General features: G+C 38.6%; 2 protein-coding genes across 3 annotated transcripts; both read right to left on the bottom strand.

The window, feature by feature from the left end:
- Window positions 1-50578: 50578 nt before the first annotated feature.
- Window positions 50579-59172, bottom strand: FAM174A (family with sequence similarity 174 member A). 2 transcript variants are annotated; one of them, XR_014616906.1, is made up of 4 exons: window positions 58800-59172; window positions 53972-54106; window positions 53755-53867; window positions 50579-51052 (listed from the first exon to the last, which is right to left on the bottom strand). XR_014616906.1 is itself a non-coding variant. In XM_084224943.1 (3 exons), the coding sequence occupies exons 1-3, from the start codon at window positions 59111-59113 to the stop codon at window positions 51031-51033; spliced, it is 471 nt and encodes a 156-aa protein (XP_084081069.1). In that variant the 5' UTR covers window positions 59114-59172; the 3' UTR covers window positions 50579-51030. The 2 variants fall into 2 exon arrangements, 1 of the variants encoding a protein (XP_084081069.1); XM_084224943.1 differs by lacking the exon at window positions 53755-53867.
- A 5908-nt stretch (window positions 59173-65080) lies between these two features.
- On the bottom strand, window positions 65081-68650 carry LOC311165029 (uncharacterized protein; the record flags this gene model as incomplete). Its single annotated transcript, XM_084224735.1, is given in 4 exon segments — window positions 65081-66142; window positions 68132-68332; window positions 68544-68614; window positions 68617-68650. Coding segments are annotated over 4 exon segments (507 nt in total). The 3' UTR covers window positions 65081-65941.
- Between the last annotated feature and the right edge of the window lie 3439 nt (window positions 68651-72089).

Raw genomic sequence — 72089 nt, 5'->3', positions numbered from 1 at the left:
TTTGAATTGTAGATTTGGTCTTATAAAAGCTGGACCCCCTTTTCTGAGGTAAACTTGGAGGCCTTTTCTGCTAAAGGCTTTCCAAGTCCTTGCTAGGAAAAGGGGCTCCTCAGCTCTGGCAGACCCTGGGGCATGGTAGGCATTTAGGCAGTTGTAAGGATTTTTGTTCAGTGGGGTTTATTGTTTTGTTGGATGTGTTGTTTTACTGTCTTAATGGGATAGGTGAGTGTTATGCTGAACACCCTTCTGAAGTTAATGGATTGAATTATGTTGATGTTATAGTTATTAAAGCTGAGAACAGAGGTGGGTACTGATAACCTGAGCACATCTAAATGGTACTATACTGTGAAATGACAAATATGCATTATGATTGACTACAGCTCACCAGGTCAAGGCCTGCATGAGCATTGAAACCTTTTAAATTACTCAGTTAAAAAAAAACTATTGTACTCCAGCCTGACAACCAGCATTCATCCTGGGTGTAAGTTTAAGGCTCCTTAAAGGATTGTCCAAAGATACCATAAAGCACTTAATTTTTATCAGTGAAGCCAGCTAACAAAATTTTACCTAGATATCACATGTATTAATCTCACCATCCCAAACTATTTATGAAGATTGTAGGCTGCTATCACCAACTCACCTGGGCCAGACTATGCAGCTGAACCTGTATGAAACAGCTACCCTGACACTTACCTGTGAGGAGAAATGTCCCCTTACCTGCAACCTTCAATTGGCCTTGAGAGACAGATATTTTAGAAACATGACTGATGTGAAAGATGTGTGTCTCTTCACTGTCAAGACAACAAGTGCTACCTCTTACAGTTTTGAATGTTGCCTTTGATAGTTTTTTGAGTTAACTTGTTTGTAACTTCCCTGAGTTTAAGCAATTCAGATATAGATTTAAATAGCCTGCAGCATGCCACCCTGCAAAACTGTGCTCATTTTGATAGCACCTGGACATGCTTGTAAAATCTCTTGAAGGTATGTGGCATAGACCAACAGCTGGTAAGGCTAGACTTGTCAAGTTAGGTGAAGAGCCTCATCCGACCTAGGATTATTATTTGTGTCATCATAATCATTCCATACATTGTGCCACATGTGCCTGCGAAGCACCCTGCAGAAGATGACAAACACTGGCTTTGTATTTAGAAACAAAAAGAGGGAAATGTGGTGGCTAACACATAGCTGGCCTCAGTCATAGATAATCCTATTTAGAACAGTCATAGATAATCCTAATTATCAACCCTAACTTGACCAGTCTAGGCTGTTAGGGGACCAGTCCAGGCCATTAGGGACCCAGTTTAGGCTTTTGGGGATGCAGACAGCTATTGGCCAGTAAGCTGGGTGGCAACCAAATTCAGCCAATCAGGACCAACCGGACAGGCTTTCAAAAACTTTTTCAAAACCACACTCAAAAATTTGCTGTTGCTGCATCAGCCTCGAATGTTGTGTGGTGTTGTGTGTCTATCTCGAGTGTGACAATCACAGCAATCTCTTTTCTTAACAATGCTTCAGAGATGCAATTCATTAGGAAAAAATGGATGGCAATTAATATGTTAGATGGTTGGATTCTCTCTTGACTCAAGAATTATTGTTCTGATCATTCCTGCAGTTAAAGAAAAGATTATCTAATTTTTTTCCTTTTTTTCTATAGAATCAGGTATGGAAATTATTTTAGCTTGCAGAGGAACAGGAGAAAGAGATAAATTCTCAGAAAAAGGCATGTGGAACAGTAGGAGATGCATGTAGAAATGCACAGTTTATTTAAGATATTTTAAACAATCTGCATTCAATCTAATTGTTGATTACAAAGTTACAGGATGAACCATTTGATATTTATTTGACATGTTTTCTACAACACTTAAACACAAGCAAGAGGTCTTCCCATTTCTCTCCTCCTGAATTAAAACACTGTGAGATGACTAGTTTGGGGATTCACCCTCAAATTTCCCTCCAGAGTGAAGCACCTAACTCATGTCTTTATAATTTACACCAATGGCTCACTTATCTTTTACAAAAACAGTGAAGACATAAGAGGACATCCTCTCTTTTTGCATAGTAGCTCAGTGCTTACTGGTGAATACATGATGAGTACTACTCATATGAGCTGGATACATTCATCTAAAAAAATGCTGAAACCCAGGTTCCACTGAAAATCATGATTTTCTTTTTCTTGTGGAAAATGTAGGTTTGGGGATGCTGAGAGTGCAACCATGCAAATAGTTTTCAGATTTCAGGTTTCTGTTTTTTATTAGATATAACTGGCTTGCCATTTTCTTAATCTTTCACATACACACACGCATATGCATACTCACACACACACACTGAAACACCAGCTATTGTTGGCAGCTTTCCCAAGTGCATTGACATGTTCACTCACAGTACTTAATAGACAAATCTGGCAACTTCTTATTTTATTAACAATTTTGTTGTTCAATAGGAAAGAGTCAATCTGGATTTGATTCATTATTCAGTCCTTAATCTCTCTACAAATAAATAAATGCCTGGCACTAAACCCAAGATTTTAGAAATGCATTTTGTATTTTTCTTTCCAGAGCTTTCCAATATATTGCCATTTTGCCTTCTTTCCCTTCCAGTAGCAAAGAAGTGTCAAGGGAGACTAACAGATTATTTCAATTTATCTGGTCCCATGATCAAGTGTTTGTTAAATACTCTCTTTGATCCCAGGCCTGTGTGGGATTTCTAACTGTTCTCACTTTCAAAGGTGAGTAAGGTCAAAGTTTGCTTACTTTCCAAGATTAATTATGCGTTAATACTCACAGTAAAAGAAGTTATCAGGTCCAAAAACTCTTCCTCGATTAAAATGGCACAGCAAGTGCTTTCTCATGTACTAACAAGGAGGTGTAAAGTGATTTAAATAACATGAAATCTGATGCAAAATGAAAGTATCTAGCAAGGTGGAATGGGGAAAAAAATCAGACTGCAGTTTTTACAATATATGGAAATATTTCACAGCATTTTTTTCAGGCGAGCTCTGTACCAAATGCTTTTCTTGCCTTTTTGAGAACTGATTTATGGAAAAAAAATATGAGCTAAAGCATTGAAATCATTTGAACAGCAAAGACCATTTTTTTCAGGTGAGATTTGGAAAGAATGGGAGAGAAATTCAGACACATATGCTAATAAAGTGATAGGGATTAAATGGTTTTAAACGAGGTCAGCTGGTCATAAAGTTCTAGCAATTCCTGGCCTTTTCCATAGTGCACATCAGGCTGGGAAAGTTGTTGCACAAATGGAAACCTGGTAGCTGAAAGAAAAATACTCATCATTGAACAATATTGCATAAGAGGATAATTCAGGCCACTAATTCTAGTCACACCAAGGGAAAAGTCTGGCACTGCCACCAAGACTGAGAGCTATCTGCCAGGATGCTGATGCTAAAAAAATTCATACGAAATATTGTTATTCAAAACTGGTATCTGACATTCAGGTCTGTATCCCAGACAAGAAAAAAGAAAGCCTACACAGTAAAGAAGTGTCACAGTTGAGACGGACGTGACTTGACACTCCAAAGTTCATATGGCAATAGCAAATTTTATTGAGTACAGCTGCTTTTTATAGGATTTTCAAAAAACCACGTGGTTGATCTCAGTTGGCTAAAATTTGGTTACCACCCAGCTCACTGGCCAACAGCTGCCTGTGTTCAGGCTCATCAGGGATCAGCTGGTGTCTGTTGTTGGAATTTGCATCTCTCAGCTCCGCAGTGCCTTCTTCAAAGAGATGGTTACTTCTTTTCCTTAACAGTGTAGGCCGGTCGAGTTATGGTCAGGCTTACTTACGAATATGAAGCTTCCAGGCCAGCTGTTAGCCATCACAAAGAAATGTCTTCACTACTGAAAACTATCTACCTTTTATAATTCCAGCTGCTAGAATAAATGTGAGGAAACACATAAAATTCTCCTATAAAATTCTGAGGCTTGTTAAATTCATTCATAAAGACTTTTACGTAATACTATGATTCCTTTTCTCTGAATTCTCTCTATTCCATTGTAAGAAAAAGAAAATAAAAAGCTCTTGCAAGTTCAAAGCAGAAAACATTATTTCTATCTATATGTCTAGTTATCATGGAATTAGAATTTGTCTTCATAGTTTTACAAGCGTGTGTGCAGAGTACACAGAACTTCTATAATATAAGCACTTGGTTTTGTTTTTCCCCATCTTAATGTTAAGGGAAGGAAGCTGAAATATTCCTAGTGATATCAATCATAAAAGCATAGAATACTAGGTTGGAAGGGGACCTCAAGGATCATCTGATTCAGCACTCCTCTTAAAATTCTATCTTACAATTTTTCAGTGTTGGGGCAATCGGTCTCTTCTCAGGGGAGATACAATATCTGACTGTTCTCATTGTGAAAAATGTTCCTCTTATGTCTAACTGAACTTTCCCTAACAGTAACTTGCACTTATTATCCCTTGTCTTTGCCATGTGACTCCTCAAAAACATGGAGTTTTCCTTTGTTTTTGCAGTCATCTTTTAAACAGTGAAACATGGCCCCCTAAGCCTGTTTTACTCAAAGGTAAGCAAACCTTTTCCAACCCGTCCACATCTTTTTGTATAGTGGACATAAGAATTGAGCACAATATTCCACCTGTGGCTTCACTAGCGCTGGGTAAATTAGAAAGGTAACTTTTTTGTCTCTGCTGTCATGCCCTTGTTGATGCAGCCCAGGATCACATAGGTTTCCTTTCCTGCATCACTTATATGAGCTGCTTTCCCACCAGGTCCTTTCCACAGCCAGTTAGATCCCAGCCTGTTCTGCACTCCTTATGAAACTCCTTAAAAATATAACACAGGTTATATTTTTCCAGATGCAATACTTCAGACTTATCTGGTTAGCCCACTCTTTCAGCCTATCCAGCTCTTTTTGCAGGGTGGCTCTCCCTGACAATGTGCTCACTTCACCACTCAGTTTCACATCATTGGCAAACTTTATAAGGTTACACTTGATCCCAACTTCCAGGTCACTTAGGGAAATACTAAACAAAAAGAGATGAAAATATTAAAAACTATGATATATATTAAGGTATTATGAAGATACATTATGAAGATACATAAAATATACAAAAAGGGATGATGCTAGCACAGTTCTTACATCTTGGTAATAGTGAAAGAATGAAATATTGCTGCTGTGAAAAAATGAAGTATTGTAAAACCTGATTTTAGTGACACCTATTCAGGAAAAAACAAACGAAAACTTACATATATGTGAGAATGCAGCCAGCTGGGATGAACAGTGGTTTAGCCTCAGTAGCAAATACAGGAGGCACCAACCTAAGACCATGGGAAGCAGGGTAGTGAAAGGGAAATATCTAGTCAGGTCATGGTGAGAAGGGTGTGCTCACGGGAATTACTATGTCGGTGGGATGTTAATGGAACTATTCTATATTAATTCATGTTTCTGGTTCTTGTTCTCAGTGGGTTTGGAACCTGTCACATATAAGATCATGTTCCGAGTTTGTGTTTGTGATTGGACCCTTACCCTCAGGATACCCCTATGTCTTGTTCGCCACGCCCCCGGGTATTTGAATCTTGTAAGAGCCGAAATGAGGGATGTGGGACTCCAGGCACCTCTCCAAAACGCAGTTTATTACATCCAAGATGTTACAGCAGTCCAGGGTCGTGGGTGACACAGCCTGTGCCTACAGCTGTCAGCTCCAGCTGCAGGCAGGCCTGGAGACCCTTTGGTTTTGGTCACAATGCATTATGTACTTTCCTTTGCTGAGCATCTTAATGCAGAAGAACCAATCTATACCTTAACTATTATCTATAGCCTATCATAACTACTGTAATTACCATATTCATGTTACTGTTCTCCAATCACTAAAAGTTAGTAAATTATAGTTTAAGCTAGAAGTTGTAATTCTGAGACCTTTTTCTACTTGCAAACTTTGCTGATTTGATTGCCTGTGCTATCTTCTTGCTTGGTAAAAACATCTTATTTGAGGTGGGTTTATCCTTTGCTCTAAGTCATAAAAACCCTTCTAACTAACATACCCTTTGCCTTCTTGGTTACCCAGTAAGACTGGCTCAGCAATTCTTTTCTTCTATATCAAAACTTGCTTCCAACTCTATTCCTTCATCAGACTCCACATCCAAAAATCTTTCTGCTAAGCATACATATCTGTGAGACTTTCTTGTAAACTTTCATCCTTCCCAACAGAATCTTACTCCTCAGACAGCGTGGTGTCTGGATTTGTCATTCTGTTATTAAAGATGTTTATTTTTAGGCAGGTTCACACATCCATTCCTCTATTTTATGCCATGCTCCCCCCAGCCAAGCTAGACTGCAATTCATGTATCCGAGCATCCTTCAGTTCTGACCCAGACTTTCTGATTTCAGTGTGAATATTTATTCTAGGCTTAGCTTCAAGTAAGTAAACTGAAGTTCTCAGGTTCTGCTTAGTCCTGAACATTTGGCTGGAAAGAAATGAGGTGAGCAAAATACTTGACACAACTCAGAGCTAAAAGCACAGAAGGAGAGGTCGGGCTCCTGGCTCCTATGGGTCAGAGGTCCTTGAAATAAACACAAGAGGGTCAATTCTAGATGAGACAATGCATCACTTTTTGGGAGATCACTGCACTGTCAGTAAGTCAGCACAGACAGTGCAATACTAGCAGGATCCCAGACTGTGCAGCAGGTAGAAAATGCACTTGGCTTCTGCATGTGTTTCAAGTTGTAGATTAAGCAGTGTTTGTCTGGAGAGTATTCACAAATACCTTATTATTACATTTTAAAATCATGATAATTAATCTTATCAAATATTTACAGAGTAAATTTATACCCTTGATTTAGATACCTTTGATGAATTTGGTTGTCCAATCCTTTGATGCCCTTCTTGTCTGTTGTTTTGTAAACCAGTCATTAGCCAGTGAATTACTGAGCTGTTAAAGTCAGTGTCAAGGTAAGTATGATACAGAAGCAAAGTTACTTCATAACACTTCAGCAGTATAAATGCAGTCAGGTGAAAAGAAAAGAAAAAAGGAAGTCTTTAGGACATTGTACACTGCATTAAAATCAAAATTACCCATTTACTGTGCAAAAGAAGTGGAAAAGCAAAATACTACTTGAATGTTTGAGTCTCTGTCTCTATAAAAGCTGGGAACTATAGCACCCACTCATTCCTACTTCCAGCCCATACTGACTGTACATAATTCACCTTTCAGCTATTCCCAGGAAAGACAAACTTTTCAGAAAAAAAGAGATTTTACTAGTTTGAAATATAATGACCAGTTAAGAGCTTGACACTGTGCAAAATATGGGGCCTGTACCAAGTCACACAAAAGGTCTTTGAAATGCAAAATGCACCTGGTGTAAGTGCTTTTGACTTTAATCAACATGTTGATAAAGAAGGTGCATGTGGTTCCAAGGTGACTGATTTTATAAACACAGAGAAAGTATTTTAAATGTTGAATTAATCCCTGTTATGCTGAACAGTGGAAACATATTACTTGAATTGTTCCACAAGAAAGAGGTCAACCATCCAGCCCTGGTGAGCTTGGGAGAATCAGAGTGAAACATTTCAGTGAAATATGTGCAAAAGTTGCCTTCTTCAAATCCCGCTGCCACCATTTTTGACTGCTTTTAAACACATGAGCAGTGCTAAGGAAATAGATGGTCGATAAAACTAAAGAACTTCTGCCAGGTAATCACATCAGTGGGATCACTTACATACTTACTAGCAAAGCCTTCGCGGGAATTGTTGCAGTTCATATTTTATTTTGTTTAGTTATTGTTAAATGCTGTGTTCTATTGTTCCCCTATGTTGTCCCCAAAGCTGGTTTATCCCTAAGTTTTACCCTCCCTCAAAACTGACCCTCAAGCCATTCCCCTCCCTCTGTTCCAGCTCCTTCCCTGCCTGTCAAGGCAACCCTGCCCCTTTATCCTGAGCCTTCCTTGCCACTCTCTCCCTGATCCCTGACTGAAACACTCACTTGGAAATTCTCTAATCCACACCACCCCACTGGCCCATGTGATGTGCCCTCTCCTCCCCCTGCCCTGATTAGTCACACCTTGCTGATGTACATCTTGCTCCACCCTCAAAGCTTCCCTATTGTTCGGTTTTTTGTATCCACCCCCTGGTTTGTGACAGTATTTAATCTTGTGCACGGAGGTGTTTGGGGCTCTTCTGTCCTGTCCTCTGTAACTGGAATAAACCTATCCCTGTGGAACCTCAGAACAGAGAGCCTCCTCCTTTCTCCTTCGTCCAGTCCCCCACATGACTGATTCTGCACTGTAGAACAACTGGCTTTCCAGATTCAGCTGCGGGCAGGACCAAGTCCCCAGCTGTTCCCCACTCCTGGCACAGGGCCAGAGTGCCAACACTGTTTTAATTTTAATTTCTTTGACCTTTAAACAGCTGCTGACTCTTGCTGAATAGTTGGAGGATGCTTTGTTGTATCTTCCAGTCACCATGAAAAAACTACACCTTTCTCTGCCCTAAAAGTACAGTGTCCCTCTAAATCATAAATGGCTTTTTTAGTTAGACAGGATGCTGTTAAGTAGTTCCTCAGTTGTCTGCTAAAAATATTTAAAATAGCTTTACTGAGGAGGTGAACTGAGGAAAGACCACCCGGCCAGGGCTCCGGTGGGCTGTATCAGGAATGTTTTCACTGAGTTGTCTTTGAATCAATCTGTCTTCAACTTCTTTCTTAGCAATCCCCAATATTATAGCTGTGCGAAGTGCTCATCAGACAAGCATCTCATGTAATCATCTTTACGTCATAAATCATAATACCAGCATTATTGTTTTTTCATAAAGCAATGCATACAGTTATTTTATTTTCTAAATAAAGTTGGTTAAACACACTTGCCTTATAATGAATTAGTTATTAAAAATTGCTTTTGCTAGGTCTTTTTGCCATTTCCCTAGTTAAATTGTATATTGGGCAACTGTAAAAAAAACCCAACAAAAACTGATTCCTAAAATAAAATAAAATGGATCAATAAGGTGCATGAATAGACTTTACAACTGTGATGACTGTGGTACAATATGTGTTGAAAGAGTCAAAACAACCTAAATTTTGTTGCCTGACAATTGTGGCCTTTGGGATTGTACAGAATAGCCTGCATAGCAAAACAGACATTGCATTTTCAGCAGCACAAATAAGAAGATACAATGCAAATGGAAAAACTAAACAAAGTCTCTCAATTACCTTTCTAAATCTGTATAAGCCCATGCAAAGCCTCAGCATGAGCTTATGTACTGTATATGTCCTGTGCTGATCTTCTGCAAACAGATGATTTTTATTCAATTAAACCTTGTCCTACTGCCCACTGAAGTATTTTTCAATAAATAAATAACTCGCCAGTATTTATTTTGCCCTTATGACAAGAGTGAACTTTAAACCTAATTCTTTACATCAGAACACAGATTTCTGTTCGTTGTTCCTAACAGTGACCATTAAAACTACACAGCAGTTATCCAAAAACTCTGAATGTATTATTTCACAAATTACAAGGAAAACATTTTGAAACATAACTTTAAAAAAACAAATCAGGTATAAGATTTACTTAAAGAAATTAATTGTCTTGATTTCAATACCCATGCAGATGGAGAAAAAAATTGTCCTAGAAACTGAAATAGCTAGTCCGAGATTCATGTTCTTGGGAAATAAGAGGTTTAGAAAAAGAGACAAAATGAAACCTTATGGATATTTAATTTCTACTTCTCGTCTTTCCTCAGTTCACCTCCTCAGGAAAGCTATTTTAAATCTTTTTAGCAGACAACTGAGGAACTACTTAACAGCATCCTGTCTAACTAAAAAAGCCATTTATGAGTTAGAGGGACACTGTACTTTTAGTGCACAGAAAGGTGTAGTTTTTTGGTGGTGACTGGAAGATAGAATAAAGCATCCTCCAAATATTCAGCAAGAGTCAGCAGCTGTTTAAAGGTCAAAGAAATTAAAACTTCTTCTCGGAAGTCTGTTACCAACAGAAAACCATTTACTTGTTTGATCGCATGACTAGGACACAAACGCTGAAACATACCAAACTTGTTTGTGTTAGAGGATGTTATATGCTTCTGTGAAACCACCCATGGCATCAAACTACAAGGTCATGTGAAAGATTCCACCTCCTGGCCTTTTGAAATTAATTATTTCATTTCATAGGAAAAGGTGATTTGTGACACTTTGTTAAATGAAGTCTTATAAACTACATACTTAGCTAGTATAATTCAGCATTATTGAGAAGTTCTAAAAGAACAGTTACCCAGGACCACGCAAAACTGTGAAAAAACAATTTCACTTTAAATGCACTGTCTTCCAGATGCTGTTGTAAATGCGAATACTCACACAGTTTAATTAAACATGTTTTTATTACTCAATAAGTGAAGAGACACAATCAAAGTTAAAATCTGATACTTAAAATATAGCTTGTATACGTACAAATAATTAAAAAGGATTATGACACCAGCCTAAAGCACAGAACTGGTGTAATGAATGAGACTAGTATCAGAAAAAAGTGTTCAATTTGACCTTATTGTTAAAATCAATTATGGATAGGTACCTATTAACTTATCGCTCTTCTGCATTAGCTAGAAATATATTCAGATCATAGCACCTAAGTTATTAAAATATCATATAAATTCTCAGCAGTTATTCAGCTAACAAAAAAGACTATAGAAGTGCTTGAATGATTTGCATTTTATTATAGCTTTTCTTTTACGTGCTGTTAAACTTCCAAAACTGCAGATTAAGCTAAGATGCATGAAGAGGTGGACAGTGCTCAACGAAATAGGATTCCCTGGAAAAGCTGCATTACTGGACTTGGTCAGCTGTCTGGAAAGTTCTTGGGGACATCAAAACATGGAAATACTTGGTCTTTGGATAAGTGGAAGCATTGTTAACTTAGCGACTCATGGCAGGGGACTTAGGTTAAAATTGAAAAGGAAAACAAAAGAAGTGTTTCATGGACTTTTTCTGTATTTAGTTAGCAGAGTGAGCCTATATTTAGTCCATTTCAGATACTTTCCAGGTTTGAAAGTCTTTGCTGTCAGGAGAGATTGCACCTGGACCCAGATACAGGCCTTATCTGTGCATATGAAGACACAGTAATAGAATCACAGAGCACTTTGGGCTGGAGGACACTTGACAGCTCATCTTGGTCACTGATCTGCCATGGGCCAGGACATATTTCACTAGATCAGGTTGCTTCATCCACACCTGACCTTGAACACCTCCCGTGTTGTGGCATCAACAACTTCCTGGGGAAACTTGTTCCAGTACCCCACCAGCCTCCGTGTAAAAAAATTCTTCCTTAAATCAAATCTAAATGTAACCTGTTTTAAATTTAAAATCATTGTACTCTCACTACAAGAGTCTTAGTAAGGGCCTTAGTAAAAAGTACGGTAACATCTTTCTTATAAGCCCACTTTAAATATTGGAAGAGTGCAGTAAAATCTGCCCCAAGTCTCCTCTAAGCTGAACAATCCTAGCTGTCTCTGTCTCTCTTCATGGGAGAGCTGTTTCTTCCCTCTGACCATTTTTGTGGTTCCCCTCTGAACCCACTCAGTAACAAGTCTATATCCTTCCCATACTGGGACCATAGGGCTAGAGGCAGCACTGCAGGCAGGGTCCCACCAAAGTGGGGCATAGGGGCAGAATCCTCTCCCCTCTCCTGCTGGGCACGGGGCTCTGGATGCAGCCCAACACACCCCTGGCTTTCTGGGCTGGGGTGCCCACGGCTGGCTCATGTCCAGCTCTCACCCACAGCGATCCCAATTCCCTCTGGGCAGGGCTGCTCTTGGTCTCTTCATCCCCAGCCCGTGCTGGCACCAGGGATTGCCTCAACACAGGTGCAGAACCCAGCATCTCACCTTGTTAAAACTTGTGGGATTCCCATGGGCCACTCTGTACAACACCACTTCTCAAGCTGTCCAGGTCCCTCTCGATGGCATCCCATCCTTCAGGAGTGTCAGCATCACGACTCAGCTTGGTGTCATCTACAAACTTGCTGAGGATGCACTCGATCCCTTTGTCTATGCTACTAATGAAGATATTAAACAGCATGGTTCCAAATACTGAGTCTTGAGGGACACCATTCATTACTGCTTTCCATTTTGAAGTGAACCATTGACAGTAACGCTTTGGACATGGCTGTCTAGCCTGTGTCTCACCTAGCTCTCTGCTGGAGATTAGGATTTTTTCCTTTTTTTCCTTCTCTCATGGGATTTTTCCCATTTTTTGCTAAGAGACAGTAACTACCAAAACTTATGAGAACAAAAGATGTAGCTGGGAGAAGGAAGAGGGGGAAGGGTGCAGCTGGCTTCTCTCTCTTACCTGAGGAGTTTTTTCTCAAGAAGAGCAAAGATACCACAAGATTTTTGCCGGGGAGCTGTGGCAGCTACAGCTGGTCTGTAAACTGCACAGATAAATTAACCTTAACACACACCAACTCAACTAGCGTAGCTCATTTGAGAAGATGAGTAAACAAGGCCCTGGGTATGATAATGATAGGTCAGATTCAAATTCAAACAAAACAAACAAACAAAACCAAACACCAAACAAAACCAAAACTTTTCCGTACCCAGACTGAGGGATATTGGTACTCTTTATGAGCTCTGCATAAAAACAAAGATTGGCTTAACTACAAAGTATGCACATCAATTATACTTAATTGATTTACATTGTTCATGTTTCTCTTAAATTAGGCATTTAACAGAGCTTTTAAAACCCTGTTGCACTGTATTAACTGAAGCTGTCCAACTGACCCTCCTGGTGCAGGAAAGAGGTCTCCTGGATAATATATTCTGCTTCAGAAAAGAGTCAGCATCTCAGTCATAGTCATAGTCAGTCAGTCATAGTGTAGGTAGTTTATTATTATTTTCCACTTAAGGACATGATCTGCTTTAAGGTTGTGCTCACATTAGCAAGCTGGAGGACTTTTGTACAAGAAAAAATTAATGCTGAGACACCACTGCCATCCTACATGCCTTTTAGGGGATTAACCCCAGGTTCCACTGTGGTTCTTATGACTGAATGACCACCAGTAGCTGGAGCCCAACAGGTCAATTTCCAGAATACATGTGTCCTGTGGGATCATACATGTGGGCAGAAGTTTTCATCTTGCCATTCACAGTGTGAACTACAGCATGATAAAAGAAGACACTTAAGAGTTTTGTTTCAGAAGTCTGCTCCTCCCTAGATCAAAATTGCACAGAAAAGTGGAAGTTTCTAAAGAAAGCCATTAATGGTTCATTGTCATCCTGTGATCCCATACAGGCATCTGACTTTCTCAAACGTAGCTTCAATGTCTAAACCTTCTCTTTTTCTTTATTTACATGATATATGCTCCCTCACCTAGTCCAAGTTAAAAATCACTAAAGTTGTAACAAACAAAAAAGTCTTTGCACCTCAAAGATCATTTTGGCCCTGTCATAAAATCATCAAAGAAATACTACTAGGTTTAAGCTTTAATTTCAAAACCTTTATATATGTAACATAATTCCAATACATCAAAATGGTTTGTATAGAAAATATTTTTTAGTAACTATTTCATACTGATGCCTTGAGAGGCTGACCTAGAATAGAGACTAGACAGAGCTAAAGGAATAATGTAGGTATTTATTAAAAGGCCTTACAAGGATAGATCTTGGGCAGCAAAAGAGCCTGGCCTGGGCTTTGCCCAAGATGGGCCCAGGATGGTCACAAGATGAATGACCATTCACAAGGTTTCACAATTTAATAAGTTTTGGTCAATTTACATATTGGGGTTAATTGTCCAATTACAGCTTCAGGTTATGAAGTCCCATCCTCCTGGTTTGATTTCTTCAATTTGCTGTTTATGCTTTTGGGCTTGAGGCTTTAATGGTTGTCCTTGGTTCTCAAGCTGGAAAAAGATTGTTTTGTCTAACTAACCTATGAAGAGAACTTACCAACACTTAATATGAAGTTTAGAGTTATGCACTAAAGCAGTACAGACTCTGAAAAATATGAAAGCTAAAACTCAAGGCATCAATACCAGTAAATGGATTTTTTTGTTGTTTTTCGTTTTGTTACAGGAGGTTGTTGACACTGTTGAGTCAGAAAGAAAGACTCCAGTCTTCAGGGGAATGAGAAGGCTGAAGAAGAATTCTTTATTAGCAAGAAGCAGTGAGTTTTATAGTCTTACTCACTAAGTGGGACCAGACTGATCTCAAAGTAGAAACATCTCACATTATTGGTGGCTATGAATAGCACACTGTGAAGAACCATAACTATAAACAATGGTTACAATAATTGTTTGAATTCTTTCATCTGAGATTCCCAGGCTCAGCCTGGGAAAAATTGTCTCTATTCTCTGTTCAGCTCAACTGAGAATACCCACAGGCTGTATGTCAAATTGTAAGCACTGAGTACATAAAATGCTGCAGAAAACCAGCTGGCAGTATTTCTTTGCTCTCACTTCTGTCATAAGTGGCTGTCTCAATTTCTGATCAAATCCCTGATTTCTCCCTCAGCCAGTTTCTAGCTGCAACTGCTATGTATAAGTGATAAGCATTTAATATTCTTCTGCAGAACAAGGTTCAAAACATAACTAGGTTGGAAAGAAACTGGCCTTATCCTGACAATTTTTTGTTACTAAAACAACCCAAATTCTGACCCTTTGGCATTATTCCAGAAGGGTGTCTCAAAGAACCACCTTACTGCCGTGAGTTTGATCGGGGTTCAGGAATAGCTGGATCTGACTCAGGCTTGGGGAAGGAAATGCACATAGTGTGTAACTGCAGGACCAGCAATACATCAAGTTCCACTGCAATGGCTCAGTTGTTTGCTAGTATTGTCTCTGCTGGTGTTAGTCGTAGAGCTAATAAAAAAATGAACTGCTGTGATTTACAGCTGCTTCTGCATTACAGGGTATAGATCTTATTTTCAGTTTGGGCACAGGAGTATTCTCTTTGAGCAAGTTTCACTGCCAATACGTGTTAAATTAAAGATTTCAAACATTCCCCTAACACAGACCAGTGACTTCAGCACTGTGGTAGTTTCGTGTGGGAGGCATTTATGGAAGGGATGTAAAAACTTGTGTGTAATTGACAGTCTGTGGAACCACTGGAACCATGCCTCTGAGAAACACGCGTTAAAGGTGAAAAATCCTGGGAAAGCTCTCTTTTCCTTCCGGCCTGGAACAGGTAACAAGGCTGGCCCGGGCTGGGCTGGGCTGGGCAGAATCTGCCTCTCTGGGGAGCCCACCCAGCCCTGGCCCAGCTGTGCCCCAGCAGCTGGCAGGGAGTGGGGAGGCTGCCCTGGCCACAGCAGGGTCAGGCTGGAACTCTTCAGACCTGGCCGCCAGGTGCCTGCCCCAGCACGGCTGCGCATGAGATCATGCAGCTGAGACCAGAGGAGCCCCGCAGCTAGAATGAAATACAGAGAAAACCAAAGACTAACCATGCTGCTGATTCTGACTCAGCCACAGCCACTGTTCCTGCCCAAACACCGAGTGATCATCTGCAGGCCCTGGGCGAGACATTAACTCTTTCAATGCTTCAATCCTCCCTCGAGCAAGGAAAATTACTAAGATGTAAGGATGTAGAGGAGCAACATGAAGACACCGAGGTCAGTGAAGAAGGCCCAGATGGGAGGGATGAGGAGCTGCCTTGATCTTGGGGCTGAAATCCTCTTGTAGAGCTGTGGAGAAAAGACTGTTTCCTTGTAATACATGAAAGCCATGGGGAGAGGAAGGGTTCAATTTGATATCGAGCAAAGGCCTCCATGCCAAAGTAAGCAAATGTTTAAATAGTTGTGATCCTATGAGAAGTTTGAACAGAGAAGGAGAAAAGAGTAGTTCTGTGCCCTAGGAGAAGAGAAAGATCTCTCTTCTCAGACATGAAGATGATTTTAGAGATAGATAATAAGAACTTTTGCCTTTGAACACTTCATCTTTAAAACAGTACCACATAAGTGAACATTGTGCATAAACACTGCTGTGGGAAAAGCTTGCAGAAAACGAGAGGGACTCCACAATTGCAAATTTCCCTGCGCAGCTGCTATTTGTGAGAAAATTAAGAGTCCTAAAAGAACTAGTTTTTTCTTGTGGAGTCTCCGTAACATTAACAGTAAGACTTCTCTCCTTAAATTAACTGAAGAAAGACTATTCTAGAGGTGATAAACTGACTAAAATTTGCAGTTATGTTTCTTTACGTTGTCAGTACGAATGAAAATATTGTGAGGAGAAAACAAATATACTGATTGTTTTATTTTGATTTTTATTACTTTCTTCAGTTACCGCTAATAAACTTTTCTTTATACCTTTTTAAAGCTTTGACCCTACTTTGCCTTCCTCCTAATCCTACCTCACAGCAAGAAGTGAGTGCACTGATGACTGGCCAGCACTGGAACCCACCACATTCATTGCTGCATAGACCAGGAAATTTCAAAACAGAAGTAATCTCAAATTGGTGAACCAAAACCACTACACGAAATTGGTGTTTCTGCCCAGTTTCGAACTGAAACCGCCAGAAATTTGAAGTTCATTAGGCTTTGCTGTTTGCCACCACACCTGGAGCCTGAGACAAGGTGAGCCACATAACTGGACAGCTGCTCAGCCCTTCTCCTCCGAGCAGCGTCACTGAGTGGCCACCCCCTGCCTTGAGCTGAGGATAGCGGTTCAGCCTCTGCCTTGGAACATCTCCTTCCACTCGGCCTGGCCGAAGGCGGGCACCCAGAGAGGTTCCTCCTCAGAGCTGAGCGGCAAAAAGAGAGACATGGACTCTCTGGTGGCAAAGTTCCCAGATGTTCATTCTCCCCCAAAGAGAGAAACCTCAGGATGTTACAACAACACAAACCCAAAAGAAGCACACTCAAAAAAACCTTGGCAATGGCATTACAACAGTTTATAAAGAGGGGCAGGCTCAGGGGAGGAGGCTGCCCACAAACCAATCACGGGCTAGCAAGGAGGAACATGGGGTGGGTTCATATTAACATAAAGCCAATGGAGAAGAAGGAGGGAGGAGTGAATACATAATCTACAAATGGGTGAAGGGAAATAACATAACTGGCATAGAACCTTCTGGTTAAAGGGGTGTAGCAAACCATAACTGACAAGCTGCAGGGGCAGGGTTTAGAGGACTGACAGGGAAGAGTCTGGAAAAATGGGAGGTGTGGAGGAGATTGATTGACATACGGAAAGGCGGGAAAATATAGGATAAACAGCTTCTGGGGAGACCCATTAGGGAAACTGAACAGAGGGTATGGAACAAACCATTTCTGAACATAACATATTATTAATTAAACAATTAAAGCTGAAGAGCAAACCACAACAGCTGTTGCTTAGAATTTCCCTTTAATTAGTTTTGAGAGTGTATATTCTTTATTGTTACCCAAGCAAGATAAAATGAGAAAGATTAATACACTTCATTTATGCCATGAATTGAGTAATTTGTGAAAGGTTCTGTGTGAATAAGGTAGGTCATTCACTGACTTACCATTTTCAATTTGATTACTGTTCACATATTGCTGTGTCTAATTTAAGGTCCCTTTGCATTTTGTGATTACATTTTTTAGAATTGCTAGAAATACCGTCACATATTGAAAAAACAGAATAATATTTTAAAATTTATTCCAAATGCATAGAAGCAAATTAGTTTGATTTGTTTGATTTGGGTTTTAGTTTGTGTTTCTCTTTGGTTATGTTTTGGCAGGGTTTTTGGATCTACGTTCATTTTAATGTATTTTTTTAATATTAATTTAAAAATAATGTCTTCTTTTGGATATGTACAGATGCTAGGTCCTAACCTGTTGGTGTAATTGCGTTTGATCTGGGAAGTGCAAAAATTACTGAAATCAATTACACTTTAATGAAGCCCATCATTGTAAAATGGATTGTTGTAATATTCTCTATATCGATACATTTCTTCACAAACCTTTCCAGAGGCTACAAATAAAAGACAAATATTGTTAAAATATTAATTTTTCTGAGGTATTTTTTATATCTAATGAACTAATTGTTCTTTAGTTTCCTTACTGCCAAAAAAATCCCACGAAAACATTGTTTCAGATTTCTTTTACAGTTAAAATTTCTTTTACAGTTTTGATTCAAATACCAAAACTGAAGCTATTTATTTGAAACAAGTAAAAAAACAAACCAACCAACCAAACAAACAAACAAGACAAACCCAACCTGTCAGCAATGGAGAGAGATGGGGAGACTGACTCGGTGATCAGAATCCGATTTTATTGTGGGATACAAGCACTTAATACTATTTTAGGGAGACTAGTAATGTGTACTACAATGATTAGGTTAAAATCACATACACAAACTTATGCATAAAACAACATCTCCTGCTTGCAGAGTTAATAGGATTTTCTTTTTCCAATAAACCTGTATGATTAAATCTTGTTGCTATTATTATAAATGGTAACAAGAAAGCCAAATTAATAAATGTGAAAAAATTTATTTTCACAACCAAAACTATGGTCATCAAAAAGACACAGTCAAAGAGACAGCATCAAGCCCAAGGTCGGTGCTGGGTGAATGTAGATCCAACCTCTATTGCACCAGATCTTCCCCTGTTCACAAATGCTGTTTCTGGCAGGGCTATTTTATACAGTTTTTTATGCCTGAGGCAGGGGTGCATTGATTTCTTTTGTAACCCCGCTTTTGTATGAAGTTTTCTTTCACTGTGCCGGGCTGGACAATCGCTGATTCCTGAGTAGCAGCAGATGCTGATCATGTCAGGGGAAGTTGTGTATTTAGATGTATGTTCCTTGGTGACTTTGGTTATCCTGATTGATAATATCTATCAAGTGCTGTTTGTCCTTGGGTGTTCCCTGATGGTTCTGGGGGAAGCCCATCTCCATGCCAGCTACGTTCTTTTATTAGTTAACAAGGCATTCTTCTCTTGCTGCCACCAGTTTTGTAATTCCAGTGTGGGAATCTGTCTCTAGGTTGTCCGTGGTCAGAGGCTTGCTGGATGTTAAATTCATTTTACAATTTTTATTTTACACTTTTTTTTTAAGCATTAATTACTTTATATTAGATATTGCACTATCTAGGTCTAATTTTCAAAGTTCTGTTTGCTTTTGCCAAGGCATCCTGTTATCAAATCTCTTATGTTAACCAAGTCCAAAGTCCATCATCTGTCTTGTGTCCTCCAACATTCAACACCAACCAACAACAACAAAAAAACCCCAAACAAACAAAAGAATTTAAACAGTAGAATGCAACTTTAGACAGATTTGGACAGTCCCCTGAGAAAGTTAAAACCTTTAAAATTTTGGCCCATTGTTAGAAACATATGCATTTTGTATTTCAGTTTGTATAGATTCTGTATTTCAGTACTTATTCTCTTCTTCATTTCTCACTAGGAGGTAAATAAATTGATTTCAACCTGAACTAAAGCTTATGGACTTTGAAAACTGAAGTTCCTGGTTGTAATTCTCCTAATCTTTAACAAGACCTTTAATGCATGTGCTTTAAATGGTTCTATAAATCTGAGCAATCACAATTGATCTCAATGGGTTTGAAGATTTCTCCATGCTTTTACAATGAAAAGTAGACACTCTTGCAACTAAATCAGACCTCCAGGCTTCTTGGTATTTCCAGTGTATGTTCTCCTTCCCATTCACAGCAAACCTGTCCTTTCTGTGATATCTCAGCCTTAAGACAAGATCAAAGCTATTCCTGCTGAGATATGTCAACTCAGACACTACCAAAGCAGTAGAGAAGGAAGGTAGAAAGAGGCAAATACAGGAAATATTTTCTTTGCCCCCAAAAAGCATGCATGATTCAGAAAGTTTCCCTGTTAGAAATTCTACTAAGGCTCTTTTGTCCCAGAGGTTATCTCATATCTCTGTACTTTTAGTTTCCTAATTTGTTAAGACTTTATGTTTTTCAGGCACAGCATTCTGCAGCAAAATATCAGGCAATCAACTTTAATTTTATGTTAAGTAGAAAATTACTTCCTTTGAAGTCTGGCATTTTAATCTAGGGATGTTCTAGTAAGTGGTGAACTAGTGTTCACCATGAATTTCCATCACATTTGTGACTATAGACATTGATTGAAGGGTACATTTCTGTAAGAAACTCTGCCTAATAACTACTTTATTCTGAGTATATAGATAAATAATATTTCATCTTCTCTACATTTAAATTTTGTTAGAATCTACTTTTTTGAAAATTTTGTTTAAAAACAGTCAAAGGATGTCTGAGAATTGACAGCTCTCCAAGTCTCCAAGGATACATTTCTTCTGGCTGTATGGCTTAGGGTTTGGAATTTTCAAGTTCCCACTTCCAAGAAATATGCATCTTTGATTTTGCCGCACTACTTTATGCCCAAGTTCTTACAGCAACAGCTATTCAAACCTGAGAATAAAGCATACACCTCGGTGTTATGTATGCAAAGTGGGTAACAGGCTGTCCAAACCTGCTTTCTCTTCCTAGGAGGTAAACCAGTGACATGGCAGAGAGGCACAAGGAGAAAAAGTCTTCAGCCATGATATGCTCTAATGCCATGCACCTTAAAGTAAAAAGCATCTGATCTTGCTATAGAAATTAAAGTATGAAAAACAACCAGCAAAATTGCAGTGAGACCATACAGCATAAAAAGTGTCAGGGCAGGACAGATTGAAACACATTTAAAAACCTCATCTCTGATTCTCTTCAGGTGTATCTCTGATTCTCTTCAGGTGTGTTGATACCAGAATTAGATATGTTTCTTCTACAAAGCTGTAAAATCTGATTTTGTAAACTTATCAAGAGATGATGATATTTCCACCTAAAAAAATGAAGAAGAAATAGAATGAAAGCTGAATTCCTATTCAGTTTTTCAACTATTGTAAACAGGCTTGAAGAACTGCAAAAATATCCTAAAAAAATCCATCATTTAAACATAACCCTATATTTCACTTTCTCAAATAAACAGCTTCAACATTTCCAGCTTCGTGTTCATATGAAAGCCTTTGTGGACATGTAAAAGATCTTTGAGATGTTGGATATTTTTAAAATGTGAAAATTTTGAGCCACCTAAAATTAAAAAAAACCCCACATATTAAAAGCTCTTCAGGCACTAAATTAGACTAGAATTGCTCTTACAAATTTCCTAGTGTTTGGCAATCTACAAGGGCTTTTTAGAAACAGGTACACACTACAGTGCAGCATTAGTTAAAAGTAGTATTTCAGCTGTTGTCTTTACCAAAATTATTGTAGGGGAATTTATGAGACATCAGTAAGTATTTTGTCTTTAATGAGTCCTGGTTGTATCAAATACTGTAATATTTCTTAGTAGCCAGATGAGAAACCAATTGCTTGGGCATTGTCTCTCATGCCTTCAGCTTGTGAGAATTTTGCTGAAATCTCAATGAGCTGCATATGTCAGTTTTGACCAGCAGGCCTTTAACTAATGGCTTTCTAACCAAGAGGAATTAACCTGAAGCAAATAGAATAGATTTCTTTATTATGATTTATATTTAAGAAAGAAAATAGTTTCTGTCCAGTAGTGTCACATGTAGGTTATTTATTAAGGGTAAGTGGAGGTATTTTATGGCAATATAATATTTTTTGAAAACCATCACAATGAAATGCTCCAAGAATTCAGCAATCTAGGATTTTAATTAATACCTCATCTAAGCTTCTTTTTATTTTCATAAAAGGAATGGTGAGTGCTTTGCAATGTATCTGTTTGAGGTAATGTTTAGGGACATTTAACTTCAATAACGTTCTTGATTAACTTGACAGAATTTTCTCAAGAACAAAATTTTGTTCTTGGTAGATTTCTCTGATTAATTAGACCTTTTAATAGGGCAGCCATTTAAAAAGAAAAAATAAAGTTTACTTTGGAGTAGAATAAATGCCTTATTCTTGTACTGCTGCATGCTTCCAGTTTATTCAGTTTGTAAACTGAATAAGGTTTGGATAATGAGCAGCCCGACCAGACAGCCCCATAAATATTTGGAAAATTATACAACTATACTTTTGACTACTGCTATCCTTAGTTGTGTTACTTAATGAATATAATGGTATCACTTTGGGTACTTCCAGATTATATGCTTTACAGTTTGTAATCAAGTCCAGAATATACTCAATATATTTTCCTTATTTCCTCATGTAACATTTTTCTAATGCTAGTATCATAATGTACTTTATGTTCTTAGCATCCCTATAGCTTTAAACAACATAAAAAGTAGAGAGTGTTCATTTTGTACTGAAACATTTGTTATATGTATGGAAGAGTTTAAAAATTGCATTTTGAATGGAGAAATATTGTTTCAACTAGAACACATCTTCTGTAAAGCATCTGAAACAACTGGAAACTCATAATGTTACTGATATTCACAAACATCCTGAAATCTGTATTCCAAAAGATTTTCATAGCAAGCATTGCTGTGTTTTCATATTTTCAGTGTGTTTCTTTTATGTGAGTAAATAATGCTTCCTAAGATATCTGTAGTATAACCAATAATACTTCAACTAAAATAGAATGGTCAGCTTAGCATTTTGAATTCCTTGATAGACTAGCAGAAACCATAAAACTAAACAAAGCACACAAAATTGATCAAGAGTGACTGGCAAAGATCATGTATCATTCTCGCTGATACCCTGTAGGTATGGAATAGCTGAGGACAGGTTTTTGGGCTGCCTTTGATTATATCAAATGGCTGGGAGATTATGGCAACAGACTCCAACAGGTATTTTAGAAACTTCCTTTTGTCTGTTCAATCTTGCTCTCTACAGTAGAAAATAAAATTTTCCTCTACTTCGCCAAGAAAACTCTTTTTCCATAATCTTATTACTGAATTATAGTAATAAAAATTTATAGAGATTAAACTGTGCATGAGCAAAACTTCCATGTCCTTTGTTAACCTACTCCGTCCATTATAAATAGGGGGACTTATGATTTTTATTATTTGTAATCAGAAACTAGGTAAGAAAACATTGTGTCAATTTTTATAAATTAAGATGAAAATGCTATTAAAATATTTAAACATTTCATACAGAAATAATTGTAAGACCCACCTAATTATGCTAATCTTTTAAATTCCCTGTGCTGGCTTTCTCTTTTCATTTTGTTCAAGTCCATATTTATTGTTTCTACGTAGAAGTAGCCTATCATCTGAATAGGCAGAATACTCAGCTTGTGTTCAAATTTACATTTATCAAAGCAATTTTTGTCTTGAATTATGCAGTAACTGAAGAATATGCTTATGCAAAAAAAATTTTGAGTTCCATTCCTCTTCTATGACTGTCAATTTTTCTACTGTGTTGGGGAACTTGACATATTGTCAGTGACTGAAAGGTTTTTCTTTTCTTGTTTCTAGCAAAACCAAAATAAAACAGACTTCTTTCCCCAAAGTTCCTAGAGAAAATATAAGAAAATGCCTTCCCTTTCTGCAGCTCCTTTTTTAGTAGATGTGCTATAACTTAATTCAATGTAATTTTACTTTCTATTTAAACTACAATTCAGGAGACATTAACTTAATACAAGTAAACTGGATTTTGGAGTGGATTTCTGTCATATAAAGCTGGAAAACTCTGACAAAGGCTTTGTTTGAGAACTTAAATTGGGCTAGACAATTTATGAAAAAATTTTGTTTTCACATTGAAATTAGGAGTGTTGGAAGATGTGAAGGGATTGTCTTTGGTTCTGGAATTGAGGCAAAGAGCTAAGTACAGAGGATGAATCTAGAGAAGTAATATTTAACCATTTAAATAATAAATTCATTAGTAAAAATTGGGTTGTAAAACAACAAAAACAATCTTGCTCTCAAGAGAAATTGGTGGAATCACATCTTTAAAAGGTATGATTTATTTATTTTTCTTTGCAGGTATTCTTTGCAGAATATCTTCCACTTGGATATTATTTACAATAAAAATCCCTTCTGTTATATTACAAAAGATAAAAATTATATATGGTAGATATGTATCCAGAGCAAGTGCAGTGAAAATCATTGTCTGGTAAATGTGCTTGACTAACTACACTTATGCAACTGTAAACTTAATGATAGTTATAGAAAAAAAAATATTAAAGGAAAACATTTTAAGACTATCTTACCAGGGAAAAAAAACCAACCCAAAAAAACCAACCAAACTTTTTAGTTCTGTTTATTACATTGAAATTAATTACCTATTAGCCTATATCCTAGAAGTTCAGCCTAGAGCTTTTGGTTTGCTTTAGAGATTTTTTTGAGTATCACTTTACTGCCAGAATGGTCTCTATTAGCAGAAGCTGAACCAACTTATTGAATAGCTGCAAAATGAAACAGGAAGAAAAGTAAAAGAGGTTGTTGTATTTGCCCAATTATCCCATCATCAAAAAACCAAACAATATTAAAAGCAGCAGCAATTTTATTTGAATAGCTTAAAATATATAAAATCAGATACATTTGTGTTCCAGATTGCAAGGCAAGATGTATTCTATTGCCATCTGTATGGCAGTTGTCTGGTGTCAAGTGGGCAATTCTCCTTCTTTCTTCCTGAGCGATCAGAATCAGGGTCCCTCAGCAGGGGACATCTGCTGATAAGAAGCTATTGAATGTCACCACATGACTGATAAGAACTATAACATCCCATTGGGAGATGCTCCGCCCAGAGGGAGGAGCCAAGCATTCCTACACAGATATAATCTGGAGATTCTGACACACCACACAGCTCTTCTCCACTGGACTCCCCAGAGGAACAGCAGCTGCTTCTACTTCCACGGATCTGCCAAGGAAGAATGCACCCCTTTCCTACAGGACTCCCCTGCTCCAACAGAACCACACCTGACACTCCAGGAGGACTGCAGCCCCTTTCCCAACTGGACTGCTACCAACACCCTGACCCACAGGGTGTCAGATTGTGTTCTGACTCTGTCAGCGTTGTTCTAGTGTATTGCATTGTTTTTATTTTATATTTTTTTTTTCCCCTTCCCTATTAAAGAACTGTTATTTCCTGCTCCCATATTTTTTGCCTGAGAGCCCCTTAATTTAAAATTCATAGCAATTCGGAGGGGTGGGGAGGGTTTGCATTCTTCATTTCAGGGGAGGCTGCTCCTGTCTCCTTTAGCAGGCAACTGTCTTTTCCAAACCAAGACAATTTGAAATATTAACAATATAATTTGGTAAAATAAGGGATAATTTGGTTCCAATAATAGTGCATAAACAAAAAAATAACTGTGGGGTACGGAGTGCAAGGTCCTTGCATCCCTGCCACCTCATGTACAAACTTGCCAAACGAATATTGCCCCTTTTATCCCATATGTCGATGCCATCTCCTCCCATTTTCCCATCACACTTCTGCCTCTGCCCTCATCACCACCTTTACTGTGCATGCTCCATCACTCTTTTAGGCAGTCACACCACTCTTGGGGGGTCGTCACTGATGAAGGCCTCTCCTCTTCCTCAATGTCCTTTAATTCACTTTTGGGTTACACATGCACACCAAGCCAGTATAATGTAAGCCATACTAACATAATATTGTATTCAAGCATCAAAGCAATAAATCTCATATAATTAACATTTTCCTGGGGCCCAATCAGGTTTTCCTTTCTTTCTGTTAATTTTTAGTAACCATTATCTCTTGCTTTCTCCTGCCTTGAACATCTGCAGGAAATGCAGGGGCGGGGGCGGGAGGGGATGGAACCCCTCCTCTCTCTTTCTTTCTTGGCATTACTCCTTTTGACCTTTTTATTATTTCCAAAAATTAATTCCTGTATCAATGTTGATTACTGTTTCAATTTTATCAGCACCAATCATACCTATTTACCACAAGGTCTTTTGAGACCTAGGCTTTGTCTATGAAGGTGTTAGCATTTGGCCACATTTGTAGGCATGGTGACCTTATGCTCTGAGTCTCAGGAAAAGGTGCTACAAGGAGTTCATTTAGGACCTAGGCACCACAACATCAAACATACAGAAAGTAATTCAGGGAAGAGGTCTTGGGACATCTCCAGCCCTGCTCCTGACTACAGTAGGTTCAGGTTTGATGGCAGAGTTGGTCCTGAGGAGTAATGACCACTCCTTGTTTCCTCCAAGCAGGGACAATGCCTCTCAAACTCCTGCTCTGTGAGGACCCTAGCCTTTGGCAGCAAGGTTTTGATAGCTATGTTTGAAGGAAATGTCTAAAGAGAACTAGGTGTTGGCTCCTGCACTCTACCCAATATCTTTTTGAAGTGTATTAGGACTTTCAACAGAGCTTCATCTGTGCTATGAGTCAAGCAGTAGTATTCCAGTAATAAAATTCAAAAAGCTATTGTGTCATAATGTTAAACTTTTCACAGACAATTTTAGGGGACCAGAAACTCTGTTCTAGGAGATTCTCAGACCCAGTTTAATACTTAGAAACTAGGTTCTGAAAACTGATTCCAATAGATGGCTTGTTATCCTTTTTAGGACATAAAATATATTTAGGTGGAAGAATGAAGACTGTTCACTGCCAGTGTGCCAAAAACCAGCCTAGTTTGTGTTGATTAGCCATACTGGCAATGGAAACTGCAAAGGAAGGGAGGGAAAGGAAATATCTAAATGAGCACCATGAATCAGAAAAATCAAAATATAACTTAAAGCTTGGATCTTTATCAGGGCTTGTTTTTCCCCTTCTATTCTTTAATGGATCCTCTAGGTCTGACTATTTTTTCTTTACTTTTCATTTCTACCTTGTATTAGATAAGCTGATCCTCCTGAAAATGAAAGTGAAAACCATTATTTTTTCAGTAAATTCTTATAAATATGTTGAAGTAACTAAGGATTTATTATACTACCATCTCCTTCAAAACTGGTTTTTATGGCTTTTTTTAAGACATGCAAATGCTTAGTGAAATAGGAGGTAGTCAAAGCATTTTAAGAAAGTCATCCCCAGCTACAGTAGAGATGCTGCATTACTTCTGTTAATAAAATTTTTAGATTAAATAAGATTTAGTTCTGAACAATCAAATGGTTAGCTAATCACAGCTCATTTGTGTGGTGCCAACTGCTGGGGTGGAGTGCCTGTGTTAGGAGATCAAAATTTAGTCTACTTGATTTCTCTAAAATGGTTTAGAAATAACTCAGATAACTCAGTAAGTCAGACAAGGGAAAGGTCATTGATTCTGTGAAGTTTTTCAGCCTTTCAGTGAAGTTCGTAATAAGAAGAAAGTATTGGAAAGTGAAATTAGGCAAAATCAACCATGAATGCAGCTGCCATTTCCCAGAAGTGCCATCTGCACTGGAAAAATGTATCAGGAGAATGACAGGATCTCCGTCACTTACTCCTTCAGGAAAAAACAAAAAGGAAAAAAAAGAAAGAAAAAAAAAAGGCTAAATGGAGAGGTAAAGTCAGGACTGGAAAGAAAAAGGGAAGAAAATCTAGTCCAGCCATAATGTAAACATTAGATGCTAGGTGCAATCTGTAGTCAGTGTGATTTGTGGAGTGTGTGCAGACAGGCAGTTACAGCTTCCTGGGGAGGTGGTTGGTGCCTCAAGCGTGTCAGTGTTTAAGAGGCATTTGGATAGCTCCTTTAATACCATGATTTAATTTTTGGTCAGCCCTGAATTTGTCAGGCACTTGGAGTGCGTTGTCACTATAGGTCTCCTCCAAAAGAACTGTTATATCCTTATCTATTTTAGAGCCTTATGCAATGCTACTAATACTGGACCACAGTATCTGCCATGTTCTTTGCCAAGTTTTATTTCAGAAATAAATTATTCTTCTGCCTGCCAAAAGCACAGTCTTCTACCACATTTATACATTTTCTTGGAATAAACATCTTTCTTTGAGATTAACAATCCCTGTGTACTTCATGGGTATAGGCCTTTGTAAAAAGTCTGATTGTTTTTCAGACCACCTCATGGTGAATTATTATTGCATTTGAAATTTTCTGCTTTTTGAGAGCCCTCTTTACTGAAGAATAATTATATTGGAAGAATGGATCTAAAAGAAAATAATTTTAAGTCCCATGTTCACACAGAGTGGTAATTTGAAAGAATTTGGGAGCTGGAAAGCTGTTGACATTTTTGTTGTGCACAAACCCTAAGATGTTGTGACTAGGTAGCCTAACCGTTTCACAGGAATAAAACTGAATTCAAATGTCTGCATACCTGCTGTGCTCACAAAAGTCAACACTGTTCTCCTAATTTCTTCAGGCTAAACTCCCAATTTCTTCATACATACAACCATATATACATACATACATGCATGCATACATACATACATACATGCATACATACATACATACATACACATATACACTCATGCATAATGAAAGCTTTGACAGTTTGATAGAATGTACACTGCTTGTGTGGCCAAAGGAAAAAACAATCCCATATTCAATTTTTACATTCTGATTTCCATAGAACACTTGCTGTTCTGTTTAAAATATTAAATTTTTTTTTGTCTCTTCTCTATTTGACTACCTCTTTTTTTCTTTTATTTTTTATGTATAGGAAGATAATGCCTTCAAGGACTCCCTTTCTCAGGGCCAACATTTTCATTATTAAGAGAGGCTAGCAGAAAGATTTTTGTACCCATACAGGTAATGTGGTCATGATATTTGTTCCCTTTGGAAGATAAGCTAAACCCAGGAACTTACTTACAATAACAATTTCACTGCAATACCATGTAATCAAGCTGAGAGCCAAATAAAAGCAGAGATATTTGATGTTTCATTCTACTGGGAGTGATTTTTTTAATCAAAAAATTGCTTGACAGACATTATACAACTTTACAGTAATTTTTACTAAAAGAAAAGATGTCTGGAAAAGGTGCAATTTTACACACAAACAGGAATAGGATTCTATCAAGCATAAAAACGCAACAGTCTTTCAGGTCCATCCAGTAATACAAAATATTTGTCATACATAGGTGTACTTCTATGTATTGTATTATTTTCAAAACATATTTTGGAATACCACATTTTTTGGTAATATAGATCCAAATACAAAATGCTCTCCATAATGATGAGATATGAGTACTTCAGATATATGTTCAATTTATAATTTTGAATATTATCCAATAGACATTTATGCTCAAAAACCAAAATCCAATTTTAGATGTTTGATGACACTTGAAATATGTTTAAAATACATATTATAACAAAAAAAATTGCTCTTCAAGGGAGGAAAGAATGCTATCTGCAAGGCTAAACTTAATGGAGGATCTTGTCCTTATCTTTTCTCAGGTATTTTTTATTCTGTCCTGTTGAATCCTCCTCAAATTAAATACTCTGACAGCAACAGAATTTGGCCGATAATAGATATTTTTCAATTTTTATTAGGCACCAAACAAGTAGACAAAGCTTTTACTTGAAAGTGGAACACTGGAGTGACAAGACTCCTGAATAATAGTACAGGAATAATGTCAGGACACTGGGCAGGATACAAAAGAGCTTTTTGTGCCTCACTGTATATGCAATAAAGTGCCAGTTTGTTTATTTGAAGATAAATAGAAAACAATTAAAATTATAGTTCGGAGAAATACTAGGTTGCTTAAGCAGTCTCAATTGCTGTTGCAAATTCTCAGAGAAAGCTACTGAATTAATGTCATAGTGTGCATGTACGTGGGTGTTTAAGTAATATGACTAAGAATGGAAAGAGGGTGAATGGATCAGATAGTTATATGGAAGGCTACAAATTTCTCCATGTCCTTTCACTCACTATATGTGATTTCTCATTAAACTGAAGATTTTCTGAATGTATATTGTTGATAAATACTAGTCCTACTCATGTCAAAATGCTCAAAAACTACCCTTTTCCAAGATAGCTTGTGTGCATTAGAAATTACTTTTTCCATTGTTAAAAATAGCTACTGACAGAAAAGAATGCTGGACACTCAGGATTTTTATTGATATGTAATATTTATCACACCTGTCAAATTTTGAACATGTGCTTACAGAGGCCTTTTCTGCCTTACTAATGTTACTAATCCTGCTGGTGAAAAGCAAAGGCTCTTAGACCAATGTTTGTTCTCTAACATATAGCAGGTTATTAAACTTGTTCTCCAAAGTAACTGAAGTATGGCACGCAGCTCTGTTAGATAAGTGCAATAAAAAGAAGACATCTTAAAAAGAGATTTTCAGAATCTATTACTGTTTCCTGCTGAAGACAAATACAAAATGAAGTTCTAAAGGAGGCATACAATAAGGATCTAAATACTTTTAAAAGTTGCTTATGCAGCACCTTTTCCCTAGGGGTCCAGTTTAAAGCAGGCCAAACTGAGGACAAGGAAGAGCAAATATAAAAAATGCTCAAACCTTGAGGAAACATGAAATGCCATTGAATGGATGAGTAGATATAAAGCAGATAAAGCAGCTGCTTTACACAATCAATTAGGAAAAAATCTGGAAAATTATAAAAAATTATAACATTATTTTGTTAATCATGAAAAATTCAGTAAAAAGAGTACTGCCTAGTAAAACAAAGGTAATTCAGAAAAAATATGATTTCTCTTTGCCAAACTAGTTGCAACTGGCAGTTTACAAAAATCTGTGAATTTGTCTTAGACTATAAGCTTGCTGCAGGCATTGCCAATAAGTCTTGTCACTTTTGACGTCACAAGTATCTGCCAGTGGAAATTACTGAGTTGGTGATCAAAGTGTAAACGCATTGTAATGTGTAAAGAGTTTACAATCTGCATATCACTTATGCAGTCAGCAATGTTCATTTCAGAGAACAAAAATACCTAGGAAGGTGAGGCTGTACAGGCATCTGAACATATGAATCAGAAAGAAAATTAAAGCTGATGAACAATATCCAAAGGATGAATATTCTGGTCTTACCTCCCTGCTTTGATAGTGTTTCAGATTTATAAAAAATAGAAAACTGAAATACAAAAATACACTGACAAAACCTGAAACTCTTGTGAAGAAAAAATATATAATTAATAATGTGAGTATTTAATGTTTGACCTTCATCCCAAAACACTTGATCTCATGTTAAAGATTTTGGATCTGAACCTACCTGCAGATTCTTTCTTTTTTACTGGTATACCACACAAACACAAAAATCTGTCTGCAAACATAAGTAGAACAGAGCTTGTGAAACTGAGCTGATACACAGACATGTACTTATTTTTTCATGCAAAATATGAAATTTTTGCATTATATGTTTAGAGACTTACTCTGCTAGCTGGAAGTATTCTTTTTCCAAATTCCCTCAACTCTTCATCTAGAGCAGGTAACATTTCTACTCCTCTTTGGTAGTAGATCAAACCAATATCCATCCATCCATCCATCCATCCATCCATCCATCCATCCATCCATCCATCCATCCATCTATCCATCCATCCATCCATTCTCCTCTCCACTTACTTATATATGACTTATACTACAGGCACTCTAGGGAAGTAAGTGATCACATCACCCAGCCTGACAGAGTTCAAGAAGTCTTTGGACAATGCTCTCAGGGCCATGCAGAGATTCTTGGGGTGCCCTGTGCAGGCCCAGGAGTTGGACTAGATAATTACAATGAGTCCCTTCAAAGTCAACATATTCTATGAGTGTATGATTCTAGGATTCTGTATAAAGTGATAAGCCTCTGCGTGTCAGAGGGAAATAGAACACAGGTGAGCAGAAATATCACATATCTTTGTAAACTATTTGCCCATCCTTTCTATAAATAGTCTGCCAAAAATTTGAATAGGTTCAGAAATAGGTTTTTGACCTATTACAAAATGATTTTACAGCTCAAGTTTCCTCCTCTTAGTTGAAAAGCTAGCATCCAGAATAGCTAATGTACAAAACTTTGCAGAAATACATGCTATTGACATTTTAAGCTGAGGCTGAAAGAAAGATTGTACTTACAATTTAGGCAATCAGCCACCCTTTCAGACAGACAAATGTTTACACTTTTTCAGTAAAACCCTAATGATTTTTAAACTCTGAAATTATATGTATTTCTTCGCTTCCTATTTAGTTTATTCCATTCTTCACTACCTCGGTATACAAACTTGCTGCTTTTGGGGTTTTTTTGCCTGGCTTTAATTTCCTTTCTTTTTTTTTCATCACGAGTATTCAAGAGGGAAAAAACATTTGTTAGAGCACATTCCAGGACATTACAAAGTTAGCTCTACATTCACATCTACAACCTTCAAGATTTTGCAATAGGGGCAGACAGCAGTTCCCTTATGTTGGACATTTCTTTTGGTATGTTTCTCAATAGGTTATGTCCTGGCATCTTCATACCTGCTGCCTAACAACTGAAGTATGATCCAGTGTCATTTTTAATTTGTTATTGAGGCAGTACTCTACACCATGGAATCACAGATTCATTAGAATTGGAAAAGATCTTTAAGAACCTTAAGTCCAACTGTCAAGCCAGCATCACCACCATGTTCACTATTAAACCATATCCTCAATTGCCATATCCACACATATGTTGAACATTTCCAGGAATGGTCACTTCACCACTTCCCTGTGGAGCTTGTTTCAATGTTTGACAATCCATTCTGTAAAAAAATTTTTTCTAATATGCAATCTAAACCCCCCCCTGGCACAGCTTGAGGCTGTTTCCTCTTACCACATCACCTGTTGCCTGGGAGAAGAGGCCGATCCCCATCTGGCCACATCCCCATTCCTGATTGTTGTATAGAGCGATAAGGTCCTCCTGACCCTCCTTTTCTTTAGGATAAACAACACAAATTCTCTCAGTTGCTCCTCATCAGACCCTTTCTCGTGCTTCAGATGCTCCAGACCCTTGTCCAGCTCCATTGCCTTTCTCTGGACTCTGTTCAGCACCTCAGTGTTCTGAGCTGAGGTGCCCAGAACTGAATCCAGCGCCCAAGGTGGGGCCTCACCTGAGTATGGAGGAGCATCACTGCCCTGCTCCTGCTGGCCACAGTATTGCTGATCCAGGCCAGGATGCCACTGGCCTTCTTGGCCACCTGGGCATGGCTGGCTCATATTCAGATACTGTTCACCACCCCCCAAGGCCCTTTTCTCCAGCCAGCTTTCCTTGCCATTTTCTCAGTTTGTAGCACTGCCCCAGGGGTTGTTGTGATCCAAGGGCAGGACGCAGCACTTGGCCTTGTTAAACTTCAGGCCATCAATCCAGCCTATCCAGATCCCTCTGCAAAGCCCTCCTGCCTTCCAGCAGATCAACACTCCCTCTCAGCTTGGGGTTGTCTGTGAACTTGCTGAAGATGCTCTCCTGAAATGAAGGAGAAATAAAGAAAAACACTAATAAGGACACTGCCAGTCTGAAGAATCAGCTCCATGAACAAGTAAAATTAATCTGACGCTTTTAGTGTGTTTAATTAGCAGCTCACAGACCTGGGTCATACAGTGTATGACCAGCCTTTCTCAGCATTGTCACTCAGGTTGATTTTTCACATACCAAACAATCTTTGGTAACAGTAATCACTTTCAGGGGCACTCAAAGAGCAAGAAAAGTACTGGGAAGCCTCAGGAGGACAATCTGTGCATGACAAAGATGAACAGGAGATATCAAAGCATACAAAGACTTTTGGAAGGCTGGAAGTGATAAATATGATTGTCTGTTTGTGGCACAGAAGGAAAGAATTTCCTGCATTTTTTCCCAGCCCCTAAGTTACATATTATTTTGCGTAGCTCTTTGAACCAACCATAGCACAAACCTTCTTAACTATTCCACAATAAGTTTTTCATATAATTACTGGTTTATGCCTGGGCCAGACATAACATGGCAGCAGAATCTTTATTCATATATGAGTATGCAATGCACAGGCACAGCCAGAGTGCCAAATATTTTCAAGACTAACGTAATTGTCTTTGTCTAAGAAGCATGAAGGTTTGTGCTAATAAAGAAAAGGGCTGTACCCTTTGAGGGAAGAAGGGAGAATGGATGAGAAGGGTGAGAATGAGAATGGATGAAAAAATATGAGTTAAGCAGAACCTGCTGAAATGCTAGGAAATGCCACTAAATGTGGAAGTGCAAGTGATAAGTGATCTGGTGCCTGCAATATTAATTATAGGGACCCAGGAGAGGGGATGAAACCATAAATACAAGAAGAGTATGCTCTTTCTGCATGTAAACACATACACACAAAGAGGAAGAAAACCCAGCCCCTGTATTTCCCATTCCTGAGGAATTTCCAGCATCTGTACCCTCCTCTTTTCCAATTACTAGCCCAGTGATCACAGCTGAAGTGGTTGTGTGACCAACACTCAGGGAGAGAAAGGAGGAAGTTGAGACTTTGTCTGTGAGTTACCCTGTCCAGACTGTGTATTTCTGTAATGATTTCGTCATCTCATCTGCCATCACAGACAGATGCAGCAGAGAAAAAGAGAAGTTAAAAAACCACAATAAAAATTCCAGACATCTCTGCTGTCAAGTAGATATTTTGGTTGTTTATTCAGCTCTATTTTAGTATTTTATGTTTAATGGTTCACTTTTCATCTGGGAGTCTGTTAAAACTCTGTCTAGGCTATGAATAATCTACAGCTAGATTTTTGAAACAAAACCAACTACTATTGGTTTTAATATAATGTTATTTTGTTAAAGTCAGACCTGCTTGTAAAATCACTGCCACATTTGTCTCTTAAGATCCATCTGCTATTTAAGAGCACAAACAGAAATGAAGGTTTTCTTGAAGTCTAGTTCCAGCCCTGCTGAGTCAAAAAATGTTTAGTTTTATTGGAACTAGAGGATCAAGCTTGTGCAATCAAAATATTCTACTTGCCTTCAGTAATTGAAAGTCATGAAAATCTTTTCTAGGCTCATACTTCATGAAAGAGAAACAGAATTCTGGAGTTGAGGGGAAATAAAAATGTTAACCATGTTATTACAAGGGCATTTTTACTCTTCAGAAATTTCCAATACTACAAGAATTGCTCTTTTGTTAAGAACAAAACTGAAAAAGGTAGACTTTTTGCACATACCAATACATTCTGAAATTATTTTCCAAAATTCACTTTAAAGAACATTTGAATATTAGACTCAGCATTTCAAATTAAATATTTCAGATGTAATTGAGAGCTAAAATGGAAAGACAAATACCTATTTGACACTGGAATTTTTTTTTCACATCAGGAATCAAAAAAAAAAAAGTAGGATATTTTTGCTTGGAAGAAAACACATAAAATGGAAAACATTTTTCCTGCTACGAATATTTTTCTATGTCTTACTTTACCTTCAACAGGTAATATTTTTGTCTAGCAACATTTCCAAACTATTATTTTTTTGTCTGTGTTATGAAAACTGATTTCTGATGCTTGAATTCTCCACAGTCATTCCTGTATTGAAATATTTTGACAAGCGTCTCCAGTGATTGAATATTTATTTTCTATCAAATTAGGGTGATTTTTTTTTCCTTCAAACAAAACTTAGATATACACACAAGCCCCATTTGTTTTAAATACAACCGTACTGTTCTAGCCAATACTAATTCGTCAACTATGCCTTAAAATTGTCATGAGACTATAAACTGGGAAGAACTCTCCCTGAAAGTGTTCAAGTCCAGGCTGGGTGGGGCTTGGAGCAACCTAGTCCAGTGGCAAGGGGTTGGTCCTAGGTGATCTTTAAGGTTCCTTTCAACCCAGGCCATTCTGTGATTCTGATTCTATTTTAATACATCAGTCAATAAAAGTCACATTATCCCTTAGAGAAAGGTAACTTCAGCTGTTTTCAACTGAGAACAGTAAGATAATTTTGCAACTGAATTGTATTTTTTTTTAAATATAATGAAAATTATTGTTCTCCTCATCCTTCCATATATATGATGATTTGTTCCTAGTATCCAGTTATTCTGTTAGATAATCTGGTGTGAATTTGGAAAACTCATTCTCTTAGTCTAATAGCAACTCAAAAAGCAGCTCAAGCAGCATCAAGCAGCTCAAAAAAGGTCCTTTCTTTCCCTTGAATACTTATTTCCTGCTGCTTTCAGCAAAAGTAAACATGTCAATTGGTTTTGGATGCTGATGTCAGGATGTACCTGTCATAAACCCAACTTATTGACAAACCTGAAATCAGAATTTGCACTTGGCTTCAGAACTGAGTCTGCAAACACAAAGAAGGGGCTATTGAGAGCCCTTCATTTGGATGTGGTGCTCTTCAGAGGGTTTGGTGCTCCCGATTCCTTCGTCCATGTGCTGATGAACTCCTAGGAATAGAGAGCCTTAGGCTTGAGCTTCGTGCTGCCATCCCGTGGCCAAGGAAATTACTAAGGATGGTCTCTGAAAATTCTACACTATTACACATCAGAATAACTGGAAACTGGGGGTGGGGAGGTGGGTGTGGGAAGGCGGAGAAAAGTGTTTGTACTCCTAGAAAATTAAATCATGTTTAGTTAAAGGAAAAAAAGAAAAAGACTCAGCCACAGAAATCTTGGACACCAAATAACAAACATAAATTGTTAAACACTGGAGTCAGACCAAATATTAGTAAACATGCATTGTAACTAAATTTGGGTTGTATGCCAAATGGACCTCTATATACACATCCCCTTTGTTGGGATTCAACTTCCTTTTGGAAGGATTAAATCATCAATTATGTTAATCCCTGGCTATCCATTACTTCCTGCTGTTGCTGTGGCCTCAAAGACAAGCAGAGTTGAAATTGAGTTTGGTTGTACTTTCTGCAGCTGAGTTATCCAGAATATTTCCAGGACCTCTGACTGATGGAAGTTAAATACTACATCTGGGTTTGCTGGAAGCACTTTTCACTTGCAGCCACTCTGGCTCAGACATGTCTGTGTCCACATTCAACCCAGTATGACTGTGTATTGCACTCAGACATGTAAATGGGAATCTGAATCGTTTATTTCTTCTCAGCTTTGCTCCACACATTCGTAGTTTTGCCTAGGACTGATATGCTGAAGCTATTTCCTCTTGGCCTCTACCTGGTCCCCTAACTTGTCTTTTAACGCAGACCAAGGGTGGCACAGTTTGTAGGCTCAGTTGTGACCTCTGGCATCCACCTTGTTAAGTAGCTTTTTAGGCATTGATGGTAAATTTGTCATTCAGAAAAAACCAAACCTTTCTTATTCTCATATTTAATTATTCATCTGTGCAGAAGTACAATGGTTAGACATTCAATGGAATCTGCTTTAGTAGAGAAAGTCAGAACCCAACCACCTAATTTGTGTGACACGATAAGATGGGACATACCTTTCACTAGTTCAGAAAGTCACCTTACTTAAAACTGACCCTTAAGCAATGACTCTTACACAATTCTTTTATTTCTCCTTCATTAGGAGGGGAAGAAAAGAGGAAAAAAAAAGGAAAAGGAAAAGTCTCTACTCTCACTTTTCTTGAGTGAAAGATCAGACCAGGTCAGCAAATTATTTATTATTTACCTCTCCTGATGCAAAGTTTATGGCAGATTATAGTGTACTCTACATATTATAGTGGTATTATAGGCACTGCTGCTTCTTGTCTATTAAACCTTGTCTGCTTCACTTACTGAATTTCAAAGCTCTTGGTCTGACATATTTATTTGTAAGTAAACCAAATATCAATAGCTGGGAAGGAAACAGAACAGGTATCTCCAAACAGAGCATATAGCTACACTGTAGCAAGAGAGATTGCTGACATGTATGCACAGAAAATAGAATCATGCATGTCCTCAGAGAGAATTTAAAATTTACAATTGCAGATAAATGGTTGCTTCAGCCTTTTTGTCCAGATTTACAAGAGGTTATTCAAAGCAAATAAATTCAGAATTAGTTTCTCTTGGACAATGAAATAAATTGAAACGTGTGGAAAACACTCCAAAGGCTGTTTTTTATCCTCAAAAACATAATCTCAAATCCTCTACCCTTAAAGAAATCCCTTCTCCTTCAGAGGAATATTTAATAAAGTATTCTCTTCCAAACAATTGCAAATTTAACAGTTGCCACGTTCATCCTTTCTTTTGTTTGTGGTTGAGTTTTTTGTTTTGGGGTTTTTTGACTCCTGAATACTAGCTCAGTTCTCCAAACACAAATAACTTCTCTTTAATCACAGCAGAAGAAAGTTGCCCCCTTGTGTATATCACTGCAGTACAGCCCTTAATTACATAATTAGAATGTACTTTTCCCTCTTCATTCAGCATATCAGACTCAGTACAACTGAGGAATGAAGTAGGGATGAACGGAGATTACACATCTAAGTGCTTTATTTCAAGCCGAAAAGGAAAAGGAAAGGGAAACAAAATTGGACCATGCTCTAGAGAAACTGATTCCACTCCAAGCTCTGCCACTGAGTCTCCAAGTGATGTCAAAGAAATCTTATAAATCGAAATTTGTCCACCTTGCCATTCACAATGTAGTTCTCATTTGCTGATCAGTCAAATTAGGATTCTGGGTCTATAAAAGCTCATACAACACAAAAATGAAAAAGCCAGCACATACACAGAATATATGAAAAGCTTCAACACCCTGGAAAATCATCTCTAGTTGTTTAACTGAAGAAAACTTACTAAAATTAGTAAAAATTTAATTTCTCATGGTCTTGGTACCTTAACTGTAGAGTGGGAATAAGAACTTCTGCTGTTTCTGTGAAAATTGATTTGATTTTTATTAATTTGAAGGCCTAAGACACAATTGGTGGGGGTGTCTTGAAATAAAACTAAAAAAAAAGTAGTTACTCTTTGTGTATAAAAAATTTGAAAACTGGAATATGGCCTAACTAATGCAAATGTGTGAGGAAAACAGTACAATGAAAGTTGATTTGTTAATTTTCTCCATCCTCCCGTAAACAAGAAAAATCCTGTGGTTAAAAAAAGGAGACACAGTCACTAATAATATCATTATGTGTGTAGAGAATTAAAATAAGATTGCTGAGAAAATCTGTACTTTCCCAAAAATTTAAGCACTTGATCTTTTGTTGTAAATTCACCTATTCTAACTGCTTTATGGGCAATGAGGACATACACCAGCCACGAAAGAACCTAACAAGGGTCAGAGGACTTCTGTTTGAAATACTGCCTTTATAAATATCAACAATCAATTCTCCATTAAGTGATTAAATATGTTATTATAAAAAGTTTATATTTAAAAGATTTAAATATAAGATTTAAAATAGCAAGTGTGTAAAATCAGACCATTGATACTCTTAGTAAATGAAAGCCAGCAGAAAAACCCCCAAACTTCTGATCATGAAGACTAAAAACACCACCTTATGGCAACAGTGAGAATTACTTGAAACAGATATTAAGGAATTCATGTAAGTATTTCCATCTGTCAAATACAGATATTCATAGCAAAAAAGAACCTTCAAGCAAATTCATTTATTTTTGACAATATTAAAAAAACCTTTTTATCTTGTAAAAACTTATTAAATTTTTACTTGAGTACAAAGCAAAGAATAATGTTTAACTCATGTAACTAAATTTTTTGATACTGCATACTACCATTAAATATGTAACTGTAAATTTTAAATTGAGTAAGTGCTCCTCTTTTTTGTACACTGAAGCATCTGGCCTTCTGAATGTCTGTGGAGCAACATGTGTAATCAAAGTGGCTAGCAAGTTCTTCATGTGTTGCAAATTTTTATTTAAGTACACTACTTCAGATTAAGCCAGAACTCTATGATCTGCCATAAGGCTCACTTAGTACTACTGAGTACATAATTCCTTGACATGAACAGGGTATGGTGTCTGCCTGCACACTTTCAACAGAGAATGGCTTTGCAGTGGCCTGGTATACTTACCTGATTCTTCCAGACAAACTAGAATTCCATTACTACAACTTGAAATGCTTCAAGCTAGGCAGGGACATTAGACATCATGTTAAATCCAGCTGACCTCCATGGAAATTAAGCACATGAATAAGTGTTTTGGTAACTTTGTTTATTTTATATAAGCATCAATATTATTGCTTAGTAAGAACATTGCAAGGCAAAGCTTTGAGTAGTGCAGCTATCCTGGAGGTAAATATTTACACAGCTTGTAAGTAAACCGTACCTCCTCTTAGTACACTGTGTTGTCAATGTAGAAGAATCTATCTCCTTGAAAGAGAATTAAATACATTGTAATGAGATATAACAATCATGTCTAGACTGCTCCTTCACAACACATCTAGTTTTTAAATGAAAATGCTATTATCTGCCACCTGCCTGTGCTGATATCTATGCAAAATGAGCTAACACAGATGCATTCACCTTTTAAAAAGAAATCTGTTACAAACATGAGCCAATGACCTGCACATGCCTGAGTAACGATGTATAGGTCAGCCAGACATTATTTTTAAGGGTTTATTTAGGCTGCACATTTCAACTGTATGCACAAAACCTTCCCACATGAAAGAACACCAATATATCTTCACTTACACCTACATGAATAAACCACAGAGGGACCACTAAATCAAGATTTAAAGAGGCATGAAGAAGGCATGATTTAGGGCAAAATTTACAAGATTTGCTTTCAGTTTGGCAAGCCTTTTCTGGGCCTCTTTTCACTACCAACTCACCTACTCATCAGTTCCTCTCTCATCTACCTTGATTTTTTTAAGGTCTGCCTCCCATTTACCTTCAATGACCACACACATCTTACTGAGGCAATATGCTGCCATGACTGACAAGGTGGAGGTAGATAAGATAGAGCTTTTACCAAGCGGAATTTCAAGAGACATCTAGTAAAGCATTGGAGAGGCAGCCACTCAATCTGTAGCAACTTGGTCAGAAAAAAAAAAGACTAAACTGCTGTCTGAGCGGTTTTGAGCTGGCAGTTTTTGAGCCTACCTCCACCATTGTTAAAAAATTACAGGTATACAGGCTGATCCCTTCAACTTCTGTACCCATAAATTTCTGGGTGCAAGAGGTTCCTGAGCTAGTTTTTGGAGCTGGTGCTCTATTCAATTCAGCAGCCTCCATTTTCTAGGCTTTTCTTCTAGTCCTGAAGCAGGTAACATTAACCTTGAAGGCATGAGCTTCATAGCAGTTCAATACTGCAGTTAATGTAGTACAGTTAATGTAGATCTCTGTACTGCAGTACAATAAAGATCTTGTAGTTACAACAAAGATCTGTAGTTACAACAAAGACCACCTGAAATACTAAGTGTAAGTGCCACAGAATTCAGGCCACATATCATGCGAGCCCATAGACAAGAAATCCAGTGCCTAACACAGGGAGCCTGCAGTCTCAATCAAAAGAACAGTGAGGTCACAGCAGTGTCTCAGCAGAACTATTTCATTCTCACTCACATGAAGATACTGGCTATAAACACTGGTGTGTATCACGTCAGAACTGTAGCAGTTGTCTCCTGAGATAAGTTGGCACCTGTTCCAAACAGGGGACATCAAATACAACATTGTCAACAGCGTTACCTTACTACTACTGGTCCAGTGGCTAACATGGTCCAATTCTAATCATCAGTGCTGTTGGAAATAGTGGGTCCTTAATTTCTGCCAGGTCACCCCAGATGCATGGGCCCCCAGGCATTCCCATGCACACATGAGGGATGGGAAACCCAGAGCCTGGTGTCTTGCAGGTGGACTTAGATTCTGGATAGTGATCGAGCTTGGGAGAGCATTTAAATAGGAAGGGTATGTTTCCTTGTCAGCACTTACTACACAACAGAAGAGGGTTTCCTTGTTGAAAGAGGAAGGGAGGCAGAGAGGAAGGGGGAAAGAAGGAAGAAGGTAAGACATGAAAATGTTTATAGTCCAGCAAAATGCAATCACTTGGTTCATATAGTCATTAATGGCACTTCTGAATGATACCTAAGCAAGAAGGTTCACCTTTCCATTCCTTTCATGAATCCTCAAAGGCCTCTTCATATTCCACTGCAGTCCATTTCATTTCATATTCCTTTAAGTGATCTGGACAAAGCCTCTTGTCCTTGAGAAGCTGACAGCAGAACAATATAAAATGCAGCATTTACAAGTCACAGACAGAAAGGAAACAAATGCCTAAGACAGAAAACCTGTATGTTGTAACATGCAACTATTTTGTTGCTAAAAGTGCCAAAAGTGTACTTAAATTTGCAATAAAAGGGGACAAAATATATTAGCAACACTTCATCCATGTTCCACTGATAGTTGTTTATAACTGAACGCTACTATCCTCTCATGTTAGTAGGAGTTGCTCACAGAGGTTGCCTGCTTTGACCAAATCCTTCTTCATAGCAGCTTCACAGAATGGCTAGAGGGGCCCATTTTGGGGTTACACTGGCCCTGGGGAAAAATCCACAAAATCCTAAATCAAGTATGTTTCTTGAGTGCTTGGCCAATAAGGAAGAGGAAGCCTTGCTGATTACAGTTCAGCTTAGGAGCTGCTGCTGAAGAGAAGTCCAAGCTGTCTGACAGCAGATAGTCAAAATAAAGTAAAAAAAGAGGCTTGGGCTAGCAGCCATCTCAGCCAGAGCTAATAGAAGAGTGTCATGTAGCATATTCCAGAAGGAACATTTCACTGTTTGGCAGTAACCCCAACAAAGTGGGCACTTGGCTTTGGCTGGTAACATTAGTAGATGGATGCTCTGTCAATGATGATAGGATACCTGCTGCCAAATATCTGTGTCAGATATATCACTGATATTATTCAGAAATATCCTCTGGGGAAAAGCCTGTGAACACTTCTGTTTTTGCAACTGTTGGTAACAGAACTTCTGAGATTCAGGCAATACAGGCTGAATGTTGACCCTCCTCCTGTTGTATTTCTGCAACAGGCAAGAGAACTTCTCACCTTCTTCTCACCATCAACAACACTCCTGTGAAAGTCTTGCTGGAATCAGTTTATTCTGTAAACTTCATGATGGTGGAAGTAACTAGAAAATATTACTTTCCCATGCTAGTTAAGTTTTATAACAAATCTATTTCATCATATGACCTCTTACTGAGATTAAATAACAACGTAGGAACCTAGATTCCTGATTCCTGTCTTTTCTTCCTAGCTAGGAAAAAAAGACACACACCTGGAAGCCTTGCTGCAAAATTTTTAAGGGGATGTTGTCTTCCAGTGTATGGGCAGAGTCCCTGAGAAGTCTGCCATGAACATTTCTAGGATTAAGTGTCATCAGTTTTGAAAAGTGCAAAGGACATTATTGACACATTCAACACTAGTCAAAATAGGTCAGTCTGTTGAACAACTCTAAATGGTTGTTGGTCAAGGGCTAACCTTGGACAAAGCATATGCTCTCTTCTTTCAATTGTTAAGAGCTGCAACTTCACTATGAAGCATTAGCCAAGTTTATAATGCTTCTACATAAAAGGCTTGTAGTCCATTATCAGTCTTAGACTTTAAGTAGCTTCTGAACAAAATATTCAAATTAATTCTGAAAATATGAAACTATGATTGTCTTGCCATTTAACCAGGGAAAGATTTTAAGAAGCTGCATATTTAACTTTGCTGAATAAAACATATTCACAGTAGTCTTCCCTTGCTTTTGCTCACTGGAGAATGGTACAATTGCTACCCAAAACTGAACTTGTGTTTGCTTCAAGAAAAGAAACAAAAAGACAATCCTAAATGTTTCAACGGGATTTTGCTAGAATGTCATTTTAAGGCAAGTCTCACACCTTTGCATAAGAGGTGTTGAGTACATTTACTTCACTATACTCTGTACTCAAGACCACAGTTGAGGTGACAGAACAGTTACGACAGCAACAACACACAGATAAAACCCCAAAACTTGCATTTTTAATCATAATTTTACCCTTTTATGAATTTAGAAAGAAAACAAAACTGAGTCTAACATGAATTTTTAAATTTTCATTTAAAATTTGAAACATTACAAATTATTTTGTTTCTGATTTATGGTATCTAGTAACGCAAATGGGCAGAACAGCATCTACAGTATTAAAAAATGAGGAAAATATTTCAATTTCATTGGTACTGAAGACATGCATCAGCACCAAGGACAACACAGTTTGCATTCAAATAAAAAAATAAATAACATATTTTATAATTAACAAGTTTTTAATATATCCTCCTTTACCTTTCTTTTTCTTGAAACTTACACCAACACAAGTGAATTTAAGGGTTTTTCTTGGGGACAGCTAGAGTTGCCAAGATTATCAATTAAAATCTTAATGACTATCTACTACTTATATCCAAAAGACTACAAATACTTCAGTTAAATCAATATCGCATACTGGCGTTTGGGTATTTCACGGTATGTTAGGGGAAAACATAAAAAATTGGACCAGAAGCCTCACAGCTGCTCAGGCAGATAAGCTGTAGTCTTATATTGCCGCTGCGAAAATGAATGCTGTTATGTCCATCTTGGGCAGAACAAGGTCTAGAACATCTATCCTACTTGCAGATATAAAGCAGATATGTATGCATATTAATTATGGGTACATAATTACCATAATAATGTACCCATTATTAATACCCATATTAAATTTAGAACCCTATTTTCTGTATTTACTTTCTAGTATCAAATGGTTCTGAAGCGGCTACAAAATCTAAGGCTCTTAGTCAACTGAAGTTATTTAGATAGCTAAAATTGAAAATGTGGTAACTTATCTTTTATATGGGTAGAGGAGGAAGGGAAATTATTTGTACAACTCAAGCTGTCAACAAAAGTATGACAGCTGCACAACCTTTGTATGTGTTTCCATCACCATATACTCACAGAAACATGGAATCATAGAAGGTCCCAGATGACTGAAAACTGGCTAACATCCCAATTTTCAAGAAGGGCAAGAGGAATGACCCTGGTAACTACCCCGCTGTCAGTCTCACCTCAGTGCCTGGCAAAATTTTGAGAAGATTATTCTGTGAGTTATTGAAAAATACCTGAAGGACATCACAGTCATCATTTACAGCCAGCTTGGGTTCATGAGGGGAAAGTCCTTCTGATACCCATTCATGACAAGATTCTCCACCTCATCGATCAAGGGAAGACAGTTAATGTAATCCCCATTTTGGATTTCAGTAGTCATCAATGCTGTTTTTCACAGTGTCCTGGACAAAATGTCCAGCACTCCGCTGGATAAACACATCATCAGAAGCACAGCAACTGGCTCATGGATTGGGCACAATGGGTGACAATGAATGGGATGACATGAGACTGGTGATCTGTGACTAGCGGGGTTCCACAGGGCTCCATTCCAGACCCAGGGCTCTCCAATGTCTTCATAGATGACTTAGATGCAGGATTTGCAGGCATACTAAGCAGGCTTGTCAATTATAACTATCTTGGGAGGTTGTTGTGGCTTGACCTGGGCCAGATGCCAGGTGCCAATGAAAGCCACTCATTAACTTCCCTCTGCAGCTGGACACAGGAGAGAAAATATAACAAAGAGTTCAAGGGTTGAGATAAGACCAGGAGAGACCCCTCATCAAATACCATAATGGGCAAAACAGGGATATTAAGTGAATTTATTACTAACAAAAAAAAAAAAAATCAGAGCAAGATAATGAGAAGTAAAACAAGCCCTTAAAACCACCTTCAACCCACCCCTTCCTCCTTCTTAGCTCCAGCTCCTAATCTCCTACCCCAGTGGTGCAAGGAGACATGAAATGGGGTTTATGATCAGTTCATCTCCTGTGGCTTCTCCTGCTGCTCAGGAAGAGGAGTCATTCCACTGATGCATCATGGGGACTCTCCCAGAGGAGCTAGTTCTCCATGAACTTCTCTGACATTGTTCCGTCTTACAAGCAACAGCTCCCTGCAAACTGCTGCAATGTGAGTCCCTCCCACAGGCACCTGTCCTGAGGGTTACTCTTCCCTGGGGTTGAAGTCCCTCAAGGACAGGTTGCTACTCCAGCACAGGAGCAGGGTCCCTCTCTCCACAGATCTCCCACAGGATCACAGCTTCCTCCCAGACATCCACCTGCTTTGGTCAGGGCTCTTCCATGGGCTGCAGGTGGATCTCTTCATGCCCATGGACCTCCATGGACTGCAGGGGCACAGCTGTTTTGCCATGGTCTTCACCACAGCCTGCAGATGAATCTCACTCCAGCACCTGGTGCGCCTCCTCCATCTCCTTCTCCACTCCTTATGGTCTGCATAGTTGTTCTCCTCATGTGTTCTCACCCTGCTCTCCTCTGGCTGGAATTAAAACTTTGCAACAACTTTTTGTTTATCTTTCTTCTTAAATGTGTTATCACAGAGACATTACCACCATTTCTAACTGGCCCAGGCTTGGCCAGCAGCATGTTTTATCTTTGTAGACACCAGGGACTGGCTCTGCTGAACGTGATTGAAGTTTCTAGTTTCTCACAGGAGCAACCCCTGTAGCACCCCCTCCTACCAAAAACAACGCAAAACCAATACAAGAGGAAAGAAACTGAGGGCATCTTGTTCAGACAAGATGGAGAGACAATATAACGATCTTGAAAGAAATGGCAGATCCTCTTTTTACCATTCACTGTAGCTTCAGTGCAATAGGCTTAAAATTACTAGAAACCAGATTTAGATTTCATATCAGGAAAGGCAAAATTAAAGATCTGATAGAAGGGAGAGTTAAACTTTGAATTAAATTTCACCACCTATCTGAGCAATCTTCTTACTGCAAGTGTACTACTAATTTTCAGAAACATCACAAAAATGCTGATGTATGTATGTCTGCTTTGATTCAGCAGGTTTAATTTGTAAAACTTGATGTTTGTAGAACTGTGTTTTCTGTTTAGAAAGATGAGACACCTTTGGATTCTGTTATCAAAGGACAGAATAAAAATGACTGTTTGGTCTGAATAGAAATCCACAGAGTCACACATCTCTTTTTGGACAATGCCCAAGGCAGGTAAAAGGAGTAATATCAGCGCAAACATATTCCCTGTGAAATCTCCCAAGGTTCAAAATGTGGCATATTGACATTTCAATAATTAATCCCTTGAAGAAGTTTCTTTAAGATTCCTCATAAATGCCATTTACCTTACCTACAGGCTTTTGGCTGGATTTATTTTCTTTTTTTAAGAAAAAGCTGTGGAATAATACAGAATTTGTTTCTTAAAAATGGGTGCTTCTTTATACAATGCATGATCTAGTCAGCTGTTGGACTGAAACTAACTTTGCTTTAAAACATGAACAACTAAATGCTTGGGTGAGAATGTGTACTGCTTCATCCTCTGTCTTTATGGACCAAGTTTTCTGAAGCCAATATGAATCAATGTTTGTTTCTATTAAATAGGATGAAGCTCAGGAAAGAAAATTGATAAACAAAGTGCCCATTACCTAGATTGATACAAATAGGTATCAAAAGGAACTGGCATAACTTTTGAACTCAGATTATGCCATATGTCCAATCTTAATTCCACTGGATGCTACCTCATTCCCATCCCATCTGCCCTTTCACTGGTTAGCAGAGACATCAGCATCTCCCACTTTGCTGCCTCTCCTGCCCGCTGCCCTCTCTTTTCCAAGCTGAACAAAGAAGCAGTTCCCTGTCCTTCTCATATTGTGGTGCTCAAAACAGAGCAGAGTGGGACAAGACCCTCCTTTGCCCTTGCCCAAATGCATCCCAGGACACGGTTGGCCCACCTGGCTGCCAGGGCACTGCTGACTCCTATTCAACTTGCCATTAACTCAAAATCCTTAGATATCTTTCTGCAGGGCTGGTCTTCAGCCTCTTGCCCCCCAGTTTGTATGTATCATTATCTCATTTCAGTTGGAGAAGCAAGCACTTGCTCTTTATTAAATTTCATACATCTGGTGATTATCCTGCTTCATAGTCTAATCAGATCTGTACGGTCTCTCTACCGTACAGGGAGTTCACAGTTCCTCCTAGATTAGTTGCAACAGCAAATTTACTGTGCATTTGATTCATATGTCTACATCACTTAGGAAAACATTATATATTGCATTTTATACAAAGCATACTGCCTTAAGCATTGAAAAGGCTTATGTCAAAAATATAAGCTCATACTTTCCCAGCTGAAGCAGGAAATTACACACAGAAGATTATTTAAGAACCTTCTTTGAATCTTGTAGTAAAATCTTAAACTTGTCCATATATCCTGATAATACCTTGAAGAGATCTCCTTGTTTTATCATTTCTTAAAAGAAGAATGTTTCAAGATGGAAGCTAAATAGCATGCAAGCCGCTTGGAAATGACAAGTAATTATGGGCAGAGAAAAATCACACAAAAATCTCATCAGAGTACACCACTACAGAGCGTTGGATCAATTTCTGCAGAGGTTTAACAGTTAACACTTTGGAATACCATCATCAGTAGTACCATGAAACAAGACACCTGTAGCAAACAGAAGTCTATTCTGAAACTAAGAAGCAGTCCACTCATAGTGGACTTTTGAGACTAAAGTTTTTCAGTTGGCTTACATATTAAAAGATTGTTCCTGGCTCTTACTGGTCAACACAAAAAAAACCCCAAAAAACCCAAAACTTTCTGCCTCTTCAGCCACATGGATTTCTCATGCCTGGACCTATTCATGGTATCACAGGGTGCCTGCTCCATTATCCTATCAATGCACTGAACTAATGTATTCAGACTTGATCAGGTACATATTCTTGTACAAGCTGTGCCTCAAATTATAGTAGTGAAGAAAAAAAATCACAAAGCCCTAACATACAGTAATAGATATGCTGTGATAGCCTTAATACTGTAAAACTTGTAAAAGCATCTTTAAACATTATTCTTTTTCCAATCTTCCAAGATTCTTCTCCACATTTCATTTTCTGTCTTCAGAAATTCAAGTTATAGAAGAAATGTAGCCTCTCTCCCAGTTTATTTCTCATTAAACTTGGGCTATCTCATATCTTCAAGGAGTTTTGCATCAGCAGATCAGCTCACATTCTTTACTGGCCTATTAATATTTTAGTTCAAATGGGGAAAAAAAATTTCCATACACAGCTACTTAGTTACACATTTCATAATTACTTGTCTTCATTTTTTTTAAAGTGATAAATAAACTTGAAATAAACTTCCATTCTGTTTATGTTTGGGTCAGCTACTGGCCTCTGTGGTGGCCAAAAAATTCCCAAATTTTTGAAAGTATGTTAGAACAGCTCTAAGAACACTTTTTCACAAGTAGTTGGAAATGGTACTGATGGTGTTGCACCTATCCACAGGGGCTGTACGTAACTCAGAGCTGCAATTTCCAACAGTTAAGACCAAGATATACAAAACCATTTTCTAACTAGTATCTGCAAATGCAATGACAACCAATTCAGCTACTTAAATTAGATACAAGCTTAGTAAGGCCAAGGAAGCTTGCTCCATCAGCCACATGGTATTGGATATATCAGAAATCAAAACTGTTCCAAAACTTATTACCAGTCGTATGATTGCTTTACAGATGGTTTTCCTGTAAATAGAGCCTCACAATTTTGGAGGCATGGGTGAAAGAAGCCTATATAAAATATTTGAGAAAATTTGTGGCTGGTTTTATTTTTCCATCAGAAAATTTGCTTGGAAACATAAATAATCTGTTACTATTTGTTTTTTCTGCAGAAAAACATCAAGGTTTACCTGCAGCATATACAACAGCTTAAAGATTGATTGCATTTCCAGTGATTTTAACTTGCTTAAACAGTTCAGATATTTGTGTGTAACAAGGATAACACCTCCTCAGAATGGCTAAAAGCCTAGAAAGATTCTACAGGTTTGAATTTTAGGATGTCAGGAAGACAGTCTATACTTCTGAAAGATTTCAATGATGTTTAGTTTAACACTGATGGTCCCCTCTATACAGGGCAACAGCATACTTTGCCTTCTATAATTTACGGTTCTCTCACATGCAGTCTACAACGCAGTTATTCTTTACTATGTCTCCAGATTCCTCAACTAAGCTCCAAGAATTAGCATTGTGTTTCCATTTCAGTTTTATCTTTACACATAAGCAGAAAAAGTTAGGTACAACAGGGGGCAAAATAAAGACTTACATTTATTGAAAATGCAATGTATTTCCCAGCTGTATTTTGCATGTGGGCAGCTGTAGGTAAAAATTACCTTGGGAGGCTGATTTAACCTCATCTGGGCTGTTATTAGTGCATGTAAGAAGGTTTCAATATAACAAATCAGGGGGTAGAAGTAAAGAAAATCTACAGCAGACTCCCTCCCCACCCTATTATTGTTGAAATTACCTCAAAGGAAAGTACTCCAATTTTGTTCAAACACCAAGAGGGTGAAGAATCAGGCAAAATTATTCCTCTTTCTCTGTAGCCCATAACTCAGGCACTTTGAGGATACATAAGTTACCCCCACCAATACTGCTGTAGAAAGTTTATGCCTTGAAATATATGGATATAAGGAATTAGCAAAAAAATTACACATTAATTCTAAACTAGAATTTGAACATTTTGTCTACATTGTCTAGATTATGGTGGAAACTGCAACACATTAAAAAAAGTATCTCTTCCAGGTCTTAAAGACTGTTCTAATAATTTTTATGGCACTAGCCAAAAACTAAACATAACCGCTCTATGCCAACTACATTCATGAAAGTACTACTACACATTTCAGTAACACCTGCTTCTGATGTCAGTATTTAATTTTAGAGTTACAGAATATTTAGTTTTCCCAAAGGCTTATCTCTGTTTCACTACAGGTCTGAATACTGACATCACGCAGCAAGACCCTGAAGTCTTGCACATCTGTTCACACAAGTTGAAATCTAATCTATTATGGGGGGAGAAAAAAATCAAGAGAGTCTTTGACTTATGATCTCACAAAAAATTAACTCAACAGTAGCAATCAGGAGTCTCAACAGCAAGAAGATGTTGCAATACCATGTTTTACATAATTATATTAATATCCCAAGTATCCTTAAAATGTTTAGTGTTGGAGTATCACACTACATGCTAGGAGCACTGTAAACACATTTTATTTTTTCACTGAAGTTTACATGAACAAAACATGTTAATTCAGTAGTTTAATTTCTCAACACAGAAGGCAATGGTTTGGCTTTTTATTGGTAAACAATAAATCATCTCCTCAATTAAAATCATCTTCTAACAATTCTGAGAAGTCCACAGTGGCTTTATTTACTTACAATTTAATATCAGAAGAAAAAATTAACATTCCAGGTTACTGTAGAAAAAAAGTGTATACCACACTTAATGGCATACAAGACTTTTAACAAGCAAAAAATAGCCTGTTTTACAAGTAATCTCCATTTCAGATAGGTTTCTATCTTAGCACAGTTAGTACTCTCTTCCTATAGGCTATACATTGAGAATCTCTATATACAAAAAGATACAACAAATTGATACATTACTTATTGCAAGATATTAAGGATGCCATAAAATACACAAATTAAATTAGTTCCCCCCCACTTGCATACCCTCTTGCTCTTATTTCTCCCATGAAGCAGTCTCCTTCTCTGGTTCTAAGATTAAGTTCTTTCATTGAAAGGCACGTACTTCTCTACAATAGAAGAAACAGATGCATTAATCTGAAATGCCCTGTTTCAAGGTGAATTTAGCCTACATTTTTAAAGATAACATATTATGAAAGAACCCAGAGAGACATGACATTTTATTATTAAATTTGACTGGAAAAACTCATAGTTACCATAGTACTGTGAAGCAAAGTACCATAAACCTGCATTAATTTAACCTTTCCAAATAGAGAGAAAACTCAATTGCAAAAATAAAAAGGGATTTACCATGATGAATATATTTTTGAACCTTCAAGGGTCCTGAATTCCTACTGAAACTCTGGCAAGTCTTGGTAGCATTCCAGTTTTGGAATACTATAAAAAAATTGAGTAAATTCCTCTCCTCGTGCCTTGCAGCACTGAGCAAGTAGTTTCTGTGTGAAGTCATTCAATGAGGATTGTAAACTAGTAGTAGTGATATAATTTTTAAAAACAAAGATGTGATAATAGTATACTGCTCCTCAGTTAGCACATATGTAAGGTTGTATTCAAGAGACCAAAGGCTAGAATTTCACACTTGGGCATTTAGTAGTAAGCTATTGAGCAAAATTGCTAAAACCGACTGTTTTGGTAAACTGTCCCAAACAGCAGCAGCACAGAGACTGGTAACATGGATGATGATGATGACAGAGGGAGTATACTTAAATTGTGTCTGTGTTACAGCTAAGGGCACTGGGGACCTTTATTCATACATCTCTGAAAGAAAACGGCAACCCTTGAAAGCAGTAGTGTATCTGGACACCAGTATACTAACACTACCATGGTGGCTTTTACAAGAGAAGCTAGTTTCCCTTCCTAGTCCTGCAAAGGGTCTAATACAGTTGACAGCTAACCCAAAATAAGCTTACAGGGATTTCTAATATAGGCATACTATTTTCTAGAGTATTACCTGAAAAAACCCTTAATATTTTCAAGCAAGAAAAATGAAAGCAGATTGGGTGCAAATACAGTCTTTTAACAGGTCACAAAGAAATTAGAAAAAAAGATATATTTTTATATATACCAAAACTTGACTACTTTGATGTCAATAACAAATGGAAATGAACATGGAGATAAGAATTTCCAGTAACTGCATTGTTTTTTAGTGCCTTCTGTTATAAGTTGCAAGGGAAAAAAACTTAAGCACTAAATAAGCTCAACTGTTGAGTCTATGTTAGGTAAAACTGCAACTGTTCTTTACTTAACAAAGCCTAAACTCAAAAAAGTTTTGTTCACTAAAAGCCTCTCTTCCTTGTTCTCAGGTTCCAGGCCTGACTTTATATTTAAGCTACCTTAAAAAAACCCAATCAACCATACCTCTGAATTACTATAAATGTAAAAACAAAATGTAATGACACCTCCCAAGAATATGTGAGTATCATTTTCACGATGTTGTCGTCAGCATCAAGTTGTCTTTGCTTACGTAGGCATTTTGTGTTCCCTTTGATCATTGTGCTTAAGCAGTAATGTGAAGACTGATTACTAAGCTTCAGTGCAGATGCAAACAAGTTGAAACAAGGAGTAATAAGTTAAGTTTAAAAAGTACATTCCCAATCAAGATACCTTAACGTCAACAAGTATGCTGAATTACAACAGAAGCTAAAAGCTTTAAGGAAGACATTGAGGGAACTCCTGGATATAATGTGACAATTACCTATTATATTTTACGTATATGTATATGTATATGTATATGTATATGTATATGTATATGTATATGCATATGTATATGCATATGCATATGTATATGCATATGTATATGTGTGTCTGTGTGTTTGTGTATTGGAACAAGACTAGTAATATAGGGTACTAGTAAATGTCACATAATTCTAAAATGCAGAGGAATGCTAAGTCAAGATACTCTAGCTATTTTAATCTATTATGGGGGGAGAAAAAAATCAAGAGAGTCTTTGACTTATGAAAAAAATTAAACCAGAAAGATTCCTTTTAAGGAGACTAAGTTAAAGCAGACTGAACATTTTTGTTCAAGTGCCAGAACTGCATCCAAAGTTCCTCCTGATAAACTGTAGAACACCTGATTTACTACTCCAATACTTTTAATTCGAGACATCATGTACTGCATTTATCAAACTGTTTTGCCTGAGATTTGAATCTGATTTGACATTAATCAATGTGAATCAATGACTTGCTGTGTCTGGAAGAACAGCAGAGATCTGATCTCTGCTGATACTTGATAGTAATCAAGTAGCCCATACTATGAACTATGACTATGACAATCCCATCAATTATTTTTACTGTATCTTCACACATGCAATGTGATGGCATTACTCAATAAGGAAAAAATTTAGGTGTGAATTACATAAATTTAAATTTTAATTTATCATGTTTAAGGACACTAAGGAAACAGAATAGTTCAAACAAAATTTAGTTTTGGAAGTTCAAACAAAATACAACAAAATTTTCCTGTATCTAAAAAGTTTCTGAGAATAGCTTAAGAATATGAATCTTCTGGTGCAGCAGTACCAAATGTAAAACCTGGTGTAGGATCATCATCAACTAACTGCTGACTACTTTAGCCATAAGAAAGCAGAATGAAACAAAGCTGCTTGAAGCAGAACTCACAGGTGAGAATACACAGGAAAAACTGAGAAGACTCCAAATTCAGAAAAAAAAGGAAAAGAGAAAGGTAAAAGCTAGTTGTTGACTTAACATTAGCTTCAATGACACTGTATTTGTAACAAAAATATCCTACCTTCCTCTTCATTTCTCTGGAACTCACATGTTGAAGACAAATGGTGTTTATCTTCTTGCCCACTAAATTCTTGCCCATTTAAAATTCAAGTGATCTTGACATCCCTTCTCCAACTATGCATATGAAACACAGTAGTAAGCTTTCTCAGAGAAACTGCTTATCACCCACACTCCTTCACTTTTATGGCTAGAAGTACATTCAGGTTCTAAATACAAACCTTCGAGGATGGCTGGCATCGAATAGTGTTGTATCATCATCATCATCATCTTGTTCTAATGGGGTCAGCTCCATGTTTTCTATGTTCGTATCCAAAACTCCATATCTTCTGGTTTTTCTATTTTGCCTTCTGAGCCTGAAAAGTATTTTAAAACATTCAAGTAATGTAAATCTTTTGCTACTTTCTGATCCAATAATGTAAAATACTGCTATATTGATACTTAGTGTAAGTTTTCTAAAATCTATGATAAGCATACATACTTAGCTCTAGGAAATTCAGAGGTCAGACAATTCTAAGTGTCAACAGTTTACATGAAATTATTAAGGCCGCTAAGAGTGTCATCTGTAGTTTTGTACAGGATTAATGTAGTGAATAAAAAATGGCACTTAGCATCTAAATGTAAGAGCCACATTAAAAATATATGCAAAAGCATACTTCAAACATACCTCTACTGAGAAAAAAGTTGCCTTGCTACATATTCTCTATGTGTCTTACACATCTGTAAATAACAGCAGATCAAATCAGGTAGAAACCAAACACAGCTATATAGGAAAGCTATAACTTTGTATTACTTTAACTTATGTTAAAGTAATGTCTGACATTAGAAATTTTGATTATAAATTGTGAAGTCTTTTATAGATATCAAGTTTTAAAAATTGTCTATAATTACACTTTATAATAAGATCTTGTAGAGTTAATGTCTTGTCTGCTTCACAAAGCATGGAAGGAAGAGGCAGTAATTCATGTTTCAGGATTAAAGCGCAGTATTTATCACAGACAAGCAGACTGTCTGCATCTGCTTTTCTCATTCTCCACAGCTTTGCTGCATGGGGCTGGGTTCCATGTGCATCAGCCACACAATGAACCATTCCGCTGGACTTTCCAGAGCTACTTTTTAACTCATGGAACAAGCCTTGCTCAAGTTCCAGAACGCAGACCAATAGCCACTCACCAAACACTGTGCAAAGGCATCTATTTATAGAATGCTGGCAGAGTCATTTTCAGTAACTGGCTAACAACTACATGAAAGCTATAGGATTTTTAAAAAAAGAAATAATTTATGTCTAGGTACTTAGTGTTAAACGCAAAGGTGGCAACAGGTCTTTCATTTAGAAAATCCAGAATTTACAACCCCAAGCTAGGTTTTACAACCCCAAGCCTACAAAACATGTTTACAACATTCAGGAACTTCAACACATAGTATATCTGAACTAATATTGAAAAAAAATTACTAACATATTACAATATTATAGTATTGCTATCATATTACGTATAATACATTATATTATTGTATACTGTGCAGTGACTTCTCTGTGCCACATTTAGGCATTTTAACTACCTTGTAAGAGATATCAAAAACAATACTGAGATTCTCAGCTTCAAAGCCTGTCCTGAAACTCCAGTGTACTTACATAACTTGGTTAAACACCCTTCTTCTGAAAGAACACACAACAGCATTCAATCTTGGTTTACCTTTTTATTATACTCCAAAGTATAAAATATAACTTCTTTTGGAACTGAGAAGTAAATGTAACCTTGTAAGAATGGGAAAGAGATAAAGTACATAACATTCTTCAAAGTCCTCAAATTTCTAATGTTATAAGAAATAATCAACACAGCCATTTCCTCCACTCTCAATTATGATGTGAAAATGCAGCAACTGTCATCCCAGGCATTTAAGTGCTTTAGACCAGAACAAAATACCCAGCTTTTTCATTTAAAGCTAAGACTACTACCAAAATCAAAAATTACACCTTTCAGCTCAAGACAAAGTCCCTTCCATGTTCTTCATTTATTTCATCTGTTCTTTATTCCTCAACATAGAAAGAAGTTGTACACTTCAAAGCACCAAGTAGCATAAAATTTGAAAACTTTTATGATGACAATATGATGAAAAACAGGGTTGTTTCTTACATATTGTGCCTCTTGGTTTTCACTAAAGTAGAAGTTAAGCAACTGGGACTAGGAAGAAAGAAGCTATTTTAAACACACACACACAAAAAAAAAAAGAAACTGAGAAGAGGTAGTACATGCTACTCATACAGTCAGTATTTCTGTCAATCTTACTTTACATTCTACCTTTTTCCCTTAATGGGTTAAAATGGAAAGTGAGTAGCTACTGTGATTTGAGAGTGACCTAAGAGAATCATAGCAAATGTCTAGATTGTATAAAAAGCAAATAAAACTTATCACAAAGCTGGCACAGATTTTAGATTCAACAAATCCTGTTGAAAAAACATACACTAATTACTTGAGACTCAAACTCTTCTCTATCTAAGAAGTAGTTTAAAAACTACAGCTTCAGGAATACTGAAGATGCTTATGCAACATGAATTTATGATCATAGCCATGACTCTAAAGCAGTGTCCTGAGTGTTAACAAAAATAACTTAAGATCTTTTACTCTATGACTGTCAACTGCTCAGTTGGAAGGGACCTACAACTACTATCAAGTCAATTGCCTGATCAACCCAAAATTTAAAGCATGGTACCATGGGTATTGTCCAAATGCATCTTAAACACTGATCCCCTTTCTAAGAAGCCTGTTCCAGTCACTGACCACCCTACCAGTAAAAAAATGCATCCTAATGTCCAATTTATACCTCTCTTGGTGCAACTATGGATCATTCCCATGCATCCTATAGCTGGATCTCAGCAAGAACGGATAAGCATCTCCTTCCTCAGGGACCAATGGGAGCTCAGGGAGCATTGAGGTCACCCCTCAGGCCTCATCTTCTCCAAAGCAGACCAACTCAGTCCTCAGCCACTCCTCAGAGGACAGGCCTTCCAACTCTTTAATCAGCTTGGTTCCCCAGTCTGGTTTTATACATGTGCCTTAGTATGCTTCTTACTGTACAGTCACTCACAAGAAGGCCATGACAATGCTGAACAAAGTTGGGCAATCTCCTCTCTTGACTGTTTGGCTGTGCTTTGCGAGAAGCACCCAAAGGTGAAGTTGCCCTCTTGGCTGCCAGGGCACATGTTGGCTCATACTGAGCTTGTCAACCAGCACCCTGAGATCTCTCTCTGCATGGCTGCTCTGCAGTTGCTTTTCTCCCCAGGTAAAACTAGTGTCCTGTTTCAGCTGCAGAGCCCAGCATTTGTTCTTGTTATATGTCCTGCCACAGCTGATTGCCCAATGTGCCAATCTATCTAGATCCCTATGCAAGGTCTCTTGCACCTTGAGAGCCAACTGCACCTCCCATTTGGTGTCATCGGCAAAGTTGCTAATGGCCAATTCAACTCCTGTCTCCCGATACGAGTATTAAGCAAAGCTGACCCTAGAACTGAGCCCTGAGGAGCAATACTGGTGACTGGGCACCAGCCTGATGCATCCCTCCTCACTACAACCCTATAAGCCCTGTCATTTAGCTGTCTCCTACCAATGCACCACCAATTTGCTCACCCCACAGCTGCAGAGCTGTCCAGAAGGATACTGTGAAGAACAGCATCGAAAGCCTTACTAAAATCCAGAAAACTACACTCACTTTCTTCCCTTCATCCACTGGGCAGGCAACTTGGTAGAAAGTTTGCAAAAAGTTTTTATGTCTTACGACAAGATATGTCTTCATGCCAAGGAAACCAACCCCCAATAAAATGGGTCATTTGCACTTAATCCTTATATTTCTTATATAACCACTGCAAGAACATTTCAGCTACAAGTTTGAATTCAAAAACATACACTTTACCTATTCCAAAATTCAGAAGCAAGATGCCACGGAATTACAGAATAATGTGAGGTGTAAAGCTTCCAGTTTACAGTGGCACATAGAAGACAGCACTCCAGTTGCAAATGCAGACCAGCATCCTACTGCCAAAACCAGAATATTAAGTAATTACCACTCATCCAGAAAATAATAGCAATAGATGATAATTTTCCTCTCCAGCTCCTGCAATGACAGACTTTTATGTATTTATTTATTTATTTGGCCTTTCCACAGTATGCTACTCACATCTCCAAATCCAACAGGCTAGTGTTACAAGACACACTAACACTGAGAATTGCCCTCAAAGCTTCTCAAGAGTGATTTGCAAGATGTATGGAACAATCAAAATATCCTAGTTTACTTGGACTGCGTATCTTAGTACATGACACACAGAACAGTCCTTCAACTGCCTTTCTAAACTAAATGATGCAGATATTAGACACAATGGGTATATCTAAATGTGATGAAAAGTATGTGGAGAACTTGCTCCATAACTGAGGTGCTTTATGCATAATCATACATTTGGGCATTGCTCTGAAGAATTTAAATTATTAAAGCATGAGAGACAGAAGTAAAACTACCAGGACAAAAACAATACAGGGACAAACATTGTACTTAACGGCAAAACCATACTGAGCTATGTGGAGAATAGTTTCCATGAGAAACAGAAAGGCAACTAAGCGGTAGCAAGCTTCATAAGGGCCCTTTTCTTTAAAAGACACAAAATAGGTGAATTTAACTGCGAAAGAAAGCATAGAAGAAAAATGTTTACGGACAAAGTAAGGGAGGACATCTTTGGTAGTTTAGCGGTACAGAAGTTTGCAAACTGGTCAAAAATCACTCTAAGAACATGCAAAACAAATTTCGGTGGGCTGACGGATGCCAGCAGTGACAGATCCACCCGGAGGGCAGAGGATGGAGTCGGGAAAGGCCCAACACTGATGCGCGACTCTCGGTGACGCGAGCGGAGCAGACCGAGCTGCTCCCCGCCCACACCGGCGGCTTCCCAGAGCAGTCGGGCGCTACTCGCCGGCCCCTGAGGAGGCGCGGGGCCGACACGCTCCGCAGCCCTGGCCGCGTAGCTGCGCCCCCCGCGCCCACACACCCTCTCCCCGCCCTCACCGCACGGTCCGGATCACGAAGTAGACGATGAGGGCGGCGCTGGCCAGCACCAGCACGGACAGGGCGCGCTGGGTCATGGGCTGGCCCTGCTCGGGCGGCGCCGACACCTCGGCCAGGCGGCTGCCGCTGCTGCTGCTGCTGTTGCTGCTGCTCCGCGTGGAGGCCCCGCCAGCCGCCTCCGTTGGGCGTGGGGAAGCGGTGGCGGCGTCCCCGGAGCGTGGGGCCGCAGCCTCCGCGCAGCGGGCGGCCTCCAGCAGCACCAGCATCACCAGCAGCGGCCCCACCAGGAGTCGCGGCAGCGCCGGCGACCGCATCTCCCTCTGCCTCCCGCCCAGTACGGCCGCAGAGCGCGGCCGGCCGCCGCCGCCGTCAGCGCGGCCGCCGGAAGCGGAAGCCCCTCTGCTCCCTCTCGGTCGCCGCATCTCTTTCGTGGGCACCACCCTTTTTCCCTGGGTGGTCGGTAGCGCTGGGGCGCGAGTGAGGGCTACTTCAAATGTAACAAATTTAAGGCGGGGTAGTTTTTTATTAACCAGTCCTCTGTTTTAGCCTGATTCTATGTACAAAAGAACAGAAATTTTATAGCTGACTTTAGCGAAAGCAGAAATGTTAAGGAAACTTCCCTGTGTGACCATTTATGAGACTCCCTGGCAGCCACTTCCCATTGCCAGAGCTGCCACTGCTGACACCGAAGCCGCCTTCGCAGCGGCGGCTCCAGAGACCCGATGTGTCCTCGCTAATCGCCCCCCAGACCCCACTCACGCAATCAGACCGATTTCCCACAGCAGTCTCAGATGTCTTGTTTGTTGACGGTGCAGGACCTGGTCCTCCGATGCTACTGTTATAAATGATTGAATCCGCAGCCAAATTAAAAAAATTGACAAAGATTTATTATATTAATTACAAATTAGCAAAAATCCGCCACAGCCAAGACAGCGTCAACTCCGGAATTTGGCGCTGGGTGAACCTGGATCCGACTGACAGAGTGCCAGCGTCTCCCCGGAGGTTCACCCCGACTGTCTTGCACAGTCCACTTATATACCCTATATTCTCCCCGAGGCCTGAATAACACAGGATGTCCCTTGTGTTTCTTCATATGTAGAGTTAGAACATAGGGATGCAAAAGTCAGTCCCTCCACAACCATCTAGGTCCTTCCTGGATGTTCCTTTTACATGGATGGCTGCTGCCCCTGTAAGCCATATTAGCCCTTAAACCCTGAAACTATCCAGTTCTTTAGGTCTCTAAATCATGTTCTAATCTCTATTATTTATGCTATCTGAGGATATCTTTGTCCAAATGTATCTTGTGAAAAACACAAATCATTTGTTTTAAAAATTTAAAAATTTAATAGTAATAGAAGTGTTATAAAAATAGTAATAACAATTACAGGCATAAGAGCAAACTCAGAGTTAGGACAGTAAAAAAGCAAAGAATTACGGATGTCCAGATGCTTCCTAGGCATTAAGCCCCCAAAAAGTATACCTGCTAACAAAGCATTAAAAAGCAATAGTGTGTTGCATATTCATATATCTCATACATAATGCAAACATTCCTTTCAAACTAGGGATTTTTGAGTTGATTTTCAACTTCCTCCCCTTCCTCTTGTAAATCATTGTTTGGCTCCTCAGAGTCTGAAAGGAGGTGGAAGGAGTCTGGTTCTTCCTGATAAGGAGGTAATAATTCTTCTCTTTGGGATTTTAGGTCTTGTTGCTGTTATCTCTGCGTGAAGAATTTCTTGGTTATCTTATCCAGTCCTTGAGCTAATTACAAAAAGTATCTTACATCGTGTAGTTTCTATTTTAATATTAGGTTATAGCCTAAAACTATATTTACCACACTACTTAAAAAGGATTAATACAGTACTACAAATAATTACAATGTAACACATATAGTATCCCATTTAATATTTGCAAGGACCCAATCATATGATATGGATTTTTCACATATCTATACTTATCTTTACATAGATCAGAAATCTCTTTGAGCAATCAATTAAAAAAACCTCAGTTAAATCTCTTTCTTTTAAATTACTCTTCCCCTGACGATATACTAACTAGCTATAGACTGTTGCAAAACTTTGCACAATATGCTCTGCAAAGAATTTACAACTATACTTTGTAAACTTTTCTAAGAAAAAGTTATTCTTTTTATATTTATGTACGATTGGTACTTGACTGCTTTTTGAATGCAGCTGAGTGCCTTTTTAGATAGATGGCTTAAAAAAATAACATAAGCTATTTAGGTCTACATAATTGTTATTTGAAATGCCTTCATTAGCTCTGGACAAAATTAATTGAGCTATTTTATTTAAAGAAAACTTTTTGAAAAAGACAGTATGATTTCTTGAACATAAAAGCAGTATCTAAATATGAAGGTAAGGAATACTTCAAAAGCTGAATAAAACAGGTTTTGAATGGAATTCTGATGCTGTACATAGATGTGCCCCAGAAGAGATATGGAATGGAACATCCTATACCTGTGCAGTTACAAAGCCAGGAATTATCTGCCATTCTATTCTATTCTATTCTATTCTATTCTATTCTATTCTATTCTATTCTATTCTATTCTATTCTATTCTATTCTACTCTACATTGTCTTTGTCATGGTATTCCTACATTAATTTATCATAATTAAAATAATTTATTGTATTTCTGTGTAAGTTTTTTTCAAAATGTCTTGCAGGGACTAAGAAATCTCATAATGTTTAGCATCATTTTTTCATGTTTGTTTATTACCTTTTGGTCTTGTGGTAACAAAGGGCTCTGACAGTGCTAGGATCAATTACCTGTGCCCAAGAACACGAAATAATTAAGAGGGCAAAAAAATCCTACTGAAAAAAAACCCCAACCCTTATGCTTTTTATTTAAAATAATACACATATATTTAAGAATATATCACAAAAATTTGTATCCTTTTTGGAATAGAATTTTGGGATGAAACTTGCTAGTAAAATCATGGCTTTTTTTTTTCATTCTCTGCTTTCTTATTTTAAGCAGGTGAACAATAAGAATTAACAATAAATGTTTCTCTTTTCATTGTATGTAAGAGCCTGAATGAGAGACGTGGGACTCCAGGCAGCTCTTCAAAATGCAGTTTATTACATCCAAGATGTTACAGCAGTCCAGGGGCCTAAGTGACGGAGCCTGTGCCTACAGCTGTCAGCTCCAGCTGCAGGCAGGCCTGGAGACCCCCAGTTTAGGTCACAATGCATTATAAACTTTGCTGAGCATCTTAATACAGAAGAACCAATCTATCCCTTAACTTTTATCTATAGGTTATCATAACTACTATAATTACCATATACATGTTTCTATTCTCCAATCACTAAAAGTTAGTATATTACAGTTTAAGCTAGAAGTTTTTATTCAGTTTTCTGGAAGTGGAAAATTCTGAGACCTTTTTTCTACTTGCAAATTTGCTGACTTGTTTGCCTGTGCTATCTTTCTGCTTGGTAAAAACATCTTCTTGTTTGGGGTGGGTTTATCCTTTGCTCTAAGTCATAAAAACCCCCTTCTAACTATCATACCCTTTGCTTCCTTGGTTATCCACTAAGACTGGCTCAGCAATTCTTTTCTTCTATATCAAAACTTGCTTTCATTTTTATTCCTTCTTCAGATTCTACATTCAAAAATCTTTCTGCCAAGCATACATATCTGAGACTTTCTTGTCAAACTTTCATCCTTCCCAACAATTGTGCTTTTGTAAAATTGAGCTGCCAGATAGTCTGGTATTACTATAATGGCAAGTTGCTGAAGACAGATAATTTACTTTAATTTGCTTTGAAGAAGAAATAATTTTATATTGGTACTGAACTCAGCTGGACAGAAACTTTCTAACACAGTTTTAAGTATTAGAAAGCATGCATTCTTTAATACAACTTGCTGGACACAAGGAACATTTTCTTCTAGTCTTGTGTAATCAAAGACAGGCAAGTAAGGCTTTTTGCTACACATGTTGTTTACATATTTATCAGGTATCTATTGTAGAAACAGGCAATCCCCAGCCAAGGAATTGTTTACATATTTATCAGGTATCTATTGTAGAAACAGGCAATCCCCAGCCACGGAATAATGATTCAGAAAAGCTGAACAAATGCTTTATTAAGCTATACTATATTACACTAGTACTATACTAAGTTACATACTAAAGAGATACTATACTAAAAAGATACTAAAGAATACTATACTATACTATACTAAAGAAAAACCCGTGACTGTCTGCAGACAGCTATGACACAGCTTTGACCCAACTGGCCAAGGAATCAAAACAACCTTCACCGGTGTCCAATAATCAAATCACTTTCGGTAAACAATCTCCATAACACATTCCACATGTGCAAAATAATAGGAGCAATGAATAGAGGTAAGAATTGTTTTCTCCTCTGAGGTTCTCGCTGCCTTCCCAAGGAAAAATCCTGGGAGAGAGAATTATGTCTCTCTCTGTTCTGAGAATGTGAATACCACAGGTATCCTTGCTTGCTAGATGTATATTCATTGCCCTGTCTTGCATAGTTCCATCCCTATCAGAAGTCCTTATTTGGTCCTCAGGGGTCTCTTTCAGGGTCTCTGGTGATGTTTGATGACCAAATTGTGGTGTCTGCTGGTTGACCACTGGTTCTGAGCAAGCACAGCTTGTGTCCAGCAATTTGCAAGGCTGCTTTTATGTACCTGTGCTCCCAGAGCTCAGCCCACATCCCCAGGACTTCTCCAAGGTTGTTCTGCCAGTGTTCTGTCACTTATTAGATCATGGGATGTGGCAGTGCATGATTTCCCTTATCAATATACAACTATATTTTTAAAAATTGGTTTATAGCACCAATAAACTTACTTAAGGATTTTCAAATTACTTCTTGTTACTGGTCCGATATAATGCTTTTTTGGTAAGTTTTCCTCTACAATGGTATCTTTTGACATTACAATGAACATATTTTTCTTACATTATTTTCATATTTATCTTCAGGTCTAGCAGCTTCCAAGAGAATCTAGACTATCTACCTATAGAGAAAGCAAGAAAGAGTCCCAGCTTGTATCACGCATTGTTATAGGTGACCTTCTTCCGTGTTCCCATGCTTATTTTTTCTTAACTGAATACCCTTGTGTTTTGATCCTGTGGACCATTGCAGCCTTTTCCTCTGTCACAGAGACACTGTAAACTTCCTAGATGCACTCTGCCTCTCAGCTGAAGTTAAATCATGTTGCTACCAAGCACTATCTTCTGCAGTGCTTTGTGAAAATCGGCTGCTCTCTTCCGCAGAAGTAACAGCTCTTTCCTGAACAAGCAAAAGGACAAAAATGCTCCAGTAGAGGGAGCACCATGAGTGCCATATATTGATGGTTCTTAATGAAAATAGCTCATTTCTTTTCCTGCTGCTCTGGTCTACACAGAGACTCACCTGTACAGATGTGCTACTCCTAGTAAATGCTTTTTGCTTTTTATAGGACACATACTTCATGCACCCATGGTAGTCCTGTCCCTTCCTGGAAGCCCTGAATAGTCTCTTCAAGGATGAGTGGCCTACAGCTGTTTGCTGATGCTGAAAGCATGTATGATGTCTGCTGTTGAAAAGGGTTGGAGGTTGGGACTTCAAAATAAACACCACTTCTTCCCACTTTGATTACTTCTTAAAACTCTAATGTATCCATTTCAGAGATTTACATTTATGACTTTCATTAAATGCCAAAAATTTCCTGATTAATAGCCACATTTAAGTATTCTCTAGGTTTGCATTACTCCTTGCCATTTAAAGTTATATGTTTTCCTATTTCTGAAACTTTGGTATTTTGCTTGCTTGTATTTTTTCTTGCAAAAGCATCAAGAATCCAATATGTTGTGTCAGTGGTGAAGTATAGTATCCATGGTTTTCATACACTCCCTAAAGATGATTTTCATGAGATGTGAAATAAGGGGAAAAGCAAAAAGCAAACTAAAAATATAGTCTCTGACATTTTTCTTGTTTTGTCAAAGAAGGGCTTGTTTTAAGAACAAAAAAACAAAACAAAAAAAAAAAAAAAAAAAAAACAAAACAAAAAAACAAAAAAACCACAACAGTTCTATCGGTTACAGACATCTATTTTATTTCCTCTATGAAAATGTGGAATGGTACCACAAATTTCTGCTTAGAACTCTTTGGATTATTTCTAGAGAATTAATTAAATCTCAGACACTTAGATTCTTAGTATTATGCACACAAACAATTTACATTAAAACACACAAGATTACATGCAACTGTACTTCAAAGATGCAGAGAGTCCATTATCAAATTTTTCTGTAATCATAGAACAGATAGTGGTCTTAAAAGACTAATTGGTTTAACACCTCACTGGTTTTCAATACAAAAGTGAGAATTTTTTCAAACACAGCTTACACTCATTAATAAGGTGTCAAGAACCACAGTTTACAGTTGGACCTTTATCACACCTTACTCTTTGTCTTCAAAGACACATTGAATGAAAAAGAGAAATTAAGAGCAGACCATGTAGGGATAATAGTTGAAAATATGGAGAGTGCTTGTTTGCTGATAATACTTCTAATTATTTTAAAATATTTGGAGTTGTCCCCTGTCAAAGTGTCAGTGTCAACAGAAATGCAAGAGACAGAAAAAAAATTAATTGGTAACATTTTGTTGAGAAATAAAATGGAGGAGTGGCTTCCTACCTCAGTACAGGCCCACTGCACAAGGAGTTTAAGCATGCAAACTGCATGCTCATTTTTTTATGGGAGTGAATGGTACTCTGAGCTAAAATACAAGAACATTTATATATGCATATAAACACACACAGACTGCATATGTGTGCATATTTCCTTTTTTCCATTAGCTTTGAAGGTTTCGAGACATTTGTGGAACTGACCCTAAGTTAAAAATATTTACCATGAATGAAGCACTCTGCCACAGTTCCTCTTAGACCCGTTCTGGACAGACTGCTATTCAACAACATCTGTAACTTTCTCATCCCAACACGTCAAAGTTGTCCTGACAAGCTCTGACGTGCTCTTGTCACTAGTCAGTGCAGGAGCAATGTTTTGGGGGCACCTCCTTTCAATGAGAGCAACAAATAAAAGCCAGGTAAGTGTTCCCCTCACCTTCTTGCTGAGGAGACGGGGGACACAGAGAGAGCAGAGCAGCGCGAAGGGATGCTGACCGTACCTACTTCCAACTGTGGAGCACCCTGTTCATCGCTCCCAGCTCCGAGTACCAGAATCCCACCAGCTCTGAGTGGGCAGTGCGAAAGTGAAAGCACTTGTTGGCCATTTCCAAAAACTCCTTCATCTTCGCTGGCTTAATATCATATGTGCGAATTTTGTAGAAAATGCCATTATTCTGTCTGGGCCCTGTAGCAAGGCATACCTGAAAGAAAACAGTAAGAAAAAATAGTAAAAATAATTCTCCAGAAAGTTGTATTCTGTCTAATTTTTTTTTTTAATTAGCGCAATACTGCAGAAGAATCTGTTACTGCAGGTTGGAAGAGGGGTACTTACTTCAAGATGTCCACGACAAAAGAAGTAACTTTCAAGACTTCTCTTTGGAAGTAGTTCCAATGTGCATTATTTGCTGCCACTCCTTTTGGCAACGCAACAGATGTAATGTGTCTTTTTTTTGACGCACTCAACTGTTTAATTATTAGCTCATAATAAAGCAGGATTCTTCTTTTCTCAACCTCTTCCTCAGCAAGTCAGCAGCAAGATGTATTTGATGTTATTCAAAAGCAAGGCTGCTGAGATGCCACCAAAGAGGAATCAACACCAACATCTGCCTGCGCTGCACTTACCCAACCAAGTCACACTACTGCATCATGTTTTTCCACTGACAACCATATACCAGTACTAGCAAATTACATATTATTGGCAAATGAAAGAAAAAGAGACCAACACTTAGGAAAGAGTGATTTGTTCCAACATAAGTTTGCTTAAGTCCACATCCTAGCCTTTTACTGACTGCTTCCCAAGGACTGATCAAGAACAGTTTTTCTGTTCATATTACATAAAACTCTTTGGGAGTCACAGACTAAGTGTACTATTGCAGTTGCCTCAATAACCTGGAACATACTACTCACCTCTCAAATAAAACGAAAAATTAGGGCCAAAACACAGCTTTGGCCTTAGCCCATGTTTGCACAGACGCAGCTACAGGATGGATTTTGGACATATCCTATTTCACATGAATCTGCAGGCATGAGCACCATGCAACTCAAGCAACAGAATTGTTTATGTTTAGAAATTATTTTAAGATCATCCTATCCACTGTGAATCCAGATGTGCCATGTCCACCACTAAACCATATCCTTAAGTGACAAGTCTACCTGTTTTCAAACACTTCCAGGGGTGGTGACTCCACCACTCCCCTGTTTCTGTGCTTTACAACCCTTTCAGTGAATAAATTTCTCCCGATATCCAATCTAAACCTCTCCTGGTTTAGGCAATTTGAGGCTGCTTCCTCTAATTCTGTCACTTGTAACCTGGGAGAAGAGCCTGACAACCCCCCCCACTCCCAGCTGGCTGCACTTCCAGGTCGCTGAATACAGAAGGTGAAAAACTAAGGCTTTGCTCCTCGATGGCCCTTTGTGGCATGACACGTCCACTACTGCCTTCCGTGAGTCACAGCTCCTTGGGGCCAACATAAACCCTTGGAGGATCCTGACTGAGTACCGAGCCTGCAGGAGTGACCCATTCCACACTGGATTTCTGGGGGAAACGAGAGGCCCTGAAGGTTTCTTTGGCTTAGACAGACACTGGGACACTGCAGGACCACTTCTGTTCCAGAAAGGGGCAATGGAGCTGGCAAAGGGTCTGGAGCACAAGTCCTATGAGGAGGAGCTGAGGGAACTGGGGGTGTTTAGCCTGGTGAAAAAGAGGCTCAGGGGTGACCTTATCACTCTCTACAACTGCCTGAGAAGAGGGTATAAGCAGGTGGGGGTCGGCATCTTCTTGCAGGCCGAGGACAGTGACAAGGTAGAGGGCATAGTCTCAAGCGACAGCGAGAAAGGTTCGGATTGGACATCAGGAAGAAATTCTTTACGGACTGGGTGATGGGACATCGGAATGGGCTGTGAAGGGACGTGGTGGAGTCGCCGTCCCTCGAGGTGCTTCATGAAAGGCTGGACGCGACACTTGGTGCCACGGTCTGCTTCACAGGGCGGTGGTGCTCGAGCGTGGGCCGGACTCGCTGATCTCAGCAATCTTTTCCAACCCAACCGATCGCGTGACGCGGGGATGGATCCCAAAGGACCCCACACGACTCCGGCAGGGCCCGGCGCGCCCGTAGGCTCGTGGCAGACGGTGTCGCGACAGCGACAGGCCCTGCGCGGAGGGAACGGCCCCGCCCGCCCCCCGCCGCTACCTGCGGGCCGGCGCGCGGCAGGGCCTGGCGGGCGGCGGCGGCGGCGGCGGCAGCATGGCGGGCACGGCCACGGACCCACACGGACACGGACCCACACGGACACGGACACAGATAAAGCCTGCCGTGGGGGCAGCACGGAGGGCGGCACGGGGGCTGTGGAGCCGCTGGCGCCGCCTCTGCACCGAGGCGCCGGTGGGCGGACTGGGGGCGGGCGGAGCAGGAGGCGGAAGGCATGGCTGTTGTGGTTTCAAGCTCAGCGGGAGATGAAGCAGGTCGCCGCTCAGCTTCCCCCCGCCCCTCCCTTTCCCACATCGGTAGAATGCGGGGGAGAATCGAATTAAAACTTGTTGTGTTGACATAAGAAGAGCTCCATAATTGAAGCAACACCAAGCGCACCAGTGCAGTTGCTCACCACCCACTGACTCAGGCAGACCGCCCCTCGCCGAAAGCCGATCACCCGCCCTCCCAGGTTACTCCCCCCGTTCGAACGCCCGCCGTGACGTTCTGTGTGTGCCACATCCCTTTGGTCCCTTCGGGTCACCTGTCCCGGCCATGCTCCCTCCCACTTCGATTTGCGTGCCGCCTCCTTGGCGGAGCATGAGAGAAGGGGGGGAAAAAGGTCCTTGACGTAGGATAAGAACGACTTGGCAAAATACCAAGCCATCGGTGTGTTATCAACAGCATTCTTATTCCAAATCCAAAACACAGCCCTGTAACAGCTACTGAGAAAAAATTAACTCTACCTTAGCTGTAACTAGGGGCAACAGCTGAGAATTGCTCGTTTAAATTATCCGGCATGGGCGCCTGAAATGTGGTATCTGTGCGTCTGCCCATGCACCTGAATGAAATAAAAAGTATCCTAGCTGCTAGAGGAGACCTGTACCTCACAGGCTGCCCTGGGGCACATCACTCAGTAAAATCACCCACACGCCAGGACCAAACTTCAAACTGATCACACTGATCCTCCTCTGCAGAATCAAACTTAAAATTGTGCAGATACAAATCCTTCATCGGCAGTACTCCTCCGTAAGGAAGTCGCATGGCACTCTTCTGTGGCATTCTTTTGGGTGAAACCAGAAGTGCCAGCCGTGCACAGCAACAGGAACTCCTACCGGCTTACAGCTCTGGGGCCAGTTGCATACTTCTTCCAACCACACAGTTACCAAGGGATGAGATTTGTTGCTGAGACTGTATCTTCGCAGGGTCAAATATTATCTAAGAGAAATATAAAGAAAAAATTTCTTCTGTTACCAGAGCAATCTAGAGTTCTACCTTGGGAGAAAAATCAGTTCCTAGCAAAGGATGCTTTCTGGAAGACTACCTAAATTTACAAGTCATCTTTTATGATTCCTCTTAATAAGGCAGCACTTTCCTTCTCCTACACCAAATAATTGATTTTGAAGGTCTCTGCATGGAATTAAATGTGATAAGAGCAATTATGAATTCATGTCTATGGAGCTTTCATACTTTTTCTCACAATAAACGAATTTTTATTTTGTTAAAGACAAATTCAGGAAGAAAGATTGTCTAAATTAAAATACGATTGAAAAAGTTGTTCTAACATATTAAAAGAGTATTGTGGAAAAAATGAAGCATCTATATTGTGTATATATGTTATTTTGCAAATGGATGCATTTGTTACAGATTTTTTGCAGTATGGCATGAAATAAGTCTCAGAGTTTCTACAGCAGAATCACATAATCACAGAATGACATGAAGTGTAATTACTGACACAGTTGTTGCCACTTCAAAATTGGTTTAACATGGAAGTTTTATTTTTTTATCTATGAAAAATTGTGTTTCAGCTGAATGCAAAGAATGTGGTGGCAAATTCCAAAATATTTAAACTTCTCCATTGTTTATCTCATTGTATGGTTGAAGTGATGCTCTTCATAACCATATTGTAGTGGAATATTCCTTCACATTTTTAAGAGATTTTATTTTTATTGTTTGAAAATTTTCTGTGTTTGCTTTCTCATCAGTAAAGTTCACACAAGTCAGGATTTGAAGTAAGTAGTGATAAAAAGCAGGTTTTCTTCTTGCTAACCTAAATAGCCAAGAAGAAGCTTTGGTTTTATATTTATTTTTGTGTAGTTGGGGAATAGAAAGTTGATCATGATTTTCATAACTGAGCATAACAGTTCAAAACAGTGCAGAGTTAAAATGTATAAAACCGCACTGGAATTCAATGAAGGTCTGAAATGATTCCCTGAAACAAGTCAGTGAATGATTTTACACAGCAAGTAAGTTTGAGAAAACTGCAGTCAAGGAAATGACTAAGAGAAAACTTGTTGAGAAGACTGTCCTTTCAGCTCTGCGATTTTGCCTGGAGTTTGGGTTTGCTATACTTCCTGGTATTTTCTCATTCATATTCTTCTAGAAGTCCATGGGTATCTCTGTCTTTCTACGTGGATGTGGCAGAGACAGTGGCAAAGAGAGAGGATTGTAGCTCCTACTCCTGTCAGCCACTCAAAAGGCTGTCTACCAATACACAGAATGGTGAATGGGAACTGTGCTTCACACACAGTTCACAGATGGTACTGAACATCTGGGAATGACAGTGTTTATCTTGTGGAAGAATGCATACTGAATAGTATCCTGTTTCTGATGAGATGTTTTTAATTTGGTTGTGAATTCATGAATCATGTGCTATGTTCAATTTATGTAGCTGTGACTTACAGAGCTGCCCAAGTACAAGAGGTTTATTAAAAAATTTTCTTTCTATTGGAAGCGAAAGCTCCATGGAGACAAAATGTAAGAAGGTGATTTGTGCACGTTGTAATCCCTGCATGAAACATTTTCATCCATTCTCATTTTCCCAGGGAACAGGAAACACTTTTAATCTCATCTGTATGCGTCTTGTGAATGTGGGCAAGGTGTGGGAAGGGGTTATACTCCATGTGAGATGGTGATAATGGAAAAAAGGTACCAAAAGGTTCAGTGCTTTCAAAAGCAGCTTAAACTTCCTTTGTGATGTTTGTTAAATGCAAAGTAACTCAGAGTTTTGGAAAAGGAGAAAGCACAGTACCTGTTCCTTAGCTAGGGCGATGTTCCCATTTGCTTCCAGCAAATCACAGCTTCCAGTTTGCTATTGCATGAATGATAAAAAAAGTACATTTCCTTCTATTGCTCCATAAATCTTTCAGCTTGAATTCCTTTCTCAGAAAGTCAGTTTTCAAGAGTACAGGAGGGTATAATGCACCATGCATTTTCTTTCAGTAGCAGTAGGGTTCCTATTACATAGTGCCGTGCTGCTTGTAGGCTTGAGAAAGGTGTCCAACAAGCTTGTTTATTTTGTTAGACACAGGCTTTTTGCTGTTAGGTTTTCACAAATCTCTCATTCTGAGTGCTTCCCTTCCTCTCTTTCAATCTGCTGCTGTGTGAGCAGGCAAGAAGTGGTTTCCTGCTATGCACACAAGGCAACATTCCTGAATGTAATGCAGCCTCTTGGTATGTTCCCAGTAGGCCAGAACATGTAAATATCCCCTGGTTTCCATTCGCTCAGCTGTTCCATATGAAAATGTGGATAACAACTTAGCAAACTTGGTATTTTCTTCCCTGTCTTTCCTAGCCAGTATGCATTCCTCATCTCATTAAAACAATCTGTATTGTGTATAAATATTTATTGTGTAGAACTGATTAGAATGCCTGAAAGAACCAATGTCATCTTTGTGTTTAGCAGGGATAAGAGTTCTTTGTACCTAGGGCCTGGGGACATGGTTGAACCAGAGTCATATGCAGGTGCCCTACCAGGCAGCGAATGAGCACAGGAGAAATTGGTTCCATGTTTTTGCTTTGCTGGAGAAGGCAGCAGGACAACAACATAGCACTTTGTCTCTCTGAGAAGCAGGTCTGTGTTGCTCCCTCCGGATTTATCCACTCCACACCCTGTGTGCTGAGGTTTAACACATTCCCTGACCACGCCCAGGAGCGTGACATGGAGCCTGACATTCCCTGA

The sequence above is a fragment of the Fringilla coelebs genome (genome assembly GCF_963513975.1).
Source record: "Fringilla coelebs genome assembly, chromosome: Z".
NCBI lineage: Eukaryota > Metazoa > Chordata > Aves > Passeriformes > Fringillidae > Fringilla > Fringilla coelebs.
This window is presented reverse-complemented; position numbering and strand designations above follow the sequence as displayed.

What these genes read in the sequence shown, in the direction of transcription:
- FAM174A (XM_084224943.1), bottom strand. Translation starts at nt 59,113, where the DNA reads ATGCGGTCGCCGGCGCTGCCGCGACTCCTGGTGGGGCCGCTGCTGGTG. An exon ending in TTCGTGATCCGGACCGTGCG is followed by an intron (nt 54,107 to 58,799) that starts GTGAGGGCGGGG and finishes AATACTTTTCAG; the next exon opens with GCTCAGAAGGCAAAATAGAA. An exon ending in GATGCCAGCCATCCTCGAAG is followed by an intron (nt 51,053 to 53,971) that starts GTTTGTATTTAG and finishes CTTCTATTGTAG; the next exon opens with AGAAGTACGTGCCTTTCAAT.